The sequence below is a fragment of the Primulina tabacum genome, chromosome 2, assembly GCF_025594145.1.
Source record: "Primulina tabacum isolate GXHZ01 chromosome 2, ASM2559414v2, whole genome shotgun sequence".
NCBI lineage: Eukaryota > Viridiplantae > Streptophyta > Magnoliopsida > Lamiales > Gesneriaceae > Primulina > Primulina tabacum.
Genome location: NC_134551.1, coordinates 48,606,272 through 48,661,971, shown reverse-complemented (window position 1 = coordinate 48,661,971; position 55,700 = coordinate 48,606,272). Strand labels below are relative to the sequence as shown.

The 55,700-nt window shown below is 34.2% G+C and overlaps 7 protein-coding genes, 1 long non-coding RNA gene and 1 other non-coding gene across 10 annotated transcripts; 3 read left to right on the top strand and 6 right to left on the bottom strand.

The window, feature by feature from the left end:
• Positions 1 to 6,326: 6,326 nt before the first annotated feature.
• On the bottom strand, positions 6,327 to 9,677 carry LOC142533833 (aquaporin NIP1-1-like). The gene is made up of 5 exons (XM_075640740.1): positions 9,316 to 9,677; positions 8,883 to 9,107; positions 8,317 to 8,514; positions 7,533 to 7,594; positions 6,327 to 6,760 (listed from the first exon to the last, which is right to left on the bottom strand). Exons 1-5 carry the CDS (start codon positions 9,439 to 9,441, stop codon positions 6,550 to 6,552), a joined length of 822 nt encoding a protein of 273 aa, XP_075496855.1. The 5' UTR covers positions 9,442 to 9,677; the 3' UTR covers positions 6,327 to 6,549.
• Positions 9,678 to 16,547: 6,870 nt separating this feature from the next.
• Positions 16,548 to 18,906, bottom strand: LOC142533841 (uncharacterized). Its single transcript, XR_012816830.1, has 2 exons — positions 18,470 to 18,906; positions 16,548 to 16,869 (listed from the first exon to the last, which is right to left on the bottom strand). It is a non-coding gene; the product is annotated as an uncharacterized LOC142533841 (long non-coding RNA).
• TRNAI-AAU (transfer RNA isoleucine (anticodon AAU)) lies at positions 18,877 to 18,950 on the bottom strand. The gene has a single exon. It is a non-coding gene; the product is annotated as a tRNA-Ile (tRNA).
• A 718-nt stretch (positions 18,951 to 19,668) lies between these two features.
• On the bottom strand, positions 19,669 to 21,948 carry LOC142533824 (BES1/BZR1 homolog protein 4-like). The gene is made up of 2 exons (XM_075640733.1): positions 21,593 to 21,948; positions 19,669 to 20,939 (listed from the first exon to the last, which is right to left on the bottom strand). Exons 1-2 carry the CDS (start codon positions 21,806 to 21,808, stop codon positions 20,199 to 20,201), a joined length of 957 nt encoding a protein of 318 aa, XP_075496848.1. The 5' UTR covers positions 21,809 to 21,948; the 3' UTR covers positions 19,669 to 20,198.
• A 5,611-nt stretch (positions 21,949 to 27,559) lies between these two features.
• LOC142537810 (uncharacterized) lies at positions 27,560 to 28,399 on the top strand. The gene has a single exon (XM_075643301.1). The coding sequence runs from the start codon at positions 27,560 to 27,562 to the stop codon at positions 28,397 to 28,399; it is 840 nt and encodes a 279-aa protein (XP_075499416.1).
• Positions 28,400 to 28,426: 27 nt separating this feature from the next.
• On the top strand, positions 28,427 to 29,458 carry LOC142537809 (uncharacterized). Its single transcript, XM_075643300.1, has 2 exons — positions 28,427 to 28,439; positions 28,584 to 29,458. The coding sequence occupies exons 1-2, from the start codon at positions 28,427 to 28,429 to the stop codon at positions 29,456 to 29,458; spliced, it is 888 nt and encodes a 295-aa protein (XP_075499415.1).
• A 1,033-nt stretch (positions 29,459 to 30,491) lies between these two features.
• Positions 30,492 to 31,910, top strand: LOC142537993 (heat stress transcription factor A-9-like). 2 transcript variants are annotated; one of them, XM_075643444.1, is made up of 3 exons: positions 30,492 to 30,604; positions 30,715 to 31,040; positions 31,108 to 31,910. In XM_075643444.1, exons 2-3 carry the CDS (start codon positions 30,720 to 30,722, stop codon positions 31,507 to 31,509), a joined length of 723 nt encoding a protein of 240 aa, XP_075499559.1. In that variant the 5' UTR covers positions 30,492 to 30,604; positions 30,715 to 30,719; the 3' UTR covers positions 31,510 to 31,910. The 2 variants fall into 2 exon arrangements, with proteins under 2 accessions (XP_075499559.1, XP_075499560.1); XM_075643445.1 differs by lacking the exon at positions 30,492 to 30,604 and having other exon boundaries at positions 30,639 to 31,040.
• A 496-nt stretch (positions 31,911 to 32,406) lies between these two features.
• LOC142533819 (U-box domain-containing protein 17-like) lies at positions 32,407 to 35,167 on the bottom strand. The gene has a single exon (XM_075640724.1). The coding sequence runs from the start codon at positions 34,733 to 34,735 to the stop codon at positions 32,591 to 32,593; it is 2,145 nt and encodes a 714-aa protein (XP_075496839.1). The 5' UTR covers positions 34,736 to 35,167; the 3' UTR covers positions 32,407 to 32,590.
• Positions 35,168 to 44,813: 9,646 nt separating this feature from the next.
• Positions 44,814 to 50,794, bottom strand: LOC142533812 (protein STICHEL-like 4). The gene is made up of 6 exons (XM_075640711.1): positions 47,916 to 50,794; positions 47,533 to 47,752; positions 46,799 to 47,308; positions 45,959 to 46,562; positions 45,589 to 45,652; positions 44,814 to 45,116 (listed from the first exon to the last, which is right to left on the bottom strand). Exons 1-6 carry the CDS (start codon positions 49,977 to 49,979, stop codon positions 45,024 to 45,026), a joined length of 3,555 nt encoding a protein of 1,184 aa, XP_075496826.1. The 5' UTR covers positions 49,980 to 50,794; the 3' UTR covers positions 44,814 to 45,023.
• Positions 50,795 to 55,700: the final 4,906 nt, after the last annotated feature.

Genomic DNA, 55,700 nt, shown 5'->3' with positions numbered 1-55,700 from the left:
CGAACAGATGAAATACTGTAAAATAGAGATAGTTTCTATAATTGTTATCGAAATTCTTAGATTACATACGTAATTGTTACCACCGATATTATCACATTGTCTTGACGAGAATATTTTAAGATTCACAAAAAATTTATGAGACGGATATACAACCCGACTCAACTCGTCAAAGTATATTATTTTTTATGATAAAAGTATTACTTTTCATGGTAGATATAGATCAAATCGATTCGTCTAACAGATACAAACACATATAAAACGACCTAACAAGATACTTACTTCTTAAAAATTTATGAACTCGAGATATATCTTCTTCAATTTTCAAAATAATACCATGTTTTTTTTTTTTTTTGCCATGGTCGTTTTTGCCAAGTCAATCAAGAATTGGAACGAGAGTTGTGGAATCAACTTGAGAATGATTCGATAAAGAAATTTTATTTTACGAGATAAAAAAATTTCTTTACAAGTTACTCTAGAATAATTGTGTATTCATGCTTTAAAAAAACCCAACACGAGTCAAATTCCACTTGGCAAAAATGAATGGAAATTATTACAAAATCACTGTCGTAAATTCAATTACGTCAAGCAATGTTTCTTAATCCACACCTTGTTTGGGCTGCTCAAGTTAGATTAGCTTTCTTTGAATAAATAAAAATAATAATAAAAAAAATTGATTATTAGCTTTAAGATGTATGAAATTACAACCATTGACCAATTTCAACGCTGAATTAACTTTTTAATTATATGTCAAAGTCTTGCGTGATGCTTTGGACCCCTTTTTCCTTTCGAAACCGTTCTCTCTAATTCTTTATATATATTTATTTATATATTATTATTATTTTTTTGGAAACGTAATTCTCTTTTCATGTCGAATAATGCAATGCATGTACGTGGAAATCATATGAAAATGTCCTAAAATGTTGTACTGGGTTAGTCCAAAAGAACTTTTTTTAATAATTTAAAATCCAATTATGTGGAGGGTTTCGAACCAAATTAAGTTCAAACTTGTTAAAATCCTGGCTTTGTACTCTATTCAAATGAGTTTTACTTTTTCTCTTCAAAAAATAAAAAATAAGTCCTATTTTTTATGTGCAGAAAAAAGAAAAACAACTTTAAATAAAACAATGGCTAAAAACAACTCTATGCGATGTTATAATTACGGCTGACGACCACCTCATTAATATAGGAGCTTTTATGGTCCTTCCATTTAGGAAATTTCTAATGTCATATTCAAGACTTTCAAGTCCATTGTTCACATTGGTTCCATCTTTACAAAACATTCCATGTATGTATACTTTTAGCACCCTCTGGTTTAAAAGATTGAATGATGAAGGGCATATGATACATTGATAGTAAATCAAATATATACGAATAATATAATGATTTATAACTTTAACCATGTATATAATGTTTGTGATTAGACTTTGAAGATGTCGGATAACGTCAGTAAAAGTTGAGGCTAGTGTTGAACATTGTGTTCTTAAGAAGAATTTGCTCCACTCTGGTGCTTCGATGTATATCAATCTTTTCTCAAAATACAACAACTTCAATTTTAATAAAAACACAATAAATTACAAGTACAATAACTAGAAAATGGTATGAAATCTCCTTGTTTTTGGAAGGAAAAAGTGTAGAAAAAATGAATGCAAATGTATACGTAGAAAATTTCAAAATTGATTAATTTAAAATGACATTTGTTCCTCTATTTAGCATTATCAATCTATAAGGAAATGTTGTTTCATCATTTAAGTATCTCTATGTTCAAAAATATGATGAATAATATCAAACAAACACTTTTTGAAATGTATTTATCCATGAAAACTCATACATTTATACCAAATAGTACTGTAGGCACTAGACGCCACTTATCGGGCATAAGAAGGCGCTTAGGCACCTCTATGGATATATTGTTTGACGAATATGACGAGATTTACCATTATATACACATTTTGTGTCATTTCCCTTCCAATTGCCGAATAATTGTCAAAATGTATCATTATCGAAGGCACTGATTTAGTCCAAAAAGAAATATCATCTAGAAAGTTGTGAAGTCATTTTGCTTCTTCTGTAGCTTTATCTAGTGCTATAAATTCATATTGCTTTTTAGACCTAGTGAGCAAGTTTGTTTGGATAACCTCCAAGAGATGGCATTACAACCAATGTTAAAAACTTAGCCACTACTAGATTTGTATTCTTTGGTGTCAAAAATCTAATTAGCATCATTGTATCTCTCGAGCACCGCGGGATATCTAGTATAGTGAAACACATACTCTAAGTGTGTCTTAAATATTTTAGCACTCTGGTCAAAGCATTCCAATCAACCTCAATAGGATTTTCGTTGAACGACTCAACTTATTTATCACACATGCGATGTCCAGTTAAGTACAATTCATGATATACATAAGGATTCCAATAAGTTTAGAGTATTCCAACTGGGATACTGGTTCTCCGTGATTATTTCCCAAATGAACACTCATGTTCATAAGTGTCTCTATTGGATAGAATCATATGCATTAAACTTCTTCAAGACTGTCTCAACATAATGTTATTGAGATGAACTATTGTTTCTGAAATCCAAGAGATTTTAGTCCCTAATATGACATCAACAATGCCCATATTTTTTTAAAAAAAGTTGTCACCATTTTCTTTGTTGTTTTTATCATATCTTGATTACTCCTCATTATAATTACGTGATCAATATATAAACATACTTTCACATAAGAATCTTGTGTGCCCTTAATTTCAACACATTTGGCACATTCCTTAATCTTAAATTCATTTGATAGATTTGTCAAAATTTGCATGTCATTGTTTGGGTGCTTGCTTAAGCTCATTTAGAAACTTAATGAGTCAGCACACTTTTATTTTCATGACTCCGAACAATATAACATTCAGGTTATTTCATATATCTTTCTTCTTCTAATTTGTCATTCGATAATGTTGTTTTAACATTCATTATATGTATCTCAAGGTTATGCAATGCTATAATTGCAATGATTACACAAATTGAAGTTATTCTTAAGACTGATGAATACGTCTCGAAAAAATCAAGGCCTTCTTTTTTTTCTATATATTTAGCCACCAATCTAGCCTTGTATTTTGCGACGGTTCCATCGACTTTGTATTTTCTTTTTATTATCTATTTGGATCCCTTGATTTGGTATCTGATGGAAGATCAACAAGCTCCTGAGTGTGGTTTTGCATAATTGAGTCTATTTCAGTATTGATGATGACTTCTTTCCAATACGACACACTAGACTATGGGATTTGTAATGTTTTCGGTTTAATTTCCAACATATAAGAAAATCGGGACCAAAAGGCTTCAATGTTCTATTTTTTTTTATTCTTCTAGGTTCTTCCGGATACGTAGAACCTTCATTCACATTTTCATTTGTTCTTTTTATTTGAATTATCCTATTTCTTTTATTTATAAGGAAATATATTTTCAAAGAACATGTCATTTCTTGAATCAATCATCATTCCTTTACTCATTTCAGAATTTTCACATCCATGCACTATGAATCAGTGTGCACTACTATCATATGCATATCCAATGAATATGCATTAAATCATTTGTTGTCCAATTTTGACTTGGTTTGGCTTTGACGTTTCAACATTAGCCAAGTACACCCACACTATCAGGTACTTATAGAAATGTTTATGATTTTTCCACAACTCATGTGACGATATATCACTTTCCTTTTAGAGAATCTTGTTTAGGATATGGTTAGCCGATAATATTGTTTCCCCCCACAAGTTATGAGGTAAGCCTGGACTTATCATTAAAGTGTTAATAATTTTCTTCAAATTTCGATTTTTCCTTTTGGAAACCTTGTTCAATTGAGGCGAGTATGGATCGGTAATTTGATGTATGATTCTCAAGGATGAACAAAACTGATCGAATACTGCTCTATATTCTTCTACATATCATTACAACTTCTTTTTATTTGTTTATCAATTTGATTTTCAACTTCAGTTCTGTAGGTTTTAAATGTCTCAAGTTATCCATCTTTAGTTCTTAAAATATATACATAACAATACGTTGTACATTCTTCAATAAATGTTACATAATACTTTTTATTTCCTTTAGTTTGCAGAAATTTTTAATCACCAATGTCAGTGTGATCAATTATAGAGGAGTTGTGCATCTTTCAGTATAATGGAATGACATTTTGGTCATTTTTGCTTCAAAACATACTTCAAATTCATGTGTTAGATCAATATTATATTTTAGCAACGAATCTGAATTCAATAAACATCTCAGATTATTAAAATTTACATGTTCTAAATGAACATTTCATATATCAGAACAATCAAGCAAGTAATTATAACTTTTAACTATTGTCATAAAACTCGCAGCAAATCGCAATTACAATAAAATTGAAGTGGTTCTCATCAAGATATCATTTCACCACAAAATTATCATTCTTGGTCAATAAAAATTCACTAGACTGAAAACAATCCTAAATCCATGTTTGGCCAACGACGAACCTGATACAAGGTTCTTCTTTATTTTTAAGAACATGGAGCACATCAACAAAGGTCAAATTTCATCCTTGATGTCATCTTCAAATCCACCTTTCCAAGCTAGACTATCTCCGATGTAGCAAAATTTCTCATTAAGAGTTTCTCCCAAAAATTGGAGCGTATGTATAGAACATCTCTTTATCTGAGTATATCCGATGGGTAGCACCCGCATAAAACCGACATTCATTTGGGTTGTCCACTAGGTTTGTCTCAAAAATCACTACAGTTACAGTTAAATCAAGTTCGGAAAAATAATAAGGTATTGAACTTTCTTAAAATACGATTGTTTTCTATTTCTCTTTCTTTGGGCATTAACAGGTCTTTTGCCATGTGGTTCGATTTTCCACAGTTGTAACAGTTTCCCTTGAAATTCTTCATATTCCTTTGTTGTTTTTCACCCACAAATTTCATTTTCTTCCATTTGTTGTTGGATTCTACGATGTTTACTTTTACATCTATGTTAATAGTTTAGACCTCAGTATCGCATTTGTATTCCTCAATCCTCAGTCAAACAATCGAATCCTCGAGTCTCTTTTCTTTTCGCTTGTGTTTCGAGTATTTTTTGAAATATTTCAACAAAGGTGGGAGTTTCTCAATTAATGCACCAACTTAAAAGGACTTGCTTAGGCTCATCCCCTCCGTATGAATCTCATATAATAATAATTATATTTCTTGCAATTGACTCATTACATATTCAGAGTTAACCATCTTGAATTCCAAGAAATGTCCCACGATGAACTTTTTAAGCCGACATATTATGTCTTATACTTGTTTTCAAAATTTCCCACAATTCTTTTGCAGTTTTCAGTTGATAATATACATTGTATAATGCTTGTCAAGTCCATTCAACATATATTTATTAGCATAGAAAATCACTTTGATTTCATACATCTATCGCAGTATTCTTGCGAGTATAAATATCATCTTCAGGAATGGTGGGATGATTCTGTTTCAAAAACCTTGTCAAACTCAGTGTGGTAAAGTAAAACATCTTCTGTTGGCATCTTTTGAATCAAGTGCCGTGAAATTTTCTGGAATTATTTCTTGCGACAATGGAGCATTAGTCATTGTTTTAGATGAGGAAGTCCTCTTCAAAATTTTAGTAAAAAAAATCTTCTTAAGATTGTTGTTGTTGAAACCTTCAAGATGGCAGATAACAACAGTAAACGTTGAGGTTAGTATTAAACATTATGCCCTTGAGAAGAATTTGTCTGATATGGTGATTCGGTGGTTGACAATCTTTTTCCAAATTATAACAACTTCACTTGTAGTAACAACACAGTAAATCACAAGTACAATAGACAGAAATGACATTAAAACTCTCTTTGTTTTTGAAAGGAAGAAGTGCAAACAAAATGAATGCAAATGTGTATATATGCAGAAAAGTTCACAATTGATTAATTGAGAATTACCTTTGATCATTTATTTAATGTTATCAATCTTTGATGTGTTTCATCATTTGAGCGACTCTTGTCCAAATTTTCCAGTATACTTATATACATACATACTGGAAAAAGTTTGTAAATATATTATTAAATAGAATACTATTATCAGGTTGCCAAAATTTTACAAAATACATCAACAATTTGTAGCATCTTCAAAGATATTATCTTATCAACGCTGACCTGTGATCGAATTTTCAAAAATATTTTAGGGTTTTCAAAAACAAAAAAAATTTCATGAAATTTTCATCAAAATTTTGGTTAACCAAGATTAATTGAATTATATATCAAAACTGATATTAAATTGGATTTCATTGAAATTTTGGTTAATCAACAAAAATGGAATGTATAAACTGATGTTTAACACATGGAAGATGCTATTATTTGGAGTTATTGAAAATATGATTCATCTATATCGATTTTAATCACTCGTATTACACATTCATATCGTTCGATCATTCCATACCGTATATGTATTGAAATCGAAAGGGGGAGATACACACAGTCCCATAGAAGTTCTCCAATTTTTATTTCCAGAAACAGAAGGCGTAGAAAATGAAAATGAAATTTATGAAGCTAATCATTTCCGGGATGTGTTTTTGAGAAAAGACCCACTCTTTGTGATTTCACGCAAAGGCTTATCCGTGAATCTGATTATATTATAAACCCAAGCCCCAGCTATGGCCCCGGATGTTGGGCCCAAAAGATAGATCCATAGTCCATTATACCGGCCCCACACAATTGCTGGGCCCAAACTCCTTGCTGGATTCATGGAAGCCCCGGAAACCGCCCTGCTCACAAAACCACATCATATTTATTTATTTATTTATTTATATCGTGATGAATAATAATTAAACAATAACATAACATAACCGTTTGCATAACTAATTTAAAATTTTAAGGCCGAAAAAATTATACAAAATCTTTTAGTGGAAAAAAGTTTTGTGTATAACAAAAAGAGTAAATTCTTGTAAGACGATTTCACAAATCTGTATCTGTGAGACGGGTCAACCCTACCGATATTCACAATAAAAAGTAATACTCTTAGCGTAAAAAGTAATATTTTTCATGGATGACCCAAATAAGAGATATGTCTCACAAAATACGACTCGTGAGACCGTTTTACACAAGTTTTTGCCTAACAAAAATTCAAAAGGTTTTATTTTAAGGGAAGATTGCAACTTTGATCGGTATATTTGCATCTTCGTGTCCGATATCTTGACGTGTTTTGCAAGTTTGATCATTTTATTAAATTGTCGAAAATTAAAAAATACAAGACTGAAACTTAATTTCGATGATATTGATGATCAAACTACGCAGAAACAAGCACACATGACAAAAATTGTAATCTTTCTTTATTTTAGCGAGGACGATTAAGTTCATGGCTCTAGCTAAAATCATGTCATGGTGGTAAACCTATTTTTGCATACCTATTATGATTGTGCACGCCTATCTTCAAACTTTAAACACTCAATTTTTTTTATTTTTTTTTTTAAAGAAAAAGAAAGAAAACAATAAAAAGGACAAAAGAAGGCATAATTAGGTTGGTTATTTGATACTTACCCAGCAAACAAAACATTAAGCAAAACGGTAGCTCCAACTGCCAAACCAGCAAGCTCTCCAATCTGCAAATATGCCGTCATCATTCATTTTTTGTTTGAATAAACATCATCAAACACAATTTTTTACATTATATTTCAACGACAAGATAATATTAAAAAGTCAATTAATGTCGTTGTCCTAAGAAAATACGTACTCAACTCCCGAGAATCATGACAAACACGCCGATTGAATCTCTAATGATTTAGTATTAGCGAAACATTATATATATATATATATATAAAAGAGTAGGTCTTTGTGAGATGGTCTCACGAATCTTTATCTGTGAGACGGGCCAACCTTACCGATATTTACAATAAAAAGTAATACTCTTAGCATAAAAAGTCTCACAAAGTACGACCCGTGAGGCCGTCTCACACAAGTTTTTGCATATATATAATCATCAATGATCGAATTAGTCAACCTTTCTAGGCCTTTTTCCAAATGATACTTCACAATTATATGTCAATTTTATGAGACAAATATTGTAAATACGTCAATTTTATGAGACAAATATTGTATTTTGGTTAATATTAATGAAAAAAATTACTTTTTATTGTAAATACGGACATAGTTAAATTGTTTCATAAATAAATATACATGAGATCGTCAAACAAAATACATATTCATAATAGTAATATTTATTAAATTTATTTCAAGGCCCTTATTATTTTTTCAGTCGAAAGTTATTTTTGACAATTCACGTGTCCTCCAAAAAAATTTAAAAAAAAATAGTGTAGTTACTCACGGCTCGGTTATCCGTTGCGACTCCGGAGATGACGAACATGAGGTAGAATGTGATAATGAATTCGATCACGAGAGACTGCAAGTCGGTGCCGGTGGGAAGCGTTCCGGCGAAGTGGTTGTGTGGACCGCTGAATAATAACCGTAGGGTTCCGCTTGCTAGGGTTGATCCAACTACTTGAGCTGCGATATACGCTGGTACCTGTATATAAAGACTGATCAATAAACATTATATTGCAGCTACTACTGGTTCCTTTTCCTTTTTCTCTTTTTGGGTTATTTTTGTAACATATTGATGTGATATATATTATTTATCAAATATTTCATATATAAAAATATTTTAGTCTATAATATATTAAATATTTTTTTAGATGAGTTCTCATGCCAAACCTACTCCTCGTGTGAATGCATTTAGTAAAAATTTAAAATTATGGGATATATATCTCTTAGAATGGGAGATTTATTTTATTAATTTAAAATATATTAAAATCAATATATGAAAAAAATAATATTCTGCAAATCAATGAGAACTTTTGACTTGACTTAAAAAAAATAGAAGGAAATGCCGACCTGTTTCCACGGGAACCTCTTGCATGAGGCAAAGGCAATGGTAACGGCGGGGTTGAAATGTGCGCCGGAGATGTGGCCGACGGAGTATACCATAACCATGACCACAAGCCCCCACACAATGGAGATTCCGGGAAGCGTCACCACTTTGTCCTTATCGGCGTTCACCACCACCGCCGCACAGCCGGCAAATATCAAGAAGTAAGTCCCCAATGTCTCTGCAATTATCTGCACATACACAATAAATTAATTAACCCTCATAATTACTCTATTTATTGCGTTTGAATAACTTGACGTTAAAAAGATAAGGATTTCTCTTTTTTAAAAAATAATTTATTTGTATTCAGTAGCATTTAATCATGATCAAGGTTTTCAGGAAAAAAAAAATCAAAATATATCAACAGCTGAGAAAGCTGGAGATGATTTTCAGAATTACCTTTTGAATGAAAGGGAGAGTGACGCAGCCGGAGCCTGAAGAGTTTTCACTATTTTGGAAATGGATATCATCATCTTTTATGGTGACAGATACTCCATTAGCTCCCGAAGAAATATGATCCTCCATGTTGATCAGTTCTAAAAAGCTGGATTAATAATAATTTCAAGAAAGAATTGAATTGATCAGTAGAATAATTATTGAATCTAATCTGGTTGGGAATTAGGGGCCGGGATCTGAATGAGCAATTTTTAGCAGGAGATGCGAGTTTATATATCCAGGATCCGCGGGAGAAGAAGGATTAAATTATGGAATATATTAGAGGGAGAGGGGAACTTTCTTTGGGGATATCGTTGAAAAGTGTGATGTATTTGATTAATTATTTATTATCAACTGTGGGAAGAGATTGCATTGAAGACTGCCTCACCAGCCAACTCCCCAAAGATTAATTAATTAATGATGATGATATGTGCCCATTTTGTTACGTCCCGGGCCTATGTCCACATCTAGTGCTTGTTCATTAAGTTTCTGTATCTGTATATATTCTATGAAAATGATTAATTTAAGTTATTATATGAGACTATTTAAAATTTCTATAAAATATTTTAAATTTTCATTCTCAACGATGTTTAACAAATGTATCAAGAAATAGTTTATATATAGGTCTATTGGGCAGTCGTGCAGGAGCATGTTTGGGCCCGGAGTGTGACAGATTGATATCATATCCAATCATATTTAGAAACAGCAAGAAATAAGTGTCATGCATAGCAAAGTGATACATAGGTGGAAGGGGAGCTACCTCTTGAACCTGCGAAGGCAAAAGGCCTACATCAAGGGAGTCACTTCTTGAATCTGTAGGAGCCACTCTACATTTTCGACGCGAGTGGATCGAGGAGTAAGCCGTGAAGAGGACGTCGCGCTTTGAAAGAATGGTGATTGTGATATTCTTGCTCACATTGGTTTTAAATGAATTTTTAAAATCAATTGGTGTGATAACTACTAAACAATATTATCCATGCATTTTATTTATTTATTTATTCATCTATTTATCCATTGTTAAGTTTTCTAACTTTTCTTTGGTGAAATATTTCTCCATTAGTTCCAGTCTGAAAGTTAAATAGTGCCAGCAAAAGTTTACATGAATCACACTCAACATGTCTTAATGAACACCAATTATATTACTTGGTAAGAACTAATATTTTTGCGAAATGATTGCATTTGTGCAAATGCTCGTAACATATTTTATGTTATTATTATTTGTATGAAGCAATCTAAAGATTTGGCTTATAACACAATATGTGACTTAAAAATCTTACATTTGGAACGAAATCTCAGATTCGAGACCCAGTTTTGAAAATATCTTCTCAACAAAGAAAACAAAAAGCTAACGATGTACTAATAAAGTTTAAAAGTGGCAATAAAAGTCCAATCATCCAATAATCCAAGACATGACAAAAGCTCGAACAAAAGCATCTATTCCGATGTCTTAATTTCTTGGTGTCGACGACACGAGTACCCTAATCGGTGGCTCATTAAGATCACAAAAAAACAAGCAACTATGCAACTAAGACAAGAAAAGACCAAAAAAAAAAAAAAAAACCCGCAATTCTGATGCAGTTGGGGTTGTCTTCCATGAAAAATGATAAAAAGACCTCGATATTCCATTAGGAATCTTGAAAGGGCCGCAGGTTATTTGCGTTCTGAGAAATTTATGACAATCGAATAGACGTCATGAATAGGGGTATTCATCAGTCAATTCGGTTCGATTTTCAGTTTTTTTTTTTCGATTTTTTCGGTTTTCGGTTTTACAAATATATAATCCGATATCCAGACCATTTTTCTTCGGTTGGTTCGGTTCACTACCGAAATGGTTCAGTTATTTCGCTTTTGATACAATTATTTAATTTAATAAGATAAATATATTGTAAAATATAATATGTTATTTTTTTTATCTGTGAGACGGGTCAATCCTACCGATATTTAAAATAAAAAATAATATTTTTAGCATAAAAAGTAATACTTTTCCATGGATGACCCAAAGAGATCCGTCTCACAAAATACGGCCCGTAAGATCTTCTCACACAAGTTTTTGTCCATTCACTAATATCATCTCAAAAAATATATAATAAAAATAAAATTATTAATTTAATGAAATTTCGGTTTTTTCGGTCGGTTCAGTTTTGACATATATAATCCGAAATCGAACCAAATAAATTTTGATTTTAACTATTTATATCCGAATTATAAAATTTAGTTTTCGGTTCGATTCAGTGTTCAGTTTTTTCGATTTTATCCGAAGTTTGAACACCCCTGATCATGAGCCTAATTTTCACGTACTAAACATATATTAACTAGGATTTATGAGCTTGTTTAAATTACATATTTTGTGAACATAATTTTTTTCTTAAATTAAATTAAATAATTGTAAGTTAACAATTATAGTTTGGGTCTAATATAGAATTTCACAATATTTTTTGTGACATATATATTTTGTTATTTACACTTACAACTTTGTTAACTAATTATTCCTGCAACGTGACGGGGCCAAAAATAACTTCTGAATATATATAGTTGTGAATTTTGTATAATTCTGTAATTGGTGGGTGATCGACTTTATATTATAATTGTAAGCAAACTTTAAAATTAAGTGATAATTTTGCCCCAATTTGAATTCAAAATCAGTTTGTTGGAATCTTGCACGATCGGATTCGTCGTTATGTAAGAATGTTGTCATTTCTATAATATTTATTTAATTATTTTATGACGTATGATGCCATAATTATACACTTGATCTTGCCACACAAAAATTCAATGCGTCAATATTTCCTACTAACCGATGCGTTCCCTTGTCCTTATTGAAAAGTCAATCTTCATTAATTTACATATAATATATCGAAGCCTAGCACTAGCTAGCTATTTAATTTCCTTAAAATATTTTTATCCAATATTTTCTTAAGTGATTATTGTTATGCGTAGTCCTAGAAAAAGAAATAAAGTAAGGTAAACTTTTAAAAGATATAGAAAGTCGAATATAAATCAATTAACAATGTCGTGAAAAAATACAATATGTGAAACTAAACCAGTAAAGTAAATCGAAATATGTACGAAGTATATTGACCTTAGAACAGATATGTCACATACGGTATATGTTTTGATGATCAGGTTGGACGATTGTTTCCCAAGATACAACGGAACAACCAGCAGTAACCCAACATGCAGGTACTACGTCGGCGAATTAAAAAAGTATCTAAACCGTATCACGAGTTGGAGCTAGGGATGGCAATGAGCCGGGGCGGGTTTGCCATCCCCATCCCATCCCCGAATTCCATCCCCACCCCATACCCGCCCAATCCCCACTTTTTCGGGTTCGAGGAATCCCCAAACCCGAAACTTCGGGATTCAACTTCTCATCCCCGCCTCCATCCCCGTTTCAAAAATATTAATATGGCAAGACGATGACGAATCCGGATATTTTCTCAAAGCAAAAGTTATTATTATCTATTATTATTAGAAATAATATTAATATTTATATCAACATCAGTATTAATAATAATAAGATTATTAATATTTTAAAAAATAATAATATATTATTATATTACTAATATTAATAATACTATTATTTTATTATTGATATTATTTCGGGGCGGGTTCGGAGATTTCGGGGATGGGAATAGTAATCCTATACCCGTCTCGAAATCTCCGAACCCGAACCCGAAAAAATCGAGGAACCCCATCCCTGTTTCGGGCTTTCCCCGCGGGCCCCAAACCCGTGGGAAAGTTGTCATCCCTAGTTGGAGCAGAGTAGCAGGACAACATGAGGCAGAAACAAGAAGAAAGATGAAAAGAATATGTGAGTGTGAGATATGCTAGAAGGATCTTGAGGATGTCTTTATATGTAGGACCTTGGGTTTCATATGGACAGTCACAGCAATGTTGCTCGACTAGAACACCAACAGTCATCTATATAGAGAACCAACGGTCACACATGTGGAAAATCACATCCAAAATTGCCCATATGACTTACTGACGGGTGTGACTTATTCAATTTTCATTCAAAATATAAAAAACGAAGTCTAACAAATATGATTACGAGCATAATATATGTATATATATATATATATATATATATATTCGTCTAAGTGTAGGTGAGCAAAATACGTGAACCATCTTTAATTAGCTCCAACCATCGCAAGAGGAGGCGATGCATTTGGCAGCCAAACCATACAAATTCATTTTCTTGATTATTTATCTCGCTACAATTAATTAATTAATCATATTCATTAAATTAGCACTTAAATTGTGAAACTTGATCTTGTTAAAATAAAATAAATATTTGTATTTGCTTCTAAATCACAGGCAATCATCAATATTTATATTATTCATATAATACGGGTATCTTGGATGTATTATTAATTAATTTCTTTATACATCTAGTTGGATATTATATATATTTTAAATATTATACACCCAAAGTCACATTCTTAATAGTATGATCGTGTTATAATTTATATTGAAAAAAAATTAAAGATTCATCTAATTAAACGTAAATGAATGAAAATCGGCAGGTAATGCAATGATCAGTCAGCGACGCATGAGTCAATTGGGTATGACTCGATATTCAGTTTTGGTGTTCGTATTTGATGTCCCAACATTAAATTAATTTATCAAGTGGCCATGTTAACCATTAATGAAGATGACCCATGTTTCTGCTTTCATATTATTTTTTATAATAAGAAATAAAAAATAATATAATTTTCCCTTTTTGGGATGTATAAAAGTTTGAATAGGTCTATTGTGAGACGATCTAACGAATCTTTATCTGTGAGACGGGTCAATTCTACTGATATTCAGAATAAAAAGTAATACTCTTAGCATAAAAAGTAATATTTTTTCATGGATGACCCAAATAAGAGATATGTCTCACAAAATACGATCCTTGAGACGGTCCATGAGACTGTTTCACACAAGTTTTTGCCTAAAAGTTTAGTCCAAGAGTCTGAAAAATAGAATGTGAACCCAAGATTTGATAATGAAATGATTTCCCATTATAATGGATATTGTTTGGTTTTATTAATGAATGTTCCACGCATTTTATATTGTCGGAAAATTTCAATTAGTTTTTTTTTTTTGGGTTTTTGGATTAGATAAACAAGTAAATTATTAATGTTATCAAAGCTGTGACTTACCCTTGAACAAGAATGGTGCATTTATGATATTGTTGGTTCGGTTGATCATATTTATCAATTAATCAAAAGAAAAAGAATCATAATGTCAATCACTTTCCTCCTTTTTCTTTTAATAAAATTTAGTCATCTTTCTCCGACGCAGATAGTACATGATTAAGATTGAAATTTAATGACATATATAACAAAAATCGCAAAAAAATAAACAAGTTAAATTATCAAAATTGTAATTTTCCGGAAAAAAAAAAATTCGATAGAGTTTGCATATTTCATCACTAAGGCAACCGAATTCAACGCGCATGCAAAATCCAACTTCCCTACAATTTTATTAATTTTTTTTTCACTTTGTGTATCATCTTCGGTTAATGGCATTTGGTTTGTTTGAAAATTAGTTACCGTAATATTCTTGGCATCTTGAGTTTTCCCACGGGTTTTGCCTTCGAGAAGACATACCAACAAATAAAGTTGATTATGCATTATATATGAAATTATCTGAATATTATATTCTAATTATTATTAAATAAAGAAACATGAAAATAACCCCACATAAAAGTTACATAATATTCGTACTTTTATATAATAATAATAATAATAATAATTATTATTATTACTATTATTATTATATATTATAGAATATAATATATAGCAATGAAAATACGAAACGTATCATATGATCACCTGATATAAAAAAAGAGAGTATCCCATGATTCTTGGGAGTTTCAACGTTGCTTTAATATTGTTAAAAAAAGAAATCGCCCGTGAAGTTGAAAGTCTTCTTTCTCGTCCCACCATCCATTCACAAATTGACTTCTCTTTGTGCCTTTTAACCCACAAATCATAAATTAACTACAGAAAAATCACATGCCAAGGGAAAATCTTTTACTCATTTCGCCTCACCTAATAATTTGAATCATTGTGTATTTGCATTTAAATTATAAATGACAATGAGTTGGGTTTTGGTCAGATTCGGTAAAACTCGAGACTCGTCCCACTACAAGTTTTAAGGACCCGGGACCTTCTCTGATATGTTTAAACTTAAACTCATAACCGCCCAACTTATACTTGAAAGTTAGAGTAGGTCTCTTGTTAGACAGTCTCACGAATCTTTATCTGTGAGATGTGTCAACTCAACCGATGTTCGTAATAAAAGTGATACTCTTAGCATAAAAAATAATATTTTTTCATGGATGACCCAAATAAGAGATATATATCACAAAAAACGACCCGTGAGACCGTCTCACACAAATTTTTGTTTGAAAGTTAACGGGTAACCAAACCCATCAGACAGTTATATTCATAATATTTTTTTAAACAATTTTTAATTTTTTAACTTGTAGATTTATAACATAAATTATTTTAAAACATAAATAGAATAAAAAATATGCAAAATAAGTCTATAAAAAACTTTCAACCAAATATTAAAAGTAATAATACTATCCAATCCAATAATTCATATAAATCTCACAATGTATTTATTAGATATTAAAGTATATACACCATAAAATCTCATATAAAAGAAAATTTTCAAGAGATGAGTGAATGGTATGTTTAGAAGTGGTAGGAATATTTTCACCCTAATAAAATCTTAACTGGGTAGGGGATTGTAAAATCCGTCACCCAACTCATACTCATCGAGTATAAAAGTTGAATAGTCATTACATGAACCCAACCCCATTTCAAGTTCAGGTTGAATATTTGTTCGTATTCGTTGTCATCTCTAACTGAAACGATGTTAATAATTGAGAACTTGAATATCTGGATTTAATTCAAAAACATAAATTAAAGTTAAAAACAAGGAGTTCAGTCTTTAAATTTGAAATTCCTCATGCGTTCTAGTAAATTTGTAGTAAGGATCCGAACTCCAAATCAACAAAATCTTAATGCTGCCTCAGAGAATTAGCTACAATTGAGTTTCTAAATTGATTAAAAGTTAAAATTACCAAAACTGTAAGGTGTTCAATGTTTATGGTCACTAATGTCCTGAATACATGATACTCATTTCAAGAACTTTGGTGGCAGTACTGTACAGCTTAGTTCAGCAATTGAAACTCCTTTTCATTGATAAATGCTGACCGAATCAAGTCCGATTCATCAGGAAGAAAAATTAAAGGTCAAGTTCCAAGGGCAAAAAAGGGCTCGCTATTGCTTGACATGCCGGACCGGAGGAAAACAATTTGTGCAAGGTGGTTCATTGGGAGTTTATGAAGCATCTGTGTAGAGACAAGAAAGTTGGGCAGACTTTTAAACAGTTCCCATATGTTTAGGATGACAGAAATAGGGAGTGTGCAATCCTAATCACTGATTTTGAAATTCTGTATTCATTTTCTGTACAACTTTTTTTCAATGGCTCCAACTTTTGGCATGAAATTGGAATCTACATGAATAAGTTTTGTGAGCAGAAGAAATAAACCATGCTTCTCAGAGACAAGTATAAACAAACTAAATACCAGTTTTGGCCTCTTAGAAACCAGCCTCTGCTGAGTACTAATTAAGTGAGTCAAGACCAGCAATATATCGAAGTGATCAAGAACTGCAAAATTATCTACTGGAATGGAATGTTGAGATTGAGAAAGTCAAGATTTTAAACTTCAGTCTAGGATAAACATGTAGAACAGAATTTGTATGGTTCTGGGGTAGCATGAACATAGTACAGACGGAAATTCACTACATATCATTCCCTCAACAATGCTTTTTCTCAATACTCAAGGTAAAATATATGAATTCGGCAAATGCAACACAACAATATATATTAGCAACCAATAGGGATTCGTCTCTCCAGTTATTGTCTCACACAAACAATATCTAACGAAAACTACCCTCTTAGATAACGAGTAAGGACTCCATAAAACCTAACAAAGCACACACCATGTATATCATATCGTAAGACTCAGAAGATCAGTAATGTACCAAATGCATGACATTCTATTTAATCATCAATGCAATCCTTGTTCACATTTTTTCATTTTCTTATCAATGAATAGATATTTTTACTTGGATGACTGACTTAGATGTCTTGTATTTATCAAAAAAGTGTTTCAATTGCTGGACTTTGGCATGAGATTGACAGTCCTTGCTTTCTATAAAATTTGAATGTTCCAAAATAAAGCAACGACGAGCTAAGCTCAATGAGTAACTCACACGCTGTTAATGGTTTGGTTTGGGGCTGAAGCAACGTGCAGTAGCAGCAGGTCAAGCCCGCTTTCACCATTAAAGGGAATCCATGATATATTTTCATTGTTAAAGTAACAAACTGAAGGGTGGTAGGACAGAAGGAGGTTCAATGATCATGTGCAAGAAAATGTAGTTAACTTGAGCTACTTGAAATCTTATTTTAACCCAATTTTGGTAATTTCAAATCGAATGCAAGAGAATGTAGTTAACTTGAGTTACTTGAAATCTTATTTTAACCCAATTTTGGTAATTTCAAATCGAAATCTTTGCAATTTCTACTCTTGACTATCCATTTTTCAAGTAAATTTCAGATGCACCATAACTGGCTTCATTTGAAGCCTTTCTCCAAATCAAATATCTTTCATCCAAATTAAATCCCTTTTATTGCCTAAAAGTATCCATCTACTTCGAGTTAGTTCCTCGAACAAATTATGTTCAAATTTCGATACTTACGACATAAAACCTGCGATCTGTACCTTGAAATCCAAAGAACTTGTGATTTACAAAGGCAAAAATCATCTACAAATCCACAAAGAATAGTAATCCACACCCCAATTTGAAATTAATTCCTCTGATGGCTCAAAATTTCCAAACATGTCAACCAAATTTCTCAATCTTAAGTTCAGCGTTACAAATAAAAGTAAAAAAGAAAAACGAAAAAAAAAAAAACAAATAAATGCTGCAACTGATAGAATAAAACCCAGTTGGATACAACACAACCTTGAGCAATTCATCCTCAAAATACAATAAACTGCCCAAAAGACAAAACATAATTTAGTCGATCAAGAATCGCAATAGAAGACCTGGGATGGCAACCGCCAAGCTTCCGATTTAGAAAAGCAAGTGTCATCAACGGCGTCGCTTCGGCACCAACAGCACTTCGGACTCTGAACGCATTCGGATCTGGTGCTCATTTCGCTGCAATCACGAACTGGATCGACCCGATTGTAGTTTATCGGATTCTTATCGGTCGCCAATGTGGATAATTTCGGCCCGAGATTCTGATTCCGAACAGCATCGTTTGCAAAAACAGCGGCGTCGGATAAGTCCGGTAAAGAAGTTAACAACAGGATTAGCAGAGAAGAAAAGGTGATGATTGCCATAACCTATTAAAACCACGCACAGATCATACAAAAAGTAAAAGAGTTTTTGAACGAGAAAAAGAAGTATTCAAAAAAAAACAAATATAAAAACTGTGTTCGTTTGAAAATGGCCCATGCAGGTCTCGAACCTGCGACCTTCGCGTTATTAGCACGACGCTCTAACCAACTGAGCTAATAGGCCTTTATGCACGTACTTTTCATAAAACTTTTATTTGACTTCTTACTAAGACAATAATTAAATTTATTTTAAAAAATATAGGGACACTTACCATCCGATAATACATAAATCATAACACCAGCATTTCCATGTTTTATGATTCTATTTCAAACTTCGATTTTGTACATATTTAACACAAGCACTAATTTTGTTGATTATCAATATAATAATTTTAAAATACTGGAATTTGGTTGTGCAACATAAAGAAGTTTTTGGTGTCTCATTTCTCTGACTTTCTTTCTTTCCTTTTCATAATAAATTTTATTTTCTTATTTCAATTTTTGCTTCTCCATCTTATCATATCATAAAAATGTAGTTACAATTTAGTCGAAAGCATCCATTTAAACAAGACATGTTCCATGAAGAAATTCAAATTTTTATATATAAGCATAATTCAGATGCATTTTCTAGCCTAAGTAGTAAGTAGTCATTGACTTGAAAGAAACTCCCATATGTTGCGGCAACATGAATATTAATCAATCAACTAGAGCTTTCAGATAAATCCGAAACAACAGCTAGTTGAAACGTTAGTATTTCTCACGAAAACTTGCGGACGTGTCAAAAAACTTAGAAATTCCCATTTTACAAAAAAAAAAAGGGAACAACGTAGGTACGTACGAGCTGTGCAACTCATGTGATGACCCCTTTTGGCGTCTAAGGGACATTAAATTACAACAATCAATGAGCATAGAAACAGAATATACGAGTATCACAAAGAACATCGAACCAAAAATTTGTAAAAAATTTCAGGTTTGAAAAATCTGACAGATAAAGGTGCGAATCTCAACTACGTAAGCTATTCATACCCTTAACTTTTGATTCTACAAAGGCCAACGACAGCTTGCGGGCTGATGCCGTGATGCAAGCATGGTAGCAACAACCCAGTGCCATTGTTCTTGTTTGATCATGAATATATGTAATCTGAACGTATCTTCTGTCATCCACCGATGAGCAAGACAAGAAATATAGCTAGAAGGCTCGTATCTTCGACATTCCAAGTACCATTAGAAGGATCAAATCAAGTGAGCTTATACCTGGTTTCATAAACGGTTGCTGATAGCATAATCTTAAGGAACATGCGGATCTTTCTGTCATTTCTTTCACCGCTTCACTTGAATTTCACCCATCATAATTTTACTCAGAATTTAACTATGTTTTTCTCTCTTCCCCCCTGTTGAAATTAAATTAAAAGATTACAGTTTATGTATCACCTCACCTGGTACCGGAATTACCAAGAGTGAGTTCAAGATCATCAGGAACACATTCATCGTGAATTCTTTCTCCTTCCCATGCTTTCACCACTCCCATGGTATTATTGCTTCCAAATGCAAACTCAGCAGAAATTGCATCACACATTGGAACATCAGCTGTCTGGTCAACCCCTGGTGCAACAATAGGAGAACAAGTTCCACTTTGTCCAGGGGTCCACATACGAGACCCCCCATTCGACAACGGTTCTTTGAAAGTGAAAGGATTAGGTGAGACAAGGCTGAAAGTTGGAGATGGATGCCCATCTTGAGGAGTTTGGACACCAGAAAGCCATCCTGAATCAGGTGGAGTTTGACTACCAGGACTTTGTGTCGTAGAGTATGGTGGGAAGGGGTAGTGCAGCCCAGGCCAGAAAGAACCAGATGTTGGATCATCCTTCATTCTAGGAGTATGTGCAGTCGGTGAGCTTAATGGAGGGGTGACTGGTGCACTTATCGAACCACCGGGTATGTAAAGATAATGGGGAAACTTAGATGGATCAGGACAAGAGCCAGATGACAAGTTTTTTAGCCATGGGATAAGGGAATTAGGATCGGCAGTGTTACTGACATTGTAGTTACAATGCTCCGAGACTGGGCTAGCAAAGGGAGAAAATACAGGGCTTGGATTAACAGAGGTTCTGGGGCTTGGTTGATTTGACGTGCAAGGGCTCACCACTGCTGAACCAATGGGCTTGCAACCACCCTGCAAAAGATAGTAACAGTTAAGTGTAAAATATCTGTACAACAAGGAGAAATTGCATGTCTTAATGTAGCTAAAATTATCAAACACAGTCATATATTTTAAAATAAATTAATTTAGTCATAAAAAATATAATAAATAGAATTTTTAGGCAATTGAAATGCAATTAGTAGTACGTTAGATGTTTACCAAAAATAATACATAATTTAGAAAAGGAGATGGACAATAGTTAATAATAATATCTATTTTGTTTATCGAATTTTATTATTTACAAAAATGAAAAACAATCCAAAAATTAAAAAACAACCAAGGGGGTAGAGATCCATTATTTTTTCACCACAGGCAAAATTAGAACTGAGAATGGAGATTATTCAGCTGTAAATCACATAAATGGCCAGAAGAAATTTGGCAGAAGCCATGGGATGAATTGCGAAGATTAGCGAGGGGCCGGATGCGCGCTGGAATCAGGGATCCCGCAAGGCACCTATCAATCAACGTACTACAGTATCTCAAATGCGCGATGCGCATTTTAGCAGCTAGCAGCGTGAACCAAGGAAACTCAACTGCAACCTTTAGAAGTTTACGTACAGCTCAAAGAGATTAATAAATTACCGCAAATCGAGTCTTAAGATCTAGAGTGCGCAAGTTAATCGTACCTTTCTGTAGGTGGTACCATCTTCTTCAACGATCCAACCAGCTTCGTCGCAGAGTGCTTTCAAGACCTCGTTGTTGTCACAGTGCTTGGGCAGCTTGTAATTCCCGTACATCCTCAATCCGGAGAAGATCTTGGCGGCGATCGCACGCCGGCGCCTCTCCCGGCGCTTGTTGTTCTCTCTCTCCTTCCACGTCGGCATCCGGCTTCCCGACGTCATCGATCGACTGAGCTTCGGCGGGTTGAACGGAATGGTCGGGAATCAGGACCGGGTTGACTGGGTCGGCTTCACGTGGAGAGGAAAGGTTATGAATTATATGGTTTATTTAAATGAAGAGAGGGATTGATTGCGCATGATGATGTTCGGTAATAAACAGAAAAAGTGGAATGGTGAGTAACAGTGTGGGACTCGGGAGATGATTAATAACGGGGAAATGCCACTGCTCCAACATATACACGCCAACCCCAAAATATTATTATTATTTTTTTATATAATTAGTAAATATTTACATCAATTGTGTCGTGATATTTCGATAATTAGAATTTTTGTATTGATTATTTCGTATTATTTTTTATGTTAAGAATATTATTTTTTATTGTGAATATCGGTAAGATTGACCCGTCTCACAGATAAAAATTTGTGAAACCGTCTCACAAGAGATCTACCCTTGTTCTAATACATTAAATTTTAAGTTTACTCAAAGTGATTTAGGTGGAAGCTAAGATGTGGGCGTATAAGTTATAACCCATCCCTCTTTCGCATTATCAAATTATTGGGCTGTAAACTTGGGCTCACTAATTAATTTCATTACGGCCCTTGAAATTTTTTTTGCATTCTTGCCTACTCCGGGTACAAATTGTAATTATATATAAATATATACATACTATCTTAGCAAATAACTAATTTTTCGTATCATGATATATTTTTTGATAAAGTAAAAAATACCCATCTTTTAGGATCAACATTTGTAATTTTAGCTCTTATTTGCTTTTACAAATGATTCGTTTGTTTCAAATCTATTGTCAAATACAGGACAGCGTTCATCGTTTGATCAAAAGTCTATTTCAATAATTGTACTTCTTATAATATATGAGAATCGAACCCACGGTATTAACTTGGATACAAACCGTATGACTGAATGTTTGTCGTTTTACCAAAATTATAGTTGGTGGGACATCGCAACTCAAATCTTTTAAATATTAAGGCGGCTCAAACGTCATATTTCAATTAGTTTACTCAACATGACAATTATTGCACCACAACATCGAATTTTTACAGGAAGGCATAGACATGAATTCCCCGAGAAATTGATTGGTAGCCTCAAATCGGAAGTCACTGGCCAAGAAAGAAAAAAAAAAGGAATAATTATCGAAGATTGCCTAGTTTTAGTTTAAGCATCAATTTCTACATTGTAGAAATGTCGAATGGGTGCATCAAATTTTCAGTTAACTAGTAAAACTTTCCATGAAATGCACTTCTTTTCATGGGTGGGTGACCTACCAAACATAAGGACTTCAAAGAAACCTCTCAATCACACTGAAAAGCAAAATGAGTGAATTGAGAAATTTAGTTAAGAATGAAAGTTAATATACAAAACCAACGACAAAAATGTATGAATGATTCTATTCAACGAAACAATACTTTCCTTCAGACATTATTTAGGCCTTAATTTAGTTTCAAGAATACCAAATTTCACAATCCCAATTCCCATCTTTCGTTAAAACTGATTTTGTCCTTTTCTTTCAATTTGCCAAATCTGCATGGAAAATGGTCCTAGAACGTCAAAATAAGTTCATGTTACGATAATTATGCACAATTTATATTCAATTCAACCAAACAGTTATGACACATAAATACAACCGCCAAAAAATTGCATACCTTAACTATCCACTATTAGCCTATTAGGTGAAATTCTTGACTGGAACAAGAAGGACCATCCCTTAGGATTGATGTATGGAATTATTCATGACCCTTCTGTTTTTTTTTCTGGTTTTTCTTTAGGATTGTGTATATAGGAAGCTCGGTTTGTGAAAACGTGCTCGAATATGGCAAGGTGTAAAGGTTTAATTCTTGTTGTTTTGGTTGTGGATTTTGTTCCATCTTGTGTCATGTTAGTAAGTTGTGAAGCTGATCATGTATCAGCAGTAGGCGATTCGGGGATGAAAAAGGACAGTCTAAGATTAGCTATAGAAGTTTGGAATCAGTGTAATGAACACTACAAAAAAAAAAAAAATTTATACGTAGCGATGGTTTATTCCGTCGCTAAACCGTCGCAAAACAAATTAGCGACGGAACTAAACACTGTCGCTAAAGTCACCGTCGCAAACATATTGCAACGGTTTATCAAAACTCGTCGCTAATTAGCGACGGTTGTAGATAAACCGTCGCTAATTAGCGACAATTTTGATATAAACCGTCGCTATGACAAAATAGTCGCTAATTAGCGATGGTGTTTGAATAAACTGTAGCTAATTAGTGACTGAATATGACCTCATTAGCGACAGTTTTGTCAAAACATGTCGCAAATTAGCGACAAATTAGTCTAAAATCGTCGCTACTTAGCGACGGTTGTTTTCATATTCCGTTGCTAATTGTTTTTTTATAAAAAAATTGTTGTTTTATAATTTCTTTAAAAAAAGTTATTTTTTTAATTTTTTATACAAATTTTTAAATAATCTCCACTATGTGAAGAGGTGTGGAGAAAATGGTCGGAAACGTCCAAATTTATAGACTACTAGTAGCGACAGTTTCTCTTAAAACCGTCGCTCTAATAACGACAGTTTTATAAAATGTCGCTATTAGCAACGGTTGTATGAAAAATGGTCGCTAATTATAGCGAAGAACGGTCGCAAATTAGCGACAGGTCTCGACGGTTCCCTTGTACCGTCGCTAATGAGTGACGGTATTGCTTAAAAGGTATACCGAAGAGATCAAATGAAATGTCTATCAAGAGGAATGGGATAAAAACCCCAAAATTAAATTTTCTAGTGGATACCCAACCTAGTTGACTGGAGATCACAAAATCTAGGTTCAAAAGGGACAACTAAATTACTAGATTGGCAGAAACACCTTGTAGAAATCTCCTACCTATTCGTATGATAAGATGTATTGCCCACAAAAGGGTATGTGGCTAGGTTTTATCTTTAATGATTCCTAAGATATACTAATTCGTATGTTGGAGTATAGTGGGATACTCTTCTAGGAGATCGCCAACTTAAGTGCGAAGTGTGGCCACTTCAAATATGGAAAGCACTCGCGAAACCAAGTAGTGTTAATTGCCGAAACGGACACAACAGTGAGAAACTAATGAAATGTTAGAAATGTTATCATGTGAATATAATTATCTTGGTAAAGAAGGTTCAAAGCCAAAAGCTATCTATCCTAATGCAATAATCTTTTGCTAGAACCCTATTTGTCGAGTCAGCTTAGTCACATGGATTAATTTTCATTCATGTGGGGGAGTGCTAGAAAATATGAGTTTTGTACTCATTTAGAATCGATAAAATAATTCGAACGAGTTACGCGACGAAAAAAATTATTTTTCGGTTACCAATTAGGGTGAATGAAAAATTAATTGAGTTCGAATTTTATCGTGTGAAAAGATAGAAAATATTATATGAATGTGTATGTATAAATATAATAATAATATTATTATTAATATATTATTTATATTTGGAAATCGCACGACAAAATTGTCGTGTGATTGGTGAAGAGACACAATTCAAATGATTTGGCCGAATAGTTGTCAAGAATTGACCCAAACAATGTATTCTTTTATTATTGAAATGATGCATTTTTTTATGAAAAGATGTTTATTTTGATTCAAGGTTTTTCATTTTCTATAATTTTATTCACATTCATTACACCATTCTCTTCTTCTCCTTTCTCTCTATATTTAATTCTATATACTAATTTTTTAAGTATTAACGCTTAAAATTCAAATTTTCAAGATATAAAATCTTGAGTTTGAATTTTCTATGCTTATACGTTTAAATTCGAACTTTGGAATTAAATTCGAGAGTTGTCTTCTAGTTTTGAGTTTTTTAAGCATTTGTACAAGTTTTGCAAGATTTAAACTCTTGGAATTGAATTTTTAAGTTTAACGCTTAGAATTCGAAATTAGAAAGTTTGCATACTATCTTGATAGCGTTATGAACATTTCAAGTTCATGTGGCTTTAAAATTTATAGTGCTACTATTTTGAAGTCGTAGTCGTTGTATCTTGGGAAACGAAATGCTAACAACCGTGAGGAACAGGGCGGGACAATATCATTTTAAAGAAAGAGTGAAACTCTTGCATCGACTATTTTCTTTTAATTACCTACAAAAGTGGTGGCCCGAGCAGCCAATTCTATTTAATGGACATAGGCAGCTGCTGGAAAAACAATGGCCAACCTTGTGATGGGGACGAAACTTCAGACATTACACGTTACAGTGAAATTATACTGATTCCAGAAACACCGTCATGGTGTAATTCAGATGAATTCAAACTATGCCCTCCATACCACACATTCTCCAATGGAACCAGAATACATCGTAGTGACAAGGCTCGTTTCCCCTATGGAGCGTATCACTTGTATTGTTTCCGTGGAAACCCGGCTTTTTTGGAGCAACCTAGTGTCACGTGTGACCACAGGAAATACTACAGATTCTGTCTCACCCTATTTGTTGCGAATATGAGAATCCAACTTTGAAAAAAGAGGGTTGGGTTGTAGATCCTAAGAGGTGGGGGCTCCACTTGGGGAGGTTGTTGCATTTTTTCCAGGTCTGAATACCTTATTTTCCTGGCGAATTACATTTCTTGACTGTAAAATCATAAAGAAGTTAGATATGCAAAAATATGTGTTGGTTCACAGGATCCAGGAACTGCGGCCTGCTAGGAGAAAATAGAGGCTAAACTTACAATTGTTATAGACACACACCTGTTACTGGACGGATCCAAGATTATATGTTTGGAGGGCCGGCTCACCACCAACTATGAAAAATTTAAGTTGGGCCTTTGACCCTTTGTAAAGGCCCGTTAATTAGTTTTTCGAAAAAAATTGCAGAGAATGGAACGCGAACCACATGTGTAAACCTTGAAAGTCTATAATCATTAAACAAATTATAGATACTTTATTTTTTTATGGTCAAATAATATATATACTAAATAATAAAATATATCATATATAGTAATAATTTTAAAAAAAAATTTCGGGAGGGCCGTTTATAGATACTTTATTTTTTTATGGTCAAATAATATATATACTAAATAATAAAATATATCTTATATAGTAGTAATTTTTATAATTTTTAAAAAAAATTTCGGGGGGGCCGTTTATAGATACTTTATTTTTTTATGGTCAAATAATATATATACTAAATAATAAAATATATCTTATATAGTAGTAATTTTTTAAAAAAAAATTCGGGGGGTCGGTCCTACAGTGAATCCTCCTCTGCCGTTACACATTATTCTCGAGATTAAAAAATTGTCTCAAATGTATTTTTGAAATTAAATTATATTTAAATAATTTTATAATTTTAAAAATAACGTGTAACCATGTGTATAACTCTTATTGTACATGTAACATAAATTTAATTGTTATTATAAGAGCATCCAGACCTATACACAAAAGCTTTTGATTGGAAGGAGAACAACTGTTTGGGAGAAATATTGACCAATTTTTTAAATTAAAACTGAATAATCCGAACCGAATAACAAAATTAATTGATTTGATCGATAACCAAATTAACCATATTATTTAGAAAATATATTATATGATGATACCAAATTTTCCATGGGTTCGGTCAGGTGAGCTTGAGCTTCAAATCAGCAATGTTTGAACCGGAGTGGATGGAACACTACCGATCTATGCGAACTAGTAGATATTGGAAGGTGCCTGGAATTTTTTCGGCGTAATCACTCTGACGTTTTGATCGGATTTTGTGTTTAGGAATAAAGAAATAAGAAGATGTGATATGTGGAATAATGCTGAAGGAAGCTCATGTTCATCAGACCGAACCCGAGGAAAATTTGGTATCATCAATTGGCACCGTCTGTGGGAAAATTGGAAAGAGAGATAAGATGGCAAGTACCAGGAGTCGATCGGGAGATGACAATCAACCGACGTCCAACATGGCAGAGCTCGTCCGGCTGATCACTACGACTGAAGAACAAGTCTTGGCACAGAGACCAGACAACAACCCTCCTCTAGGAGAGGATCATGAAGCTCAGAGGCAAGAGATACAAAGTTTAAGGGAGGAGATGGAACGCCTTAGAGAAGAGAGGAATGCACCCCCTCCTCCGCCCCTTCTGGCTCGGGGGATCCCTTTCTCTGCCGAGATATTGGCTGCCGAATTGCCTCAAAATTTCAGATTCCCTAACGTCGGAGAATACGACGGTTCGGGGGATCTGGAAGAGCATCTGTCCCAGTTCGAGAACACGGCATTATTGCACCAATACTCAGACCCGATCATGTGTAGGGTCTTCTTAACCACTTTGGTCAGGTCATCCCAGCAGTGGTTCAATTTGCTTAGGCCGGAGACCATCAAAACTTTTCAAGACTTCGGAAGAGCTTTTCTCCACCAATTTGCAAGCAGCAAGAAACATCCATTGACGGCTCTGAGTTTGTTCAATGTTAAACATCAAGAGCATGAGAGCCTACGAGATTTTGTTAAGAGGTTCAACAAGATGGTCATCGATGTTCCCTCGGCTACTCCGGATATACTGAAAAGTGCCTTTACACAAGGGCTAAGAGGTGGTGATTTTTTCAAGTCATTGGTAAAAAAGCCCCCAGCTACTTTCGAAGAATTGTTGGCTAAGGCATAAAAATATATGAACGTGGAAGAAGTGCAAATGGCTAGGAAAGGTGAACCGAAGGCCTCGGCCAAGGTTACGCGAGACGTTCGACCCACTAACCTTGTGCCAAGGGTCGGGCGTTTCGAACCACCTACGTTGCTTGGACAGTTCGCCACTTACACACCTTTGAAAGTCAACAAAGCCTGAGCATTAGAGCTATGTGATGAGCGACAACTCATTCGGAGACCTCGGAGTAGTGACAGAGGACCTCGTATTCCCAAATCAGAAAGGTATTGTGGATTTCACAAGGATTATGGTCATACTACCGATGAGTATCATCATTTGAGTCAAGAAATAGAACGGATCATCCAGAGAGATCCAGAAATGAAATCAATTCTAGCCAGTACAGGTGGTGGACACCGACCCCCTAAGAGAACTCGAGAGGAAAATGATCCTGAAAGGAGAAGAGCTCCGAATCAAAGGGAAAATTTTCAAAATACTAACCCAAATATACGGAGGGCAGAGCCTCGGGAACAACCACCTCCTCGAGGGATAATCAATATGATATCGGGTGGGCCTACAGATGGAGACTCCAACCGGGCCAGGAAAGCTAGCAGCAGAAGGTTGGAGAACATGGAGGTTAGTAATATTAAAACACGCTCAGGACCCATGATTTCTTTTGGACCCGAGGACATGAAGGGAGTGGCCGACCCGCATAATGATGATTTGGTTATCCGAGCCATGATCGCCAATTATGAGGTAGCTCGTATCTTTGTGGACGCCGGAAGTTTTGTCAATGTTCTGTTTAAAGAGGCAATGGATCAGATGGACTTGGGCGAATATACGGTAGAGCCTATCTCCATGGCTTTGTTTGGATTCACGGGGCATGCGATACACCCCTTTGGAGTCGTCAATCTCCTTCTCTTTTTGGGGAGTGGGGATACTAGAAAGACCCGGATTGTAAACTTCGTGATAGTTGATGCCCCTCATCGTATAATGTTATTATGGGGAGACCAGTCATGGCCGCTTTCATGGCAATTGCCTCGGCTCTACACCAAAAGATCATGTTCACTGTCGGAGAAGCTGTAGGAGAGGTTAAGGGAGATCAGAAGATTGCTCGAAAGTGTTATGTGGAGGAAGTAAGGGTGGAGCAGAAGTCGGCTAAAATTGAACATCTCAAGCTCACCAGACCGAACCCAGGGAAAATTTGGTATCATCATTATAAAATCACGTTTTGATTTAAAAATTTAATATAAAATATAATTAAATTGAATTTTTATTCATTTAAAACAAATTACTTTTACTTCCATTTCTATGGCCTGATAATTTTTTTTGAGAATTTTATGTAAAAAATTTAATAATATATTTTACTTTATTTTTAAAAAGATTGGGTAGCTTCAGTTTTATTAATGCATGTGCTAGTAAATTTATGTAAAAAATTTAATAATATATTTTACTTTATTTTAAAAAAGGTTGAGTAGATTCAGTTTAATAAAACTTTTATAATAACGAGCTTTGTGTCTATGTGTTACGTGCATATTCAGTCGATTTTTTTCAAAAATTAATTTGTTTAAAAATTGAAATTAAAATTGAAAATTAATTTTTTTTATTTTAATAAGATTTTTAGATTATTTTTACATAAATTTTATTTTTCATGGAAAAAAAAAGAACAGGGTGCTAAAAAATAGGTGTATTTTGGATATTCTAAAAATTATAACAACACATTATTTGTATGCATTATGACTAAGTATTATATATAGTATAGAAAACCGAAATCGAACCAAAAAATCGATTCAAATGATTTTTTAAAAAATAAAGCCGAACTTTCGGATTTCCGAATGAACCGTAGCCCACCACCCCTAGTCATGACTATTGAACTAAGTTAGCCCCCAGGGGCATAGGCCGTATGGTAAGGGCCTGGAGTGAAGGACTGTTACTCCATGTTGGTGAGGGATCGAGTCTCGGCTCCCCCTCTATGGAGAATTTCTCTAGCCAACCTCTCCTCTGGGTACCTGCTGTCGGTGCATAACCCTGATTTACCTTACCTCCCTTCACGCCGGGGCTTGGGGCGGCTCTGTGTGGGGCTCTCGGGGGTGGGGTTCACCCTTTTTTTACTATTGCACTAAGTTGTCAGAAGCTTTACCTTCACCTTGCAGAGGGTAATCACAAATTAAGTGTGCCATTTGGAATATTGATCAAAGGGTCAGCATTTCACTGGAGCTTTCACGCGTTAGTGTAAGCAATCAGTTTGAAAACAATTTTTTTTATTTGCTTCACAGTTTAATATGAAGATTGCCTGATCTATATATGTTCTAACATTCAATAAATCAAACGAAAATCTTCAGTGAAAATGTATACTGAAACTGCACAGAATGAGAACAGCAATACAGCAACTGAGATGGCTGAAGGTGTTCATAAAGGAGAGTTTGGCGGCTGTCTTATAAATGGAGGAAATTTGCAGTCGGCCAACGTACAGGAGTCCAGCCTGCCTCCATTTTTGCAGAAGATATTTGAAATTGCAGACGATCCAGAAACAAAATCGATTGTATCATGGAATTCAAATGGCACCAGTTTCATTATTTGGGATCATAACGAGTTTTCAGAAAAGATTCTTCCCAAGTATTTCAAGACTAGCGTTTTCTCAAGCTTCGTTTACCAGCTCAATAATTATGTACGTCTCTCTCTTTCTCTGCACGTCATGTGTCAACTTCTTTCTGATGCGATCAGGTTGTATGTAGGGATTCAGAAAGATCAGTTGCAATAGACACGAATACGTGAATCCATGGTTTCAAGAAGGGAAAAAAGAATTGCTAAAGAACATTAAAAGAAGGAACAATAAATTTCAAGCCACAAAAAAAAGAGGCTGCGCGACTCTGAATTACGACTCCATGAATGCTGGAGTGGAGCAAGAACTGCAGGCTTTGATGACAGAACATAATAGTATGAAAGAGCAAATTCAGAAGCTAAAAGAGAGCCTAGCAAATATGGAACATCAGATTACCAGCATACAAAGTAAAACCAGGTTTCCTGAACTTCGTGACAACCAAGGTAGCGTAACCGTCTTTTTAAAGCAGATGCATCTGAAGGAAATAAAAGATCCCGCAAGTAAAAATGATGCGAAAAAGCCCAAGATTGACTGAGCTAAAGATTACAGAAAGTGAAGTGAATAACGAAGATAAGATAGAAATTTCCCCACCAAAAGTTTCCTCAGCTGACAATCCGGGCAACTCCATTCAGGCAACAAAAGAAAATGCTGAAAGTTTCGAATTTTTGAAGAGAATACTAGAGGATGATACATGGTTCGGTATAGAAGGTGAGGGAGACCTACCAGTGAATCATTTCCAAAGCTATTGTTGAACCTGATAAGATGATGGAATCGTATAGAGCTATGGACAGGGGTAACCTCAAGGAAAAGGCCTTAGATCAGGAAGAGGATAATGATGTTTCTATACACTTATGGGCATGATATGAACTGTATTATACTTCAATCTTACTTTTTTGCTAGTTGAACAAGTGGTGCAGCTCAATATAAGGTTTTTACATTTTTTACATCATGTTCTTGCTGATTGAAGTATGCTAATCGACTCTATCCATCATCTCATTCTATTTTTACTCATGTGCTGATATCCCACACTGTTTTGCCACTGACTTTATCCGTATATTATGTTGCAACATACGTCAAGAGAGGCTGTTTTTAAACAATTACCGCATTAAGGTTTGATTTCTATTTTTCCTACTAATATCACACCGCTCTCGAAACCTTTATGAATAAACAAGTCAAGCAAAGCAGAATCACGTACCAAAAACGAAGCTCCAACCTTGAAATAGCTACTTAAAGATATAACTTCATACTTCCCTTTCATAAGTGAAATAAGCAATATATAGGGATGATACACTGAAGACATACAGTTGACAAACAAGCTCAAAATATGGACTCCTAAGATTGAAGTGCGCTAGAATAAGGTTCTCTCCATGAATCAGGCAATATAATAATGTATCTTGGCACAACAGCATGAATGATGAATGATAAAAAGAAATTCACCCAACGTCACATAATCAATTGATTGAACAAATTAATACAGCCTTCTGGTATGTTTACAAATTATTTCTCCTGGGCTACAAGTATATCACTATTTGAACAAGAATTTTTGTCATTAAAAAAAAAAGAGAGTGATAGAGTAATAAATGGGATAAACGTAACCGCGAATGTTCGTTTTACGACTATAATACAGGTACCGAAATGGACACTGTCATCGTTGAATCGCCAGCAAAATTTGTATCTTGTGCAGCAGAGTTTCCAGCAAATGCATACCCAACACCCAATCCACCATTTTCAGACCTATGGAAGACTCTAGCAAGCGATGCTGCTTTTCTCCTGGCACGCCTCGTCCCTGTGAAGAGCAAACTCTGCAGTAAACCAACCAATGCTGGAGCCTTCACCACCTTCTCTGTGGTAGCTGACCCACCACTTCGACATAATTCAAGTAAAGCAGCAACAGCATTTTCTTTCCCCTTTGGAGTGCCGCAACGCATCATTCCAATCAGCCCGGGAACTGCATTTTCCTCAATCCCAACTGCTTCAGCCCCTATTGGCTGCCGTACAATCAGGACCAATGCACCTGCAGCTTCTTCAGATACGTCATCGCATCCTAGCGCGTCAACTAGTGCTGTTACAGCCCCCGACTCTATCATTCTAGCACAATTCTCGATGTGGGTTGATAAATTAAACAATGCTGTCACGGCGTCTTTTTTACCTCTAGTAGTTGTTCCCTCTTTCAACAGTCCAGCCAAAGCTTTGATTGCTCCATTTTCTTGTGCTATCTGTTTTTTATAGTTGTGAACAGCAGAGAGACTGAACAATGTCGCCGCAGCATTTTCCCTGGCCTCGGTCGTGGTCCCATATTTTAAAACTCCAACAATGGCACCTAAACACCCTTCTACATCCATGATCCTGCTTTTATTATTATCATAAATAGACAAGTTCAACATCGCAGTCACCGCATTCTCCTGTGCCAACGCATCTGAAGAGGGAAGTAGCACTTTTAAAATTGGTATAGCACCAGCCTCAGCAAGGCAAGCCCGATTCTCCCTTCCTGTTTTTGCTAACAATCTAATCTCCCTGGCAGCCACAGTCTTTGATCTCGCCGTACCATTTGATAGCTGTTCAATAAGCAGACGAGCTGTGGCTTTAGTGGCTTCAAGTGCTGCCTTGCTTGGTGAGGCCACCGCTGCATTTTCAGAAGAATAATCTGCATTTTCTGGTAGATCATATGGAATCCCGTTAGCTAAACCCCATTGCATAATCAAATTTCTCATAGCCCGATTTGGCACCAAACGAGTATGGAGAAGCATCTGCCCCGTCTTTGGGCAAGTACTACGGCCCTCCCCCATCCATCTCCTAATTGATGCACGATCATAAGTCTGCCCTGTTGATACTATGACTGGATCCTTCATCAAATCCAATGATATTGGGCAACAAAAATCCTTGGGGATGGCAATAAAAGTATCAGCAATCTTCTGAGTGATTAACCCCTTCTTTGGCTTCCTTAGCTTCCACTTTCCTAATTCGCCTTCTTCATCCTCAAATCGAAACAGCAAGAACCTACAGTACCGTATTAAAGCCACAAATCCATTTAGAACCGATGATGTTGGTTCAACATCACCATCATGATTCACAATCTGCTCCTCTAAGAACTCAATCTCAGCTCTACAACTTTTCACGTCGCAAATACTCAAATTTTCCACCAGGAATGCATACAATTCATTCTTTTCGGGAACCCTTCCATTCTCAAATTCATCCAAGAAATTATAAAACTTCAACCTCAACATATCGTCATGCTTGTCAATGGACAATTTTGAATTCCTTGTTTGTTTTCTCAACAATACAAACAGTTCTTTAATATCTTCAGATAAGTTAACGTCACTCAAAGGGAAAATATCCAAAAGGGTGGAAATTTCCATGTTCAAATCATGGAAATGACCAGAAAGTGAGTGGTTTTGAAGCAACAGCCATAACTTACTGGACCCTCTAACGAAATCAATCAAAATTTTCGCCCTGTAAAGCAGGAGGTACAACTCCTTGAAGCATAAAAACACGGTAAAAGACACTTTCGAGAATCTGACATCACCAAAAGCATCCAAGAGAACGGAAATAGACTGAATTTTCCGGATCAAAGACCTAGTACTCCTGCCGTGGAAAAATGGCTTAAATCTACAGTCACCTGAAAACGATGAGACCAGCTCTGTACAAATAGCGCTTAAAGCCTTTATAACAGAGTCATCCGACAGATCCACCGGCGCCAGAAACGCGTCCATAGACGGCGACGTGCGCCTCCTCAAAGACGAAAACATAGCCGCTGAAGCCATCTATCACCAAATTAACTTCCCGCAAACACTTGATGGGTGTTCAATAATTACAAGAATTCGATGCGTGTTCTGTGATCCGACTGACAACGCCCGTTTGATCTCCCTGTGTATATAATAAATGTTACGACTCTAAATCCGCGTGAAAAAGATGAATACAGGAAACAAAGGGGGAAAAAAATGAAAAAGGGACGATCTTGGGTCACAATGATTGTTGATGGGTTGACCGAATTTTGAATCGGGCAACCTGCAATTGTTGTTTGGCTTAATATTCTTGGTTTTTTTTCCGGAGGAAATTCAATGCAGGCTGCTTGAAAGCAACAGCTACCTCAAGCAAGAGTCTTTTTAATGGGGGTGTTGGGCTTTTGGGTTATCGAGTGTTATCCAGATTTGCCATTTACATCCATTCATTCTCTACAATCTTTCCTCTCGCTCCACTTGTGTCCTATTTACTACTGCCTCTTTAGATTAAATATTCTACTCAAGATTAGGTGTACTACAAAATATAATTTATTGCTCCCTAGCTGACATGGTATGGTATTGTGGACAGATACTTTGTCTCTTGTCTCCTCAGTTTTTAGGTCACGTAATTTATAGATTATTATAATTTTTTGAGCTTATTTATAAAGCAATATTTATTTATAATCTATACATTACAAAAATTTACGTGAGACAATCTCACGGGTTATATTTTATGATATGAATCTTTTATTTGGGTCATCCATGAAAAAATATTACTTTTTATGCTAAAAGTATTACTTTTTATTATAAATATCGGTAGAGCTGCCCCGTCTCACAGATAAATATTCGTGAGATCGTCTCAAAATAGATCTACTCTCTATACATGGGATGAGTTTCATTTCGTTATCTATAAGATCATAAATAACTTCCTTAATTAAGTGGTTAGAGTATGGTTTTAATATGGCATAGGCCTAATCAGACCGAGAGTTTGGACTCGAAAGTCATGATGATATTACTGAGGAACGTCGTTTATCAAAATATTTTTGCTTCTCACTTCAATCAATTAGCAATAATTTTCTATGGACTTCCGGAAATTTGTTGCATGTAGTTTGACAAGAAAATTTTGAATCATGAGTACATGATCCCTTGCATGTAAGACATATTTCTTATTTCTCTTCTGCATGTCCATGGAGTTTTGTCTTCGACATGGACCCGGTGAATGGAGTGCAACGAGCCACGGCCTCACGTGGGGAAGGCACAAGTGTTGGTCTCACGTACAACAACTTGAGATAATAAATATGAAAATAAAAAAAAAAACTGGACACCGAGATTTACGTGAAAAACCCCTAAAAATTATTTGGGTAAAAACCATGGGCAAGATGAAAAGAATTCTACTATAATATTTTATGGCGTGCAATCATTCACTGTGTTTTCAAAGAGAAACACACTCTCTTAATACATGATAAAAAATTTCTCACAAATATTATAGAATTAAGCATTCAAATGTTATAAGATGAGATAAAGAACTTGATGAAGGGATGATTTACGCTCCTTGTCCGTGTGAAACCGCGTAACGACAGTTTCCTTCCATATGCAATTTTCAACAAAGCCTGCCCCAACCACCACCATAAATCCTTGTCTGCCACCAACCAATCAAGTTGCCGAAATTTCTCTCACTTGAAAATTTGATTGATAATCAAACATATCTCCACACATCATTTCAATCTTGTCATTTTCTGATGCTTACGTTTTTTTAGGCCACTTGAGGATCTACAAAATTCAAACTTATTCGTATTCAAAGCTTGGTCAGAAAATCAGATACTTTGTCATTTGTATAAATTTTCTGCATATCCACACTTTCTTCTTCTACTACTTCTCGTACAAAATGAAATTGAACTCCAATGTATTTAGTCGTAGAATGAAAAGTTGGATTCCTTGAGTAGCTGTCATATATTCTGCCTCTGTTGTAGATAATACCACAATTGTTTACAGTTTGAAACTCAGTTTATTGCTCACCTGCAAGTGTAAACACATAACTGCTCCCACTTCTTGTTCAATGTCCGGTCTTGTACAAATCATGGCGAACACCAAACTTCACACTGCTGATGCATATGGTACTCAAGACATCTTCATCATCTCTGCTTCACTGCTAGAACACATCTTGGAGGATAACTTAAAATTAATAGAAAGAGAGATCCATATTGGCTTACTATCTTGCATGTTGAAGCATTGCAAGACTTTCTTCAAATAATTTTTCTGGGAAAGCCATATCTTTCTGTTACTTCTGTCTCAATGAACTTGCATCACTAGAATCTTGTTTGTTGGTCTCAAGTCCTTCATATCAAATTTTCTAGTCAACTGTTGCATTCAATCATTGGATTTGATCTTTGTTGGGGCCTGCTACCAACATGTCGTCCACATACAACAGCAAAATAATATAATCATTACCAGACCTCTTGAAATATGTACAAAGGTTTGTACTCAGTTTGTTATATCTAAGGCTCGTGATATAAGAATCAAATCTCTTGTACCAACATATCGGAACCTATTTGAGATCGTACAGAGATTTGTTCAATCTGCAAACTAAGTTCTCTTTGCCTTTTTCCTCATAACCTTCTGGCTGGAACATATAGATTTCTTCTTCAAGATCAACATGAAAAAATGTCGTTTTCTCATCTATTTGTTCTATATGTAGGTCAAATACCGCACACAATGCTAACACTACTCTAGATATTGTAAGTCGAACCACATGAGAAAATATCTTATTGAATTGAATAGCTTCCTTCTGAGCATACTCTTTTACCACCAATTTAGCACGATACGGCTCCACTTGGTTATTGACATCACGCTTGATCTTCTTTTCTCCCTCGTGGTAGTGTAACAAGATCCCAAGTTTTATTTTTATCTAATGCTCTCCAAATCTTCTTGCATTGTTATCATCCACAAGGATATATCCGAGTTTTGAGTAGACTCGTGGAAACTCGATGGCTCATCATTCTCTGATAATAGACAATATGCAATATTGATTTCAGTGACATAATCTGAAAGCCAACCTGGTGGTCATCTGTCTCGAATTAACTACCTCATATTGAAAACATCAGACTCAACATGTTCTTGTTCTTATTTTTCACCTGAAATATAGTACTTTCTGAATTCTGCATGTATCTGTCTCTTTTTAGTTTATCTTCCTCGAAAATAACATCTATGCTGATGACTATCTTGTGGACAGTAGGATCCCACGAGCGAAACTTCTTTACTCAATCAGCATAACCCAAGAAGATATATTTTCTGGATTTCGAATCCAACTTCAATTTTTCTTTATCATTGTATAAAACGTACACAAAACTTCCAAATACATGCAGATGAAAATAATCAGTAGGCTTTCTAGTCTACATTCCCATTGGAGTCTTCAGGTCAATCGCTCGCCACTGAAGGAGAAAGATTGATAATATAACAAGCAGTTTTAACTGATTCCGCCCAAAATGAGTTATCTAGACCCTCAGTCCTCAACATGGCTCTTGTTATTTCCAACAAGGTCTTGTTCATCCGTTCCGTCACTCCATTCTGTTGAGGTGTGTAAGTCGTCATAAACTCTCTTTTGATGCCCTCATGTTAACAATATGCATCAAATATGTCACTGATATATTATCTTCCATTGTCAGTCCTCAAACACTTAATTTTATTTTCAAAATCAAGTTCAACCCGCGCTTTAAAATCTTTGAAGATCTGAAAAAACATATGATTTCTTGTTGATTGGATACACTCAACATCTCCTAAAGAAATCATCAATGAACGAGACAAAATATATCGCTCATCCTAGGAATACTACTGGTGCTTGCCAAACATCCGAATGAATCAACTCCAATATGCTTTTGTTTTCGGAATTGGAAGTGCATAACTCTAATATCTGTTGTTTACTGGTAACACAATGCTCACAAAAAAGTAGTGACAATTTTGTAAGTCTCAGCATAAGCTTTTGTTCTGAGAGAATTTTTAACACTCGTTCTGACATATGCTCGAGCTTTCTATGTCATAACAATGTTAACTCATCTCTTGAACCAATTGATGCAATAACTAATTCCGTCTCTTCGTGTGTTTCTTTCAAAAACATATACAAATTTGCAGCAACTTTTTTCGCCTTCATAACCACAAGCGCACCCTTCACAATTTTTATGATCTCATTCTCGATACGAGTTTTGCACCCGATATCATTTTATTGCCCCAATGACAAAAAAAAATTTGTCATTCCTTTCACATGTCGTGCCTCCTATATGATGCGAATTGTGTCATCATATATTTTTATTTTGAATATTTTGATAATACCGACCCCAGCGATTTCCAATGTATGATCATTTTCCATGAATACAAATTATCATGAGACAAGTTCATAATGATCAAATCATTCTCTCCGAGATGTCATGTGACACGTCGCTTCTGAATCTATAATCCATGTGTCATAAAATTTGTGTCTACCATCTGCAAATGTTTCCGTTTCGGTGAATACCGCATGAAGTACTAACCACATTTTCTTGAAAACTTTTCTCGATACTTGTACATTCTTTTTAAAAGTTCTCTTTACCGCCATCAGTAAATATTTTTCTTCTTACTTCTCAACTTTGATCTACCTCGTCTTTGGCTCCCACTGGAGTCATGAAACATTAATCTTCCTCTTGTCATCGGTAAAGTATCTGCCTGTTTTGAAGTTACCGATCTATCTTCCTTATTTTTGCGCCGGATTTCTTCTCCGAGAACCGCAAGTAAGCCATCGTCGAATTTTACAGAGACCATAAGAATATTTTTGGTTAAGTTAATGATAAGTTGATCGTATGAATCTGGTAGACTTTGAAGTAGAAGCACTACATGTTGATTTTCCTTTATTTTATGTCTCATAGAAGTAAGTTGGCAAATAGAGTATTTAGTGTATTGATATGTTCGGTCATCGATGAGGATTCCGTCATCCGAAGAGTATAAAGTCTTATCTTTAGAAAAATCTAGTTGTGTAATGACTTGACCTCGTAAATATTAGCCAGAGTATCATAGTAGACATGTCAAAATGGGTTAGGCCCGTCGGGCCGGCCCGCCCCGCCATTAAAATTGAACGGGTTGGATTGATAAAATAGCAGCCCGTTTGGAGGCGGGCCAAATGGGTTGAGCCCGTTTGGGTTGCAGGTCAAGACGGGTCGGGTCCAAACGGGGCGGGCTGGCCCGCCAAATTAGGATAAAATTTTATATTTTTAAGTTTTATATAAAAATTGGAATAAGTTTTATGCGCCCCCATATCTTAGAACAAATATATTGATAATTTACTTTTAGAACAAATATACATAAAGAAAATAAAAAGAGAGAAATTTACAGATATAAATAAAGAAAACAAAAGGGAAGAAATTCCTGTAAATTTTATTCATGAATCTTAAAATAATTATTAAGCATAGCAGTTGTTTGTGAACCCAAGAGCGGTTTCGTTTAAAGTCCGACGAGTTGCAGTGAAATTTGTGGACCCGACGAAGGTTTGCTAATTATGTGTATTGTTGAAGACATAATATTTTTAAAATTTACAACCGTCTCTTTCCTCGACTTTATTTTCTCTTCCATGTCTCAATCTTCATGTTTGGTTTAAACAATTTATTTTTTATGGATTATGTTGTATGCTTTCTTAATTTCTTATTTCAACGTTTTTAAGTATTTTATGAAACTATTTGACTGAAATATATTTTTCTTTTATATTTACTGCGATACTTTTTAGAATTTTTTTTTAAAAAAAATAAGCGGGCCGGCCCGCCTAACCCGCGGCCCAAGGTGGGTTGGGCTGGGTTGACCATTTAGAGGCCCGCCAAAATGGCGGGTTGGCCCGCCCCGACTAATGGCGGGTTGCGGCTGGTTGTGGGTTGGCCCGTCCCGCCAACCCATTTTGACATGTCTATATCATAGATAACCCTTTTTTATCTCATAGATGCTTGACAGTATTTCGTCTGTTATAACTAAGTGTAAATTGACAACAACATTATCATTAATCTCATTCCACTTTCCATCATCAGTCATTTCCACCAGTCTATCTCTAATAGCCGCCAATCAATTCTCCTTTCTTAAAACTGCTTGTATCTTTATTTTTCACAACATAAAATTGCTTTCATTTAACTTTGATATCTCGTACATTATGTCATTATGTCTACAACAATTTAGTAGATTAGACAAAATAATATCGCCTTAATAACAAAATATTTTCTGATGTGGAAGATCGGTTTAGGCTGCAACCACAGAATATGCTCATGATTTTAAGAAATTTTAAGCCAAGGCTCTGGTACCACTTGTTGGTCTCACATGCGACAACTTGAGATAATAAATATGAAAAAAAAAATAAATTGGATACCGAAATTTACGTGGAAAACTCATAAAAATTATTAGAGTAAAAACAATGGGCATTGTGAAAAGAATTCTACTATAATATTTTATTGTGTACAATCACTCATTGTGTTATCAAATAGAACACACATTCTCTTAATACATGAGAAAAAATACGTCATAAATATTATAAACTAATCACCCAAATACTATAAGATGATAGAAAGAACTCGATGAATGGATGATTTCTGAATGAAGAGAGTGGGCTTTATTTATAGAACCTCTCGTCCGTATGAAACCAAGTAACAATAGTTTCTTCCATCTGCAATTTTCAACAAAGTCTGTCCCAACCACCACCATAAATCATTGTCTGCCACCAACCAATCAAGTTGCCGACAACAAGGGTTTCGCAGATGAGCTTTCCACTACTGAACTTCTCTCGGAGAGACATGGTTGAGTTTTTTGGCACGAGACTCTATTCATTCGAACTCCATTTTATTGGGTTTATGAGATTGTGTGAATAAATAATATTATTGGTTATTAAAATATTCGAATAGAATGTGAAATAATATGGAATAAACAATAACATAGTTTGGTTTTATTTGAACAATGCCTAAAAATTGATAATGTTTGAAGCCACTCATTCATTGAGTCCATTTTTCAAATACTTCGACTGCACTTAGTAATTATCTTACATCCATAAAATTCACTTCTTGGATCATTTTTGAGATCACACGCATCTATCTTATTTGTACATTGTACATGTAACGTGTTGTCGTGTTGTGATTCTTTCTACGGCTAATTTTACGTTGGTCCTGTTAATTTTAGATTTAGATCTTCTACTGTGTTGAAAACACAGCACCAAGTACTATGTATTTTTTACACGAGATGATCACATGATCATTTCGTTTAATCTGACAACTTTTTAAATTTATCTCATATGGTGTGATGTCCACAAGATGATCATGTGATCATCTCGTGTAAAAAGTGTACAACATCAAGTACTGTATCTTCAACACAGTAGATGATCAAAATCTGCTAATATTGACCTATACATAACTAACCCTTCGACACGTCTACTTGAATAGTTTGGCAACCACCAACTAGAATCTGTGCATTCTTACCTTCTTTATATTATATTATATTATATTATATTATATTAATTATTTCAATTATACCGCTTATTTAATAAATTAAAAAATTATTCGGTTATATTTAGATGGATGAATTTGAACGTACTTATTTCAAATATGTGAAAACCAATAAATTGTTTGTTTGGAAAAATCATATTAGACAAAAGATTTCAAATTCATCACAACATTGAGTCATTTCAAATCATATCATCAAATACTTTATCAATTTCGAATTTATATATGTACTTATTTATATACAACAACTATATTAATTACAATGAATTTCAGGTCCTTATAATATTGTAGTCATTTGAAATTTTATCAAGATGTGCATGATTATAATGCAAATAAGTAGAAGATGAACTTGACTTTCCGTTATTTAGCTTATTTAACAATTAAAATAAAATCGAAATCATCCATTCAAAAGACTTCATACATGTGCAACTTTAGGTTACAATTACATGAACATATTTGATTTGTGGAATGATTTGATATATCAATTTCAGATAATACATATCTCGGATATATTCGAAATTCATCATAATTATCATTGAAATGACATGAATTAGCACAAAATAGATTTGAAATCAACTTAAATTTTATTCGTTCAAACATCCATCCATCCAAACACAAGATCATACTTCTAACTTCGTTTTATAGTTTTCAAATTATTAAAACATTAAAATTATCAAATAGGACTAGCGTGGAATTACTTGCGAGTTGTCTCTTCACCGTCTACTCTTTAGATGCATATTTTCAGTGTTCCAATTTATTCATGTATCTTGCGCGGTGCTATTGTTGTTTATGGAAAGACAAAAATTTGTGTGAGACGATCTCATGAGTCGTATTTTGTGAGACGAATCTCTTATTTTGGTCGTCCATGAAAAAGTATTACTTTTTATGCTAAAAATATTACTTTTTTGTGAATATCGGTAGGGTTGACCCGTCTCATAGATAAAGATTCGTGAGACCGTCTCACAAGATACTTACTCTTATGAAAATAATAATAAAACAACGAAGACTACTGAAATCCCCCTTTTTCTAAATTCAGATTTTAATTGAGAAATTAAGGGGAGGAGATTGTCAAAATCTGGATTATTTAGCAATAATTAAATAATTCTACGGTCGACCAGAGACTTCGACCAAAGCTTTTAACCTTATTCACGTGGCTGCCCATTTTCTATTTTGCGTGATTGTTATGTTTTGGTACTTGACCAAATTATAAGGCCCGCAATTCTTATTTGAATATTAAATTGTTCTTTTCTTTAAACCAAAATTAGAATTTTACAGGAGATTATATATATATATATATATTGTCTAACGGATTTTTACCATCTCACACAAGTTTTTGCCAAAAATAATAATAACCTCTTTGGTTCTAGTTCAAATCCGGAGGGCATCCTTGAAGTAGGAGAGATATTTTGGATATAAAATAAAATAAGTCGGGTACCTTCATTAATCATAAATCGATACATATGTGATTTTAAAATAAGTTTGGGGTAAAATTATTTTGGTCCAATTCCAATAAATTGATCGACAGGTTCATCAATTGAACCAAGCAATCTGAGTTTTGGTTTGGTCGTGGGAAATTGAAGCAAATGAGTGAGGAGATTCCTACTTATCTTGATAAATACAAGATCATGTTGAGCGTTTATTTTTTTATTTTTGGATCATAACCAACGAATAAATTTGAGATTCAGGATCATTTTGTTTTTAAAAGTTAAATTTTACGTTTTTATTCAATTTGATGCATTTGGACCGTCACCCACATTTAAAAAAAAAAATACAGTGCCTATAACGTTACTTAAAATAAACTAAATATTCTAATTGAATCATATTGTATAAAAAGTCAACGTTCTCAATTATTTTCAACCTGTGGACCATGGAATTTTATATGGTTTTAGACGAATGCAATCTTCTCATTTGTGTTGGATTGATGTATTCAATTTCCAACGAGAGATTTGATTTAGAAAAAAAATCGATAGACTGCTTTTGACACTCATCTTGAATGTATTTGAATTTTATCTCAATTATTATTAGAATTATATAACTTGATATGTGTTGGATTTGAAATTAATCGCTCAAATCATTTCTCAAATCATATTGTTTCCGTCAAATCAAATTCATCAATCCAAACACAACGTTTAGTTTTGTCAATTCAAACAAGTCAAAGAATTTGAAACGCACCATCTCAAATTTATCGATTCATGCACAACGGATATTATTTTATACATTACTGTAATATCATGTTTCTTGAAAACCCAAAAATATAAATAAAACTGTTTGAAACTAATGATTTTTTAAAATTTCTTTGAGAGAGATTACATATACACACATATATATATATTGATGGTATATTTAACTAAAATATTGATACTAGTTAAAATTATGCACATTATATTAACAAAGTATAATAAATACATAAACATCTTATAACTGAATTAGGTTGAGTATTATTTTTGTTATAAAAGAAAACTAACAAAGCACTGAAAAATGTTTTGAACAGAAACTGTTGTAGGAAAATTTGTGCGAAGGGAGATGTAAACCACAATAACCACCATTCATTCACATGCAAATAACTTCGGTAATAAGTTATAACACGGGAGACAATTAGCCTGTGAATCTAAACACTAAAGGAGAACCAACAATGGGAAAAATACATGATTTATTCATATTTGGAAAGAAAACTAAAAACTGAATGTTGATATTCATCATGGTCTCCAAGATTATCTATTCTAAGTTATTTCCAAACAATAAGGATTTATCGAATAGAAAGCCATAAAAGAACGTGTGCATGAATGAATCTAACTAAAACACTGCATTTCAGAGTAGAAGCATTTGAAACGAGTCCTAACATCTTACCTTCGAGATTTACTGGTGAGACACCTTCCGCAGGAGATAAATTTTAGAAATGTACGTGGATTCCTTGTTCTGATTCTCAATTTTGAAAGCTGCACGCGTGAGATGCAGTAAATATGAGTAATTCGTATGAGCACATTGCAGAAATAAATCATCAAGTGTCTGTTTATATGGAAGCATAACAATCCAAGCAAAAATTATTCAAATCTCCAGATGAAATTCACCGCAAAAATTATTCAAATCTCCAGATGAAATTCACCATATTGCATTGCATTAACAGGATCATGTCTCTATGTACTAGACATGTAAGCATCCCATCCTCGAATCAATATTGACGAAATCGAGAAATTAGAAGGTAAGGTTGGAAGAAGACTAGATAATATTTTTTAATAACTGGATAAGTCTCCTTGTTCATTTTAAGGTCAAACGTGTGCAACTAGCTCATCTAACTTCACCATACTAACAATGTGTTTTTGTGTCGTGAACCCTATTGGGCGTTGGTGTTACCAAAATAACAACAATTTCTGAAATCAAAGCACGGACCTCTTTATTTTCTACATTTACCTTTCGACGTGAAACTGTTGGAGGACTCCAGCAAAACAATCTCCTTGATCTTGGTTCTAGTCTCCTGCAACGAAATCATTACATCCATATGGTATCATTGACAAAACTGCCATAATATATTGTTCAAACCAAAACAAAAGACCACCAGGAAATTATTGTGGTTGCCATTTACTAAGCCCTCTGAAGTTTTGTAGGAGTGGTTAATAATAGATATTTATAGACACGAACATACACACATACGCAAGTTCCCCAAGTCAACTCCTACTCGCATATGGACTACATAAACAGACCATCCAACCAGAGTCCAGAAAGTAATAAAAACTGGTAACAATAATAAGTATATGTCACCCAATTGAAAAGTGATACATACAGATTTTCTTGTTCAAGCTTTTCAGCAATGGAGACTGCCTTACGCTTTGACCATCCATTTTGTTGTGAACAAGCCTCTGTGTGCTGAATTACATGGGCAAGAGATAATCGGCTTCTAACAAGGCTAAGACTCTGATTTCTATCTCCCAATTTTCTCTGACCAGGAAATGAAGTATTGGTAGACGTCTTCTGTGATGTTTCTCCAGCTAAAGCACTCTCACTCTTTTGCCTGTCTAATTCTGCCTTTTCATCAATGTTTTTAATACCGATATACTTTCCTGGAGAAGCTTCGATTTCAACAATTTCACTTCTACCCAATCTAGCAGAAGAAGCATCTTTATCTTGGAGCCTTCTGGTATCACTATGATTTGCCGAATTAATCCCATTACTAGCGAAAAGAATGGGTTCCAAATCTAAATGGGATGGAGCCTGAGATGCTTGTAATAAAATTGGTACAGCGCCAATATCATTTCTTGTGTCGTATCTGATCTCTATGTTCACAGGGGATCTAAGGACTAACTCAAATGCTTGGAAGATGTACGAACTAAATTTTTCGGCCTTGGATTTTGTCAGCTGCGAATTGAACAGCAATTGCACAGTTGGAGCTGCCAAGAAATGCCAGCTGTTAAGACAAAAAAACCCTAACATGTATGTTTTATTTAAGACATTGACAAAACCAATCTAATATAAATTGTGCTCTTATTCTATGCAAGTTTTATTGGCAATCCTAATATACTTATTAACCCATGATATGTTAATATACAAAAAACTACTTTTAAAGCATCGCTACAACATTGGTGAAGTATGGCCTAAGACAGAGCATAATGCAATATGATAGTACCTGCACCATAACCGAGAGAGATCAGCTTTCCCTCCTGATACATGAACTCTTTTATGCTATTGATGGGGATTTTATCAAGCACTTCCAACCAAATTTCTTCGAGTTCGCGATGAAACTTACCTTGTACTTGAACCTTATTTATTTTATTTTTATCACTGGAAGTGGTGTACACCTGTTGAGAAACCATTCCATTTCCGACACGACCCTTCTCCGTACTAACACCCTTGGCATTTCGATAAACATCCCCTGAACTTCCGGATTGAACAGCTGGCATTTCAGCATTGCTTTTCCTTGGCCTCTCTTTTAAATAATCATTATTCAAGATTAGGGGACTGTGATTCATACTGGTATCAGCGGAGGAACTTGGTACAATGTACTGTTGATCGGGAGCCAGTTGCAGCAATGCAGCAGTCAGCCAAGTCATCTTGTCATTTGATACCCTCAGCTGTTTTTCTGCTTCTGACAAAGTTTTCAGTGCTTGACGCAGTTTTTCCATGTCTTCTTTGGTTACTGTCGTAAAAAGGGAGAACAAAGAATAAAGGTTTGGCTTACCCAAAGTTTTGAACTCTGAAAACTTGTAACATAAAGCGCATTACGTAATTCAAAACCGAAGGAAATGAAACAGCAATGTCATGACATTTAACTACAGCATGCAGGACAGAGTAGGTTACAAGAAAAACATTTATCACAATGAAACATGTGGGGATCAAGAGATACTGGATCATGGGACTTACATATTTGTCGCCGAAAAAACTTCCTTTTAGGTCTTCTTTTGTGAAAATCATAGTTTCCAGCAAGAATATCGGTTATGACTGTAGCAAGCTGTGACATTAATGCCAATGGCTCTACACCAGATTCCATAATCTCTCTAAGATTTTTCACTGTGTTGACAGTGTCTGCAGATAGTGCCAAATCAAGTAGATCAACCAACTTCTCATCCGAAATAAGCCCAACCTATAAAACAATAGAAGAATTTTGTTATACATTTTATGCATCTGGAATAAATGAAGCCAAATAGAAGAAAGGTAATCTGTAACTCATGAGTAAGGTAAAGAAAGTAATCAAAAGCAAATACAAAGAGCCGAGATGGTGAGCAAGATCGGATTAGGGCCCCTACCAGTTCTTGAACCAGGCAAAGAGAAATTCTCTGTCCGAGCAAACTTAATTGCTCCAGAGTCATCTCAGCGTCCCTCAAAGATCCATCTGACCTTGATGCCGTAAGCTTCAGAGCATCCTTATCAATGTCTATGTCTTCTTTGGTTGCTATCCATTGGAGAGTATATATTATGTCTGCATCCTTCAACTTCGGAAAAAAGAATTTCTGGCACCTGGATATTATTATATGAGGCAACACATCAAGACTTGAGCAAACAAGGATGAAAACGACACGCCTAGGGGATCGATCAATGACCTTCAATATTGCACTCCAACAATCCGAAGACAAAGTATCACATTCGTCGAATATGACGACTCTGTAATGAGATTGATGCTGCGAAGTAACCATACTGTCAAGAACTTCAATTATGCCTTGAAAGTCAATATTACTAATTGGGCCAATTTCCCTAATATTTCGATTTTTTCCCGTATTATGTGCAGCACAAGAATTGCAAAATCCACAAGGTTTTGAATGCTCTAAAGACTGGCAATTTAAAGCTCTGGAAAATATGCGGGCACAGGAGCTTTTACCAGTTCCATGGGGACCGTAAAACACATAGAGCAAACCAACCTTTCTTTTTGCAATAGCATTTGAAAGAGCCTGCACCACCAGGTTCTGACCCACCAGATCTTTGAATGTTCTAGGCATGTATTTTTGAGTGAGATTTTGATGCATATCATTGTGTTGCCTTCGAAATTTAAGTTGCTCGTGGGATCTACCTTCCGATGCAAGATCGGAGTCGATCTCCTGCTTAAGCAGATTGTCTGCAAAAATGCCCAACTCTCCTGAGTAATCATGATGCCAACCAGCACGATCGATGCTTCCTTGAGATCCAGAACCATCAAGCAGCAGAGGCAATGCTTCCCCCTCAGATTTAGACGAACTTGAATGCTCTGACATGACGGGCATGTCTGGGATATCCCTCCCTTGGGAAATAGAATCACCTCTCTTTAACCTTGTATCAGATAACCCGCAAGAAAAGCTCCTGCCAGCCATGTCAAGAAATGACTTCCCTCTGTGGTGAATGCTTGACCAGTTCCAAGGAATACCACATCCATTCCCATGAATGCCAGAGACATTTTGATTATCATGCTCTTGTGCTCCCTCTTCAATATAATATTTCTGAGGAGCTCTGCCTTGAGCAAATGAGTTAGAGGCCACCGACATTTCATTTTGAGTTTCAGCTTCTTGGGCAGCAATGTAAGGCCGGTTTCTTCTAGCCCCTCGAAACCTGCGTCTTTTTGCCCTGTTCAGAGTATTACCATGACTGCGAATGCTTGCTCCTGCTTCTTCAGATATCTTTCCAACCTGTTTCTGCCTTACATTGTCAACATTTCGAGATGAAGCTACATCATTGCATTCATCTTTAAAGTTTCTTAACTGGTCAGAAACGATCTCAAGGTGTCTATCTTGTCTGTGACCGAGATTCTTTTTGACTGTCTTGTCTCGCAATTCAGAGTTTCCAGAAACACCACCAGGGACCAAACTATTTCCATGTTGTGGGCAATCATCATGCCAAAACATTGCATCACTTTCCCTGGACTGTCCACTAGATTCTTCTCTCTTGACTCTTCTTGGTCCCCGAATCTCATCCTTGATACTACGGTTGCTCACAACTGTGGCTGACCTCTCATTATGCCTGTTAACCTGGCCAACAACTGTTTTTGACATTGACTGAGTAACAATCGGAGGGGAGCTACCTGACATTCTTCCACTATCTTTAGGCCGCTCGCTGCCAAAGGACCGTCTTGAATTGGCCAAGACATCCTTTTCCCCTCTTTTGTGACGCGCATCAAATACAGAAGGAGATTGCCATGAAGGACTCGCAGAAGGATCCCTTAAAGACTTTGACTTCTGAAGGACAACGAGGTCCCTCATAAGAGCCCTATCAGTCAACATGGGACTATTCTTATGCATGTGATTCTTCAAATGAATGCAATTTGTTAGATGAATGTGATTGCGTAGATGATCGCTAATATTACCATTCACATCCTTGAGTATCCGGTCACGAACAGCCCTGGTCATGATCAGAACATAAATCGATCCACAGGAAATGTTCTTGAATTATGCCAAGAAACCATGCTCATGATTTACAAGAGTTCAAGGACTCCCGACTAGTCCCCTGGCAGATGACTTATTAAATTAACCCAATCCCTAGCGATCAAAAGCTCCATCCACCATCATTACGCCCACAAAAATTAACTCTTTACAATTAAAACTCGCGCAGTCTATAATCACAACACAAGATCTCTAGTATTAAGACGCAAATCTTTCACCGTTTGGGACATCACAAATGACGGAGCAAGAACAAAAACACACCTAAACGACAACAAGAAAAGGTAAATGAGTTTTTCTAACACGAAGCTCGAAAGAAAAATTATAACTTGAAAAACTCTTGCAGTGCCCGCATTTCGAACAAGAAAGCTCCGTCCTTTATTCAATCTCTCACTCTTAATATCGCTCAAGCATTTCAACAAACAGGCTAAAGAAGCTTCAAAAGGGGCTGAGAATCTAGAAAATTGGTGGCCAAAATCTTAGTCACATGGACAAAATGAGAGATATCACCTGAATCTCGGAGTTAAAACACAACTGCCCACTACCGCTATACAAGCAAGCTACCCGTTACAATCATCAAGTGTTTGCATCCTCCTACAACACCCTTTCTTCCCCACTTTAACAGACTTTCACGAGGGATTCTTTCAAGAAAACGATGGAACAAGCCTCTGTTACATTTTCCGCACTAAGTTAAAAATGTTCAAAAAAACAACGAACGCACCCTGTTTGTGACTCGTACATTTTGGAGTGTTGCTGGATAATCGAAAATAATGGGATTTTACTAGAGAGAGAGAGTATGAATATATAGCACGGGGTTGGGCCCCGCGTTGGGGGTGGGGTTGGGGCGTGGCATACTATTGCTGACAGATTCCCCTTCTGTTTTTAAATCCAAACAATAAACTTGTTAGGTTATGGGCAATTTGGAGAAAAATATATATGTCTGTGATTTATTTAAGATTCAGTATCCAGGAGTTTTTTTTTGTATTTTAATACCTGACAAAAGGTCAATTTAGTTTTTAATACATGTTTTATGCATTTTTACTTTTTTATCCTTTTGATTAATAAAAAATGATATAAATACCTATTTCTATTGGTCATCTTCTCTTTCCACTCATCATTCCCAATGCATTTGGATGACATGTAAATTGAATTTAAATTTAAAAAAAAAAACAAATTCGCAACTAATTGAACTTTTTGAAATACTTAGTTTTACTTGCGAAATACTTAATTTCAATTTTAAAATACTTGATTTAGTAAATAAAATACTCAGAATGTCTATTAAAATACAGAATATTCGAATATGCAACGCAAGTTCACCAAATGCTCGCATTTCCATCCAAGATCCATTTGGATGACATTTTCATTTCATTTAATTATTTTTTTATTGTTAAAAAAATAAATTCGCAACTAAGCATTGAATTTTTTCAAGTATTTAGTTTTACTTGCGAAATACCTAATTTCAATTTTAAAATACTTGATTTGGTAAATGAGATACTCAAAATGGGTATTAAAATACTGAATATTTGAATATGCAACGTAAGTTCACCAAATGCTCGCATTCCATCCAATATGCATTTGGATGACATGTTCATTTCATTTAATTATTTTTTAAAAAAATTCGCAACTAAGCATTGAACATTTTGAAGTACTTACTTTTATTTACGAAATACCTAATTTCAATTTTAAATACTTCATTTGATAATTGAGATACTCATAAAAATTAATAAAACACTGGATATTCTAGTAGGCAATGTAAGTTCACCAAGTGCTCGCATTTCTATCCAAGATGCATTTAGATGACATGTACATTTCATTTAAATATTTTTTTATTTTTAAAAGAAAAATAAATTTGCAACTAAGCATTTAACTTTTTCAAATACTTAGTTTTACTTGCGAAATACCTAATTTCAATTTTAAAATACTTGATTTGGTAAATGAGATACTCAGAATGAGTATTAAAATACTGGATATTCGAATTCGCAACGTAAATTCACCAAGTGCACGCATTTTCATCCAAGATATATTTGGATGACATGTTCATTTCATTTAATTATTTTTTTATTGTTAAAAAAAAAAACAAATTCGCAACTAAGCATCGAACTTTTTGAAGTACTTAGTTTTACTTGCGAAATAGCTAATTTCAATTTTAAAATACTTGATTTGGTAAATTAAATACTCAGAATGAGTATTAAAATACTGGATATTAGAATATGCATAGTAAGTTCACCAAATGCTCACATTTCCATCCAAGATGCATTTGGATGACATGTTCATTTCATTTAATTATTTTTTTATTGTTTAAAAAAACAAATTTGTAACTAATCATTGAACTTTTTCAAGTAATTAGTTTTACTTGCGAAATACCTAATTTCAATTTTAAAATATTTGATTTGGTAAATGAGATAGAATGGGTATTAAAATACTGGATATTCGAATATGCAGCGTAAGTTCACCAAGTGCTCACATTTCCATCCAAGATGCATTTGGATGACATGTTCATTTCATTTAATTATTTTTTTATTGTTAAAAAAACAAATTCGTAACTAAGCATTGAACTTTTTCAAATACTTAGTTTACTTGCGAAATACCTAATTTCAATTTTAATATACTTGATTGGGTAAATGAGATACTCAGAATGAGTCTTAAAATGCTGGATATTCGAATATGCAATGTAAGTTCATCAAGTGCTCGCATTTCCATCCAAGATACATTTGGATGACATGTTCATTTCATTTAATAGTTTTTTTAATTGTTAAAAAAAAAAACAAATTCGCAACTAAGTATTGAACTTTTTCAAGTACTTAGTTTTATTTGCGAAATATCTAATTTCAGTTTTAAAATATTTGATTTGGTAAATGAGATACTCAAAATGAGTATTAAAATACTGGATATTCGAATATGTAACGTAAGTTCATCAAGTGCTCGCGTAAGATGTATTTGGATGACATGTTCAAGGACATTTCAGCAGCCACAAAGCTTTGAAGGAGAAAAAAAGGCTTAGAGCGAAGATTTGAAGATTTTCGGACAATGTTCTTCGAGAGAATAGTCCGTGATAGGAACGAGTAGCATAATACGTGGATTTACAATTTACAGAGAAATATGAAGTCGGATACACGTTGATAGTCATAGTTCAGTAGGTCGAAAGCTATGCGATTTAATAAAACGACATGCAATTCACCATTTATAAATAATTAAATAGATTTAATTACTTCACTGAGTTGAATTAGTTTGGCATAGCTTGAGAGGGCGTGTTCAGTTGGATATGAAATCTCGTCGAAAGCATAGATCATTGTCGAACGAATTAAGTAGATTAGCGAGGGGTAGGTGAACCGAGATTCACAACAAATTCATTTCTCATTGAACTTTAATCAATCATTCTAGCTTATTTATTTCATCATTTAATCCTTGAACCATTTCATTGAGTTTTTATTTAATAATCGTAGTAGTAAACAATCATCTGAAGTATCGCTGCTAAAAATTGAATAACTGAGAATAATAATTGAGAAATGCAGTCCTTAGACAATGAAGTTTTGCTCAATCACTAAGCATGGAACATTTTGACATCATGCACTTGCGATTATTGAAAGTCAATGACTATATTATTACTTGACATCGTGCACTTGCGATTATTTTGAGCTTGAATATTATTAATTTTTACTAAGAATTTTACAATGAAAGTTTTGCTCGATCACTAATCATGGATTACATATTCATCTTATTTAATATTTTTTTGGTAAAAAAATTCTCAAATAAGCATGAAAATTTAAAAGCACTTAGTTTTACTTGAGAAGTACCTAATTTGAGTTTGTAAATACTTGATTTCGTAAATGAGATACTCACAATATGCATTAAAATACTGGATATTCAAATATGCAATCTTTCCATGGAAAATTCATTAGTATACTTATTCATATCATTTAAATAAATAAACATAGTTCATTATTCATCATGGACTAATTGAGAGATGCATTATGAACATAGTTCGTAAATGAGCTTGAAGTTTGCACTTTAAGCATATCTATCGATTCTTGGATCAATGATTTATAAAATACTCATAAATATTAATTGACAATACTTTTTTATATTCATTGAATGACTTATTTGGCAATTATACTTATTTGACATAATACTTATTGGTAATTATTCATTATATTTATTAGTATTTTTTTCTTTAAATGAGATGAATATGTCATCCAAATGCATATTTCAAGGAAAGATAAACACTTGGTGAGCTTACGTTGCATATTCGAATATCCAGTATTCTATTACATATTATGAGTATCTCATGTACCAAATTAAATATTTGCAATCTCAAATTAGGTACTTCTCAAATAAAAACAAATACTTTAAAATTTTTATGCTTAGTTGAGAATTTGTTTTTTCTTTTACAGAAAAAATATTAAATGATATGAATATGTCATCCAAATGCTTATTCCATGGAAATATCAATACTTGGTGAACTTACGTTGCCTATTCGAATATATAGTATTTTAATACATATTGTGAGTATCTCATTTACGAAATCAAGTATTTGCAAACTCAAATTAGGTACTTCTCAAGTAAAACTAAGTACTTTAAAATTTTAATGCTTAGTTGAGAATTTGTTTTTTTTTTTTAATTATTAAATGAGATGAATATGTCATCCAAATATATCTTCCATAAAAATACCAACACTTGATGAACTTACGTTTCTTATTCGAATATCCAGTATTTTAATACATATTATGAGTATCTCATTTACGAAATCAAGTATTTGCAAACTCAAATTAAAATACTTCTCATTTAGGAAGTAATATAAAGTATTGGTAGACTCGAATTAGATATTTTTTGTACTAATTTAGATATCACATTTTAACTTCACAAATGACACATCAAAAGTCACTCAATATTACTAACTATATTTTTTTATATCCGAAATAATCAAAATTGAGTCTTAAAATGGTAAAATCAAGTATATGTGAAATCAAAATAGGTACTATTTGTACCAATTTTGGGTAGCACGTTTTTTATTCACAAATCTTATCATAAAAAAATATTCAATATTATCTTCAAATTATATATTTTGACATACTCAATCGAATTTGAGTATTTAAAAGGTAAAATCAAGTGTTTGTGAACTCGAATTATGTATTATTTGTATTAATTTAGGTATCACATTTTTGTTTCACGAATATCATCATCGGTGTCACTTAATATTAACTTCAAATTATATTTTGGCATCCTCAAATAATTGGATATGAGTATTTACGGGGTAAAATAATGTATTTATATACTCTAATTAGATACTCTTTGTACCAATTTAAGTATCACATTTTAACTTCACAAATGACACAATCAAAAGTCACTTAATATTACTTGAAACTTAAGTATTTTCTCACATTTGAAGTATTCAAATAGCCAAATCAAATATTTGAAACCCGGAAATAGGTATTTTATTGATCAAAATAAGTAATTTTTCTAATTCAACAATGAGTGAGAAACTGTGTTTTTTCAAAAATTAGATGACATGAATAAGTCATCTTAATGCATTTTCAATGAAAATACCAACTTTATTGAATTTATTGTGATAGCTCGAAGATCCAATATTTTCTTACACATTTGGAGTATTCAAAGAGTAAAATCGAGCATTTGGAACTCCAAAATAGATATTTTGTTGGTCAAAATAAATACTTAATCTTATTTCATGATGAG

What these genes read in the sequence shown, in the direction of transcription:
- LOC142533812 (XM_075640711.1), bottom strand. Translation starts at nt 49,979, where the DNA reads ATGACCAGGGCTGTTCGTGACCGGATACTCAAGGATGTGAATGGTAAT. An exon ending in GTTTTTTCGGCGACAAATAT is followed by an intron (nt 47,309 to 47,532) that starts GTAAGTCCCATG and finishes TTTTTACGACAG; the next exon opens with TAACCAAAGAAGACATGGAA. An exon ending in CAACAGTTTCACGTCGAAAG is followed by an intron (nt 45,117 to 45,588) that starts GTAAATGTAGAA and finishes TCACGCGTGCAG; the next exon opens with CTTTCAAAATTGAGAATCAG.
- LOC142533833 (XM_075640740.1), bottom strand. Translation starts at nt 9,441, where the DNA reads ATGGAGGATCATATTTCTTCGGGAGCTAATGGAGTATCTGTCACCATA. An exon ending in AGAGGTTCCCGTGGAAACAG is followed by an intron (nt 8,515 to 8,882) that starts GTCGGCATTTCC and finishes CTTTATATACAG; the next exon opens with GTACCAGCGTATATCGCAGC. An exon ending in CTTAATGTTTTGTTTGCTGG is followed by an intron (nt 6,761 to 7,532) that starts GTAAGTATCAAA and finishes TTTTGTGAGCAG; the next exon opens with GGCGGTTTCCGGGGCTTCCA.
- LOC142537993 (XM_075643444.1), top strand. Translation starts at nt 30,720, where the DNA reads ATGTATACTGAAACTGCACAGAATGAGAACAGCAATACAGCAACTGAG. An exon ending in TTTACCAGCTCAATAATTAT is followed by an intron (nt 31,041 to 31,107) that starts GTACGTCTCTCT and finishes GGTTGTATGTAG; the next exon opens with GGATTCAGAAAGATCAGTTG.
- LOC142533824 (XM_075640733.1), bottom strand. Translation starts at nt 21,808, where the DNA reads ATGACGTCGGGAAGCCGGATGCCGACGTGGAAGGAGAGAGAGAACAAC. An exon ending in ATGGTACCACCTACAGAAAG is followed by an intron (nt 20,940 to 21,592) that starts GTACGATTAACT and finishes TATCTTTTGCAG; the next exon opens with GGTGGTTGCAAGCCCATTGG.
- LOC142533819 (XM_075640724.1), bottom strand. Translation starts at nt 34,735, where the DNA reads ATGGCTTCAGCGGCTATGTTTTCGTCTTTGAGGAGGCGCACGTCGCCG.
- LOC142537810 (XM_075643301.1), top strand. Translation starts at nt 27,560, where the DNA reads ATGCTGAAGGAAGCTCATGTTCATCAGACCGAACCCGAGGAAAATTTG.